Below are 72,089 nucleotides of genomic sequence, written 5' to 3' on the forward strand. Positions count from 1 at the left end.
ATTTTTGAGGCAAAAGACACTTGCAGGTTGGATGCTTTAATGTACAGATGCAATTGTCATATGTTCTGTACACACAAGTATTGTTCAACACTGCTAGAAATTGTGCAGTGTACTACAATGAGTCGGGATTACTCTACTAATGTATAACTGCAGATATACAACAAATTTTATGATCAGTGTTTTATATAAGAGACAACTGAGGATATTAAACCCACTCTGCATGATATTTCAGAGGAGCTTGGGAAATGCATAGTGCATTTTCAATTTATAGGAAACCAACACAACAAAAGCTAAGTACCATACTTCATATCTGAACCATTTGTCATGCTAGGTGCTATGGTGTTTGCTGTGAAAATCTCACAACCTGTGCGTGCATTCACAAGTTCTAAACAAGAAAATTGAATGATGTTTGACACTGGTGGCCCCAATATAAATTTTAAGTCAGAATTACTTATCATAATGTACAGTTTAAATCATGATAGCACATTCATTGTAAACTTTCCATTTTCATGGGGCAAACTTGTGCCTGGTGGATGGTATTAATGTGAATGTGTTGTGGTGACAGTGAAATTTAGTGTAGGTGGTATGGTACTCTGGGACTGTTTCTCTTACTTTGGAGTCAAATCTTTAGCTGTGGTCTATATTAAAATGAAGGCAGTGGTAATACCTTAAATTACTACATCCAACCATTTGATATTATCCTTCTTATTCAACTACACATTTTGAAAGAACAAGCTCCCACCTCCAGATTCAGTGAAATGAAACTACATTATCCCCTCACCAAAATACATCCAAAATCATGTTTTGACCAACTGTATACTAAACAAAGTTCTACTGGCAACATTTTAAACCAGCAGTCATCAAACTTGTCTGCTCAAAAGCTTACATTGTCTCTGTAAATTTGTTACTGATCAGCAAAACTCTTAACATCAGTTGATGTGAAACTTCCTGGCAGATTAAAACCGTGTGCCAGATCGAGACTTGAACTTGGGACCTTTACCTTTCATGGGCAAGTGCTCAACCAACAGAGCTACCCAAGCATGACTCATGACCCATCCTCACTGCTTTAGTGGGGGTTTAGTTGATATGTTTGGATTTGGCTGTTAGCTGCATATTATTATAATATATGGCTGTTTTAAAGAATAGCACACTGAGGAAAAAAAAACTAAATTAAGTCTTTTCCACTAAAACATTTTCATCATCATGTCTTTGCTGGCTGTATTTTAGTCAGAGGAAAGTTGTTAATGTGCCTCAAGATGGGAGATTCTTCTCTTGATGAGCATTGCTCAACCAGAAGAGCTAGGTTGCATGGTTGAATGCAGTAAGTCAAGGTATTACTAGTGTCTAACAGCCACTATTTCATGGCTGAAAATAGACAATATTAATGCAGTGGTTGATGAAAATATTTTGGAACATAATGTGCTTCAGATGCAACAGTGCAGTGCAATAACTTTTTGGGAGTGTACCTTCTTTTTATCAGTAACTGTAATGTGGTCTATCCAATAAATCAGAGATAGTTCATCATCATTCAAAGAAAATTACAGTATACTCCCAATAATCAGGACTATACTATCATTGAATTTTCTGGAGAGGTCTGCTGAAAGCTTTGACCTGAACCGTTGCTCAAACTCTTAAAGATGTTTTAGTTGCATGTGAGCTAAATTCTCCCATACATCCAGCAGTAATATTTCCCAATCTACAAGTAAGATGGAAACCAAATCCACTTTTAGCATGTCCATGTAGTGAAATGCCTTCTAAAAAGATTATGAATACTGTAATAATAACAAGTTCCCATTATGGAAGCATTATCATAGCACATTTGGTTTTCGTACAACAGACAGCAATGGAGATTCAAGACTTCCAGCATCACGCTCCTATTACATATTTGCAGATACCTCTGTGATTGTTAGTTAATGTCTTTCCAATACATATATTTCTTTTTCTCTGTCAACAAATCTATAATTTCAAAAATAAGTCTCATTCTGCAGCAGTGTGCATGCTGTTTGAAACTTCCTCACATGTTAACACTGTGTGCCATACCAGGACTGAGACCTGGAGCCTTGTCTTTCATGGGCAATGCTACCAATTGAGCTATCAGCTGTGACTTACTCCTGACTTTTGCAGCTTAAAATACGGCAGGAGGTTTAATATCTGTAATTTCTTTGCAAACCATCACATGTAAATTACCTTCTTATTTGGTGTAATCGCTGCACAAAAAGTGTCAATATTTGGAAAGTGAATAAATTTATTATTACTTGTGTAGTGTCTGTGAGGGAAATTAGTTTTATTTTTGCACTATATATTTTTGGAATCCAGGCTGGTTTTGATGGGGTAGGTCATCTGGGTCAAAACAAGTAACATATTCTAACTAAAAATATGTTCTAAGAGGCCACAGAAAAGTCTTTCATTTATTCCCTAAGTAACAACCATAATTTTTTTTAGTTGTCTAAGTAATAACTTTAAATGACATATACTTTATCAGTTTTATTTCTGGACTTCATTGTCACAGTGGGAATACATAAATATAGGCAGAAGTTATGTAAGTACATCACACATCAAATTCTCTTCTAGTACACTTCTAATATAGTTGAACACCACTGCGGTGCTTGCGAAATGCCTTCTTAGTTAAGAGAGTAATGCCAGTCTTGTTCTCTGCTCATCTAGCCTGTCTTCTTCCTGGAACTTCTTGAAACATTAGGCAAAGGGGAGAGCCTTTCCCATAGCCGTATGCGGTCCTCATAGAACAATCCTTGCTTCATAGTCAGTTGGGAGCCTATCTGTAAGTGGCGTGGTGTTGAAGGTGTCAGGGTCTCCCAGTTGACATTGACCAGGTCTGTCTTCTCTGATGTAGGATTGCTGCAACATATCAAATTTTCTTTGTGTTGTGGTTTTTGTGCTGTGTTCTCTATACTGCATTTTCAGGAAATAGAAGAGAAAACATTTACCGGTAACAAGTTTCTGTGTCATGTCTATTTAGAGTTCACAGGACATCTAACATTTAAAACATAGAAATACAGCTATCAGACACCGATTATTGCTGTTAGATTAGACCTGTTTACAAGACTGAATTTGGAGAATTATTATTTCTTTGTTGATTCAGACTGTTATGGTAAGGTTAATTTGCATAATGTATGAAATATTTAACTAGCCAACTTTGTCCATTAGTGTAATTTTTACTGTGTAGACAATCTGCCACAGGTAAGGTATTGTTTGATTTTTATTACAAATTTCAGTCTAACAATGTCAAACTATTCAGATCTGTGGGTGGAAATTGTGGTAGGTAACTACATCAGCAGCTAAAGCAAATCACAAAAACTGGACTTACAAAATGACAACTAACATTCATCACCTGATGACAACACATCAAAAGTCATACATTAAGTGGTTTAAGTTGCAAGCTCATTGCCTGGGAGCATGAATCAAAGCACAACTGGGAAAAGGTATATCTTTGTGGGAAAGCAAGAGGCATATTAATATGTACAAAGGTGGTAATTGTTGACGCTACATGAACCATGTCTACAATGGACTAAGAAATATAAATATACATGCTAGCTGCAATTAGCAAGGCTTGTTATGATCTCCTATTATCCCACTTACACCTTTAGTGAGCAGTTAATTTCACTCTACTTGTGCATTTATTTACATGAGAAAGTAACTCTGTGCCAAGACCCCACCTTTATAACAAAAAGTCTTCTGCAGAATACTGGACTTAAATTGAGCTTCATTGTATAGAGGAAGGTGGCACAGAGTTCAAAGTGCTGGACACACTTTCATGAGAAGTGGGGACTGAATCAGAAACTGGCCATCCCAATATAGAATTTTTCTTTTCTTCTTTAATCCCTTAACTTCAGTACTGGACTCCTTCTCTGAAAATGCTATTGTTAATTATTTCCGTATCCCTGTCAAATTCAACTTTGTGAACTACGTCTACTGTTCTAATCATGGCAGGACATTAAATTATTTTCTCCTTGAATGGTTTCTCCTTGAATGCCTCCCCCCCCACCCCCCACCACACACACACCAGGGCATTGGAAACCAAGGTGTAGTAGAAAAGAAATAGCAACTTGTGTCTTACAATATCTTAAAGAGTTATCCAAGAACCTTCTTGGGACAGATGTCGTATTTTACTCCAACAATTGTGGAGGGCAACAGAAGGACAAATAAGTACCATAAAGTCAGACTGTGATTCACAGAAATCATGTGACAAAAAGTTTCTATTGTAAAAATCAAATTGATTAAAATGTTCATCCTCTTATATTTCAGATACATGATTGCAATGTATTTGTATGCATTACAAAAGCTGGATATTCAGTCCATTATGCTCAAGTATTTGATTTGTGGTCACACCCAGAATGAGGGAGACGTAGTTTATAGCATCATTGAGAGAGCAGTTAAGAGTGCTAAGAAATCAGGGCCAATTTATGTTCCCAATCAATACATATCAGTCATCTGAAATGCAAAAAAGAAGGGAAATCTGCTACATCTTAGAGAAACGTGTTTTTCAGATTTCAATGACATTAAAGCTTTGTATGAGGAGATGGCTCATTACATAGCCAAGGAAGTTGACGGGAGTATTTTCAAAGTATCAGAAATTAAACTATTTCCATGTGAAAAGGGAAGTGATGTGTTTCAGTATAAGAACAGCTACAAACAGTCCAAGTGGGGACAAGTTCAGTTCAAAGGGAGAAAGAGGCATTTAACAGGGAATGTAGATGGGAGTAATTTGGATCTGAAACCTGCTTATACTATAAAAATGACCCTCTCAGGAAATAAAATTCAAGATTTAAACAATTCAGTTAACAGCAACATCATTCCTAAATATTACAAGGTCTTCTATGATTCTCTTTCCACATAAATGTATTTTGTTGCTTTTACATCATTTGGAAATTCTTAATTTCACTAAGTATATTATTTTATGTCAGTTATAAGATGCAAATAATAAAAATGATAATAAAACAATGAAACTGTAAGAGTGGAAAAAATGTGGTTTAGAGATATATTTCTTTTTTCCCACACACCTTCTTTAGTTGTATTTGTTAATTTCACTAACGATGTCAGAAGAACAATGACACATTTACTTAAAGGGTTGCAAGGGGGTGAATGGGATACTGTTTGAAGGAAATAATTTTTGTATTTTGTAGAGAACCCTTAGTGTCACAATTAGGCCAACTTTCAGTTCCATAGATAATTTTACTGTTTTTTATGAAGTTTTTAAAAAATGTTGTTTGGTTTTCCACCTCTCCTGTAAACAAGTCATATTGTTCTTCTGGAATGGCGATATATAGTTCAGCTATAGATTCTGATCAGTGAGTTTATGACTAACAAAATGTGTGATGTATCTGGCTGTATCTTTTGATTGCATTGACTTAGAAGCTTAAATTTCATACACCACCAAGAGTCTATAGACCTTAGCACTTGATATAAGTTTCAACTTGATACCTTTACCCGTTCCTAAGAAAAAGGGGTCTTAACATAGTCAGACAAACAGACAAAAAAACAAAGTGAGCCTATACAGGTTCCATTTTTACTGATGGAGATAAGAATCCTTAAAGTGATGAGAACATGTTTAGAAGCTACTCTTTATAAATAATTTATTTGCTGTCTGCTCACATTTGCAGAGAAGAAACTTACTCATATGTTAGATAACATTATTTGGAAGCTGCAGTCTGTCAGTTAAGTAAAATTAATAAAAAGCAGTCTCAACAAATATGCTTCTTAATAAACTTAAACATATCAATGACAACATTAACAAATGTTACTGTGGTTCAGGAGTGTATAAACTAACTTGGAAAGACTGTGAAAAAATATACATTGGTCAAACTGTTTGTAATTTTAAAACATGCTTCAAGGAACATGGTGCAGGCGTGTCACACAATAAATCAGTTTCCGTACAAGAACTTACTAATGCCAAACTTCCAGAAAAAGATGTCATGAACAATCTCAAGGTTATACACACCACTTCTAAAGGTTTGCTTCTAAATAGTTTAGAAGAATTGGAAATTTTTGCCCACTACAAGAATAATCCGTCAGCTCTTTTGAATGAACTGCCAGATTTCTGCGATAAAGCATTTTTTGACTTATTTGGAGATATTATTTAAACCAGAAGTTAGCTGATTATCTATTTATACTTCTTCTTATGATTTTGTTTTGTGTTTTACAGTATTTTCATATCACAGCCAGTTTTCATCTTTTAAGGATAGAATGGCAATGAATCTTACAAAAAATACCTGGTTATTTTAGAGTTAATTATCACTTCTATGTAAAAGATGCTGATTTTGTAAAATTTAGCACCATTTCAATGATTTTAGCTTTTTATTTCATTTTTGTAACTGATATTTATAAATTTTTAGTAAAATCTTACTGTCGGTAAAAACTATACAGGGTGAACATTAATAAAACCAACAAACCACAATGGGTGGACTTCTAATGTAAATGGAGGAAAAAAGGTCCTGTGAATATATGTCCAGAAATGCATTGTTGCCACAGTAGATGGTGCTGCCGAATGACAGTTCCTCTCTCCATGTGCTGTGTGTTCCTTGTATGTAGCAGGCTATGTGACTGATGGAGCATACTATAAGGCCACATCCTGTGTAAGCAACATAAGTGACTGACAGCGTGTGACAGCTTCAAGCGACAAAACTCAACCGCGGGTATAGTTACGGAAGTGTCCTACGTGAGTGACATCTGTGTCACTGCCTGTCTTCCGCTGCAACTGGTGGTGTTTGAATTCAAACGTGATTGAATCTTGTCGCTGCAGCACGAGTGTGAGAGCAACAGCCACATGTCTTCTTGGCCAAGCAGTGCAGTGGATCCGACGGCAGCTATGAAATACTTATCACCCAATTTTAAGAAAATTATTTGATGAAAAAATTTGATTCTTCCGCATCTTATAGCTTGATAAGGTGTGCACAGTTACTGTGCTGCACAACATTGAGTACATGGCTGCAGGAAATTTTTAAGAATTTGCAGAAGTAAAATCACACTGTGTAGACTTTCCGTGTATTTCATTTAAGGACATACATTATTGCATATGAAATGTAACCAATATATTTAAATTGTATCTAATGTTGAGACCAGAATGATATTTCTTTTCATTCTAGAGATATTAGTTGTTATATATGCAGATGGGTCGCTCGCGGCATGTCCAAACCTTTCTTGCACTTCGGGAAGCAAGTGGTGGTAAAAATAGTTGTATCTCACAAGCGGTTCAAGATATCAAAATGACGATTTTTGGAAATGACAGCATACAGAAAGGACTATTTTATCATATGATTAACACTCGATAAGTTTTTGTAAATGTGTGGGCAGAGCAAAAACAAGACTGCCTACTAATTTCAGCTTGAGGTTTTGTCCAAATTTTCATAGCCAAAGAAAGAGAGAGAAACAGGTAAACCAGGTATCAAAAGGACCAGCGTGAAGTCTAGTGAAAATATTTAATTGCTTGAAAGTAATCAGGGCAATTAATGAAAACTTAATTAATAGGCTGAGGAAAAATCTAAATATTTCACAAAAAGCTGCTGCCAAGCTATGTAAATTAAGTGTCAAAAATTTCATCTGTTCAAGGCAAAACTATTTTGCACATAAAAAGACACGATGGTGCAGTATTTAAATGTCAAAAAGGTTTCCTTCAAATCAGGTACCAAAGTTAGGATTTTTGAGAACAGAAGACGTTGGAAGGTAAACGAGGAGTCAGTAAGATAATGCTTTCTGAATAAAACTCGAAAATAAAAAAAATGAAAGAAACCAGTCAAATATTTTATGAAATGATTTGTGCAAAAGAAATAAGTAGATCAGAGAAACGTTCTTCACGCCTTTGAATGATGCTCAAAATCATGACCAGAAAATGAGGTGCACCAAACGTTTCCCTAATATTTTTTATTTCATACTTTAAGACAAATCATTTCACAAAATGTTTGACTTTCTTTTCAAAAGATTTACTTTTACATATTATTTAGATTAATTGAAACACTTGGCCTTGACACTGACTGCTGATGAATTACATTCGCAACATCAAATATCTGTAAAATTTCGTGGTTCATTGCAATTTATTAGGAATTTAATGTGTGTGATATACTGGGATAGGAGTGCATGCACTTAAAGATCAAGTACTTTGACAAGACCTTAAAAATATACTCAGCATTGTAGTGTAAACAGTACACATAGAACTTAGTATGCAGAATTGTAACTGAGTAAGCTAAAACACAATATGTGCCTGGCATCGATCCCATGACCTGAACGAAACCGATATCGTAGTCTGCTACGCCACCACTACACCACAGCTAGCTGCGGTAAGATGTTCTTAATATATTTATTTACCGTGATTAGTCATTCTTCCGCATTTATTGGCTGTTAAAATTTCTTGATCTTGTAAAATACATTCGTCTTTAATTTATTGATGAGATAATCGAATGCTCCTCTGCTCATTCATGTGTATTCGAAGAATTTGTTTGGTGATCTTCATAGCTGATGATATGAATTATGAAGTTCTCCATGGAGATTCCTCCCTTTGTAAATTTCATACACAGAATTCCTTTGCACTTAATTTTCTTAAGTAAACATGGTTTTGTAGCCTTACTCTTCAGCTACAGTATTCTACAGTTCAGGGGCACCGTTTTACAGAAACAGCTTTTTGGCTCTTAGCAGCCATCTTGTAATGCGACATGGTCGCTCGCATGCAGGACACTCGAGAATGTCACCCGATGGTGCTGCTTGTTGCTGGAGTGTCACGTATCCAGAAGTCGTTTGCTGTCGGTCACTTCTGTCACTCAAGTAGGACATGGCCTAAGCAGAAGACTGGTCCTGTATTCATGTCGAGAACATGCCAAAATGGTGTTTGTCTATGGCCAAGCAGATTGAAATGGTCAAAAGGCAGCAAGGCTATACCAAAATGGCCAAACAGATGGAAGTGTCTGAGAGGCAGCACAAATATGCCAAAACGAATACCCTCACAGACACAATCACATCCATAACATTTCAAGGCGTTTGTGTGATCAGAGATTCTTTCAGAAAGACAAACATGCAGGGAGGCAGGGGATGTGTATACACCACATTTGGAGGACCAGGTTCTACAAGATATTGAGACAAACCCTATTACAAGCTCCAGGCAAGTGGCCTGCCAAACAGTGTAAGCCAATGCACAATTATGTGTATCCTACATGACAACCACTACTATCCCTATGACAACCGCTACTATCCCTATCACTTGCAACCCCATAGAGGCCACTTTCAACATTTGTTGTGATGTGGATGTGATGCAGCTCTGTACTGTGTTCAGGGATGATTTATTGTCATGGAACACACACTTTCCATTTCCAGAAATATGTTCATAGGACCTTTTTTCCTCCATTTCCATTCATGAATCCAGCCATGTAGTTGTTGGTTTTATTAATGATCATCCTGAATAGTAATGACTTTTTAAAAACTTAAATGTAATTTCATTGCCATTTTTAAAAGACAGAGTTTTGGCAATTACCCATATTTGTGCTAAATAATTTTTGTCTGACTGGGTTTCAGAGAAATATATTCATAAGCACAAATTACAGAAAAAAATTATTTATTGTAATTATGCATTCTCCCCAGTGATTGCTGACCTATTTTTACAATAAGAAAATAGTAAAATAAAATCACTAACAAGAAGTACTTACCCAGTTTTGACAAAATTTGCCCACATTTTTGTCATTCTTTTCACTGTTGTATATTCAGGATCTGTGTTAACAAATTCGGGGACCAATGCCGAGATGTAGAATAAGTAGATGAGGTCATCATGATGGGAAACACCTTTCAAAAAAAAGAAAAAAAGACATAAATAATAGGGAAAACAGAAATATTCTGTTAGCATATACGCTTTTCTTACCTAAAAAGACAATTTTTTCATCCATATTAGACAGAAATGATCATAAGTACAGGTATTTCAGTCACAAAGCCTGAGTATAATAATTGGAACATCATCTTATTGAAAATTAAATTATTGAGAAAAAATTATGTACTTGCCAGAAAATAGTACAATGTACGAAAAACTTTTCCTAAATAGATGCACATTAAGGTATGCTAGTTACAAAGTTGAAGAGCTCATCGTTGTGTTCTCACATAAGATAAATCTAAAGCTGCAGGCCAAAACATGTCTTACCTCCTTGGCAAAAGCTGCTGACAGATTTCCAAGGTGGAAGTCTTATTCATTGTAGATCACTCAAAAGATCAGCAAATCTTAAATGACATTGAGCAACTACTGAATAAGTTGACAAAGTGGCAGTGGAATTGACTTTTTCACACTGAACTCTGGATTTGATTTTGGAGATTTGGGCTTTTGTTAGCATTTTGATAACTTACATTCACAAGGCGAACCCTTTTTGTCCAATCACAACATAAGAATAAGAATTAAAAACTTCCTGGTAGATTAAAACTGTGTGCCAGACCAAAGCTCAAACTCGAGACATCTGCCTTTTGTGGGAAAGTGTTCTACAATCACGAGTGAGTTGTGCCTGGTTAGCTCTGTTGGTAGAGCACTTGGCCATGAGAGGCAAAGGTCCTGAATCCATGTCTTGGCTGGCACACATTTTTAACCTGCCAGTGCACAGTCTGTTGCAGAGTGAAAATTTTATTCTGGAAACATCCCCCACACTGTGGCCAAGCCTTGTCTCGACAGTATCCTTTCTTCCAGGATGCTTATCTTGCACAGTTCTCAGGAGAGCTTCTGTGAAGATTGGAAGCATAGGGTATGAGATACTGCAGGAGTAAAGTTGTGAGGATAGGTCATGAGTTATGCCTGGGTAGCTCAGTCAGTAGAGCACTTGTTCACAAAAGGCAAGGTCTGGCACATGGTTTTAATCTACCACAAAGTTTCATATCACCAGACACTCTGTTGCAGGGTGAAAATTTCATTCAAGAGTAAAAAACATTAATTTATCTTCAAGTGCTCTGCTGTGAAAACAATCTGTTTGTAAGACATGGCCACAGCAGTATGTGAACTGCCAATACAGTACCTAGGTGCTGAATCACACTACCATTCTGCAGAGAAAAAGTGAATTTTGTGGTGTTCACAGGATTAGCAATGAAGGAAGAATCCCCACTATGTTAACAAAATATCTCAGGGTACTCTTGAAGCAGAATGGTTGTGATTAAAGGCAGATTACAGTGCCTATAAGAAAACATAAACAACAGGTATCAATCTTAATGGAAGACTGAAACTATATGATGGATTATGGTATGAACCCAGATCCAGCTCTGGGTTTGAGTCCCAGTTTAGCACAAGGTTTAAATCCCTTAGGAAGTTTCAAAAAAACACACACTCCAATGCAGACTGAATAATACATTCTTGTAGATATTAAGGCAATGGATCATTGTTATAATGGTAAAGCAACTCTGACTATCAAACATTAATAGTCATATTACATTGGCTTCTATGATAAAGACTACTGAACTATTACTGAATGGAAGAGAGAAAGGGGGGAGAAAGGGGAGCATTACAATGATCCTTTGAGTAGGCAACTTCTTTGCCATACACCATCAGGTGATTAAGGAAGGATACATGTATGGCGGCCATGAGTGAGGAACATAAAAATAATACTTTACAATTCTCTTATGGATATGAAATGTTGGTATAGTAATGAAATGTAGTTGAATAGATAAAAAATATCTACTCATGAAGTGAAAGCAGGAGAAAACACATATAAAGATTTGAAATTTGCAAGATTTCAAGGCCAGTGGCTCTATCTTCTGGCAGAAGGGCTGAAGGGAAAGGAAGAGGGATGAAGGAAATGAACTGGTGATGTGTGATAAATGGTGAGAGTTCAGAAAATTCATCCAAAATCCTGGGTCAGGGGTTTCCCTGCTGGCTTTAAATTTCTTTTTAAATTAGTGTCTGCTAATGGAGGAATGTCTTACCATATGGAGTTTGTGTTCCTGGTAAGTATGCCCAGCTGTACCTGCCCTGGTAAACAAAATGGTAATAATATACAGGTGCTGTGTTCCGCCGAGACACTAGCTTGGCTGCACGATCCTCTGGGAATATCACAATGATGTCAGAATATAACTGCAAAAAAGAATATGAAAATAAGTTAATGCAAAAACAATCAAAGAATAGTCTTAAAAGACAAAATACAAGTAAGTGAATCAGACAATATAAGAGTAAAGAAGACCACTGACTGAACAGCAGAAGCATGAGTCATCAACAGGCACACACAAAAGAGAAAGAAAATTTCCTAGCTTTTAGAATAAATACAGTGTCGAGTTAGAGTACACTCACACACTTGCATTTTGGCTGGTGGACTAGGGTGCCATGGAGGTTGTACTGGGTTGACCCTAGTGAGGGGCTCAGTGAAACCCTTTGCACAAACTAAAATTACCTAAGCACCTTGTCCAGAGACAGATCTCCTATGCCTTGTCTCTCCTGTATACCCCCTGTCCTGTCACAAAGGAGCACTCCTCTCGTGACACAGTACCACCCAGGACTGTAGCAACTGAAACATACTCTCTGCTGGGGTTTCACCTACCTCTCATTATCCCCACTATCCTCTCCACCATCCTCCTCACCCCTTCAACAGTGGTACTCCACCATCCACCAAACCTATGCAGTTTCCTTGTCCATCTCTAGTCCATCCCTGTTCCCAGTCCCTTGCCTCATAGCTCTTATCCCTGCAATAGACCTAGGTGTAAGACCTGTCCCATACATCCTCCCACTACCACCTTCTCCAGCCCTGTCACTGGCCTCTCCTCCCCATCAAAGGTAAGGCTACATGTCAAAGCAGCCACCCTGGTCTACAAACTTAGCTGCATATTCTGTGGCATTTTCTACGTGGGCATGACAACTGACAAGCTCTCTGTCCACATGAACGGCTACAGCCAAACTGTGGCAAAGAGAAAGCTGGACCACCCAGCTGTCGACCATGCTGCCCAGCATGATGTGCTTAACTTCAGTGACTGCTTTGCAGCCTGTGCCATTTGGATTCTTCCTACCAACATCAGATTTTCTGAATTTTGCAGGTGGGAACCCTCCCTACAACATATCCTTCATTACTGCAACCCTCCTGGCCTCAACCTTAACTAGTCTGTATCCTCCCCCCTACCTATCCCCTTCTGTGTTTCCACTCCAGCACGATACACACCTTCTATCCCACTTGCCAGTCTTTTTCCCTTCTCTGCTTTTCTCTTCTCCCCTATCCATTTGCCCTTCCTTGTCCCTCAGCACAGCCTCTTGACTCTGCACGTAGCAACCATATCCTGCCCCACCATGCAAGTACATGCTCCCAAAGACAGCATTGCATCATCCCCCCCCATCACTACCCTGTTGTCCAAGCAAATTGCTGCTCACGTTAGATGCATTCGCAGACTACAGTTGGGCCCCAGCATCCAAAGAAAGTAGTCATGCATTTGTGAGTTGTGTTTGTGAGAATGTGTGTGTGTTTTCCATTTTGAAAGAATGACACTTTTGTTTGAAAATGTAAAAGTTTAGCAGTCATTTTCATTGTGGCTGTCTGTGACTCAGTCTCTCCTCTGTGTGATGAGTAGCAATACATTCTTTTCATATATTGTTGTTGTTCCATCCTGGGCTTTCCATTGTTTGAATGGAAGACAATATGTAGATTTGCAGCAGTAGGCTACGGAGCGGTGACCCCAATAATGTCCAACCCTCATATTCTACATGATATTTTTACATAAACATGGCTAACAGACACAGATGGTGTGCAACTGCTTTTCAGGGAGTAGCTTTCATTCAGAACGTATGGCACCAAACAAACTGTCTAGGCCAGCAGCATCATTTATTCAGTTGTTTGATATTCTAAGGAAAATGTTGGCAAAGATAAGGCCATTATGCTTGAACCTTCCCACACTGCCAAATACCAGAGATATAACAGGTCTCCCTAAATGTACCTGCCAACTGCCATCCATCTATTCTCAATTTGTAATACTTAAAACTCTTTTGATTTTTCAGTGTCTTCCACAGTACCTCTTCTTCCCTTCCCTTTCCACCCTGTTGTGTTCTCAGTTTTTCTGTCTGTCATCATTTGTTTGTGTAACTGAAAAATTTTCTTTATTTTTCTTAATTGTCTCTCCTCCCCTCCTCTTCTGCACTTTTTGTTTAAAATATTCTGTTAATTTTTTGCCACAATCTTTTCTTCTGCTCTGTGTCCTGTGATTTCCTTTAAAGCTCAGCTATCATCTTACATTACATGCAGCCCATTATAAGTATTTTGGAATGTAAATCTAAATTTGAAGTCTAGCAGAAGACATATTTAAGGGTATCCATTAATTCTGCACAATTTATTTGATGATTGCCTTTGTATGCTTCATAAAGGTGCAAACAACTTCATGATATCTTGGAACATCTGAACCTATCTGTCCTAATATAGACTCTATCATCAAACTTGTAAATGAGAGTTAGGCATTTTTCCTTAATACATGAGTTAGTAAAAAGAACAGATGACCCACTGGGAAATGAAGCATAATATATACACATGTCCAGTTTTTTATGTTCCCGAAGAAACACGGCACATCCATCTCTCCATGGGATAGGAATTCTGTTGTGGACACTTTAAAGGAATTTTCCATTTTTCCATCTAAGGCAGTAAATGAAACCACGTGGAAGAATTAAATCAGAGGAGACAGATGGGGTCCGAAGAGCATTTTTACGCATACTTAGTTCAAGTCCAATATAAAAACAACTGCACCACCTCACATGGTAGAATCTTAAAAACACATTATAGTCTACTGTTACTTCTGGTTTGTTCACTGTGTACTATATCTTTCTTGTTAATTGGTTGCAACAGTTTTATTCTTGTACATATATTTCACAATTTTATTTCCCTATGTTGAAGGAACCCTAAAAAATAGACATTCTATTATTTTTGCTATTTTATGTATCTGTCTCACAGCAGCAGCAGATGTCCTTCTGTCTCTCAGATTCTGTTGTTAATATTAAATTTTACTTTCATTTTGATTTTTTAAACATAGCACCAACTTGACCTCTGCCACTTCTCATAATTAAATTTGCTGCCTTACTTACTTGTCCAAGAGCAACTCCAGTCTCATTAGCTGTTTGTCTATCATTAAAGTAAAATTCCTTTACTTGCTGAATCAATTCTGCTAGCTCTGTAGCATTTCTGTCTTGGAAGAGACCAGTTAAAAGTGCTGTCACATAATTATCTACTGCGGACTGTGAAAAATTGCCTTCAAGAGTTTCTGAAATATTAAGAAGTACCATTACAATGACATAGTTGTTGTAATATCTACACATGAACAAGAAAATTATTTTCTTTTTCTCTATCTGATTTTTTCTCTCTTTTAAACACATCTGCTCATCCACACACACACACACACACACACACACACACAAACACACAAACACACACACACACACACACACACACACACACACACACACACACATTGATATTTTCATAGTGGTGGACAGACTTAGAACTTACAGACAATATTGCTGCCTTGTTTAATGTACATGCATTAACATCACACAAAAAGCTTTTAGAAAATGTTACATATTCCTGATTTTTTGCAAAGCGTGTAACTTCATATAGTTTGAAGCATCTGGCTCCTAGTTGTATGCTGTATTTCATCTCCTCAGAATACTTATTGAAGGAGCTATATTAAGGCTGTGGGAGAAAATGCTTCTGTATTCAATATCTATATCTACATCTACATCCATACTCCGCAAGCCACCTGACGGTGTGTGGCAGAGGGTACCTTCAGTACCTCTATCGGTTCTCCCTTCTATTCCAGTCTCGTATTGTTAGTGGAAAGAAGGATTGTCGGTAAGCCTCTGTGTGGGCTCTAATCTCTCTGATTTTATCCTCATGGTCTCTTCGCGAGATATACGTAGGAGGGAGCAATATACTGCTTGACTCTTCGGTGAAGGTATGTTCTCGAAACTTTGACAAAAGCCCGTACCGAGCTACTGAGCGTCTCTCCTGCAGAGTCTTCCACTGGAGTTTATCTATCATCTCCGTAATGCTTTTGCGATTACTAAATGATCCTGTAACGAAGCGCGCTGCTCTCTGTTGGATCTTCTCTATGTCTTGTATCAACCCTATCTGGTGCGGATACCACACTGCTGAGCAGTATTCAAGCAGTGGGCGAACAAGCGTACTGTAACCTACTCCCTTTGTTTTCGGACTGCATTTCCTTAGGATTCTTCCAATAAATCTCAGTCTGGCATCTGCTTTACCGACGATCAACATTATATGATCATTCCATTTTAAATCACTCCTAATGCGTACTCCCAGATAATTTATGGTATTAACTGCTTCCAGTTGCTGACCTGCTATTTTGTAGCTAAATGATAAAGGGTCTATCTTTCTGTGTATTCGCAGCACATTACACTTGTCTACATTGAGATTCAATTGCCATTCCCTGCACCATGCGTCAATTCGCTGCAGATCCTCCTGCATTTCAGTACAATTTTCCATTGTTGCAACCTCTCGATACACCACAGCATCATCCGCAAAAAGCCTCAGTGAACTTCCGATTTCATCCACCAGGTCATTTATGTATATTGTGAATAGCAACGGTCCTATGATACTCCCCTGCGGCACACCTGAAATCACTCTTACTTCGGAAGACTTCTCTCCATTGAGAATAACATGCTGCGTCCTGTTATCTAGGAACTCCTCAATCCAATCACACAATTGGTCTGATAGTCCATATTCTCTTACTTTGTTCATTAAATGACTGTGGGGAACTGTATCGAACGCCTTGCGGAAGTCCAGAAACACGGCATCTACCTGTGAACCCGTGTCTATGGCCCTCTGAGTCTCGTGGACGAATAGCGCGAGCTGGGTTTCACATGACCGTCTTTTTCGAAATCCATGCTGATTCCTACAGAGTAGATTTCTAGTCTCCAGAAAAGTCATTATACTCGAACACAATACGTGTTCCAAAATTCTACAACTGATCGACGTTAGAGATATAGGTCTATAGTTCTGCACATCTGTTCGACGAGCCTTCTTGAAAACGGGGATGACCTGTGCCCTTTTCCAATCCTTTGGAACGCTACACTCTTCTAGAGACCTACGGTACACCGCTGCAAGAAGGGGGCAAGTTCCTTCGCGTACTCTGTGTAAAATTGAACTGGTATCCCATCAGGTCCAGAGGTCTTTCCTCTTTTGAGCGATTTTAATTGTTTCTCTATCCCTCTGTTGTCTATTTCGATATCTACCATTTTGTCATCTGTGCGACAATCTAGAGAAGGAACTACAGTGCAATCTTCCTCTGTGAAACAACTTTAGAAAAAGACATTTAATATTTCGGCCTTTAGTCTGTCATCCTCTGTTTCAGTACCATTTTGGTCACAGAGTGTCTGGACATTTTGTTTTGATCCACCTACCGCTTTGACATAAGACCAAAATTTCTTAGGATGTTCTGCCAAGTCAGTACATAGAACTTTACTTTCGAATTCATTGAACGCCTCTCGCATAGCCCTCCTCACACTACATTTCGCTTCACGTAATTTTTGTTTGTCTGCAGGGCTTTGGCTATGTTTATGTTTGCTGTGAAGTTTCCTTTGCTTCTGCAGCAGTTTTCTAACTCGGTTGTTGTACCACAGTGGCTCTTTTCCATCTCTTACGATCTTGCTTGGCACATACTCATCTAACGCATAATGTACGACGGTTTTGAACTTTGTCCACTGATCCTCAACACTATCTGTACTTGAGACAAAACTTTTGTGTTGAGCCAACAAGTACTCTGAAATCTGCCTTTTGTCACTTTTTCTAAACAGAAAAATCTTCCTACCCTTTTTAATATTCCTATTTACGGCTGAAATCATCGATGCCGTAACTGCTTTATGATCGCTGATTCCCTGTTCTGCGTTAACTTTTTCAAATAGTTCGGGTCTGTTTGTCACCAGAAGGTCTAATATGTTATCACCACGAGTTGGTTCTCTGTTTAACTGCTCAAGGTAGTTTTCAGATAAAGCACTTAAAAAAATTTCACTGGATTCTTTGTCCCTGCCACCCGTTATGAATGTTTGAGTCTCCCAGTCTATATTCGGCAAATTAAAATCTCCACCCAGAACTATAACATGGTGGGGAAATCTACTCGAAATATTTTCCAAATTATCCTTCAGGTGCTCAGCCACAACAGCTGCTGAGCCAGGGGGCCTATAGAGACATCCAATTATCATGTCTGAGCCTGCTTTAACCGTGACCTTCACCCAAATCATTTCACATTTCGGATCTCCGTCAATTTCCTTCGATACTATTGCACTTCTTATCGCTATAAACACACCTCCCCCTTCACTGTTCAGCCTGTCTCTGTGGTATACATTCCAATCTGAGTTTAGAATTTCACTACTGTTTACATCTGGTTTCAGCCAACTTTCTGTCCCTAGTACTATGTGTGCATTGTGACCATTTATTAATGAGAGCAGTTCTGGGACCTTTCTATAGACGCTCCTGCAGTTTACTATTAGCACATTAATATTGTTATTCCCTGTTGCATATTGCCTACTCCTACCTTGCCGCGTCTCAGGAGGCGTCTTGTCGGGCCTAGGGAGGGGATTCTCTAATCTAAAAAAACCCCATGTGTACTCCACACGTACTCCGCTACCCTTGTAGCCGCTTCCGGCGTGTAGTGCACGACTGACCTATTTAGGGGGACCCTACATTTCTCCACCCGATAGCGGAGGTCAAGAAATTTGCACCCCAGATCTCCGCAGAATCGTCTGAGCCTCTGGTTTAAGCCTTCCACTCGGCTCCAAACCAGAGGACCGTGATCGGTTCTGGGAACGATACTACAAATAGTTAGCTCTGATTCCACCCCGCGAGTGAGGCTTTCCACCTTCACCAATTCCGCCAACCGCCTGTACGAACTGAGGATGACCTCTGAACCCAGACGGCAGGAGTCATTGGTGCTGACATGAGCAACAATTTGCAGTCGGGTGCTTTGCAGACAAACTTTTTCACTTTGCTGAATTTAGAATAAGACATTGGATTGTTTGTTATGATTTTGTCAAGAAATGTAATCACATAGGTCACATAACATCTGGAAGGTCGATTCAAATTTAAGGCCCAGGAAGTAATTGGGTTTTGTCAAGCGTGTAAGCAAGTGAGTTACCATGGTGGTGCAAGAACCTCTTTCCCGCTAGCTTCCATTGTGTGACACACACAATGCCAGTTACTACCCTCTGTTCTATAAGTATGGCTTTTATGGTAAAGAAAGTGTTGTCCATACTCCCTGCCTCCTTCACCTTTGAGTACAGTGGTGGAATCTCTGACTCCTACTTTATCTTCATGATGGATTGATGCATCCATCTTTCATTAACAGATATATTGTTGAATACTGATTCTTATTTAAGCCAATCAAACAGAAATCAAAATAAGAGCATTCTGTTGCTTGCTTTGGTCTTTTCTATCCACTGACAGATATTTCAGATGGCTAATTGTTCAAACCCAAGATTAAATACCTGTAGTGGTTAAGGCACCAACCACCCTCTCCTTGGTCTCTACCCATAAAACTAATATTTTGGATGTAGCCATTTCCATGTGCATGGACTTAACATCTCTTCCACATATTATTACACATATGTGTAAGTGAACCATAATACAGATTACTAACGTATTGGCAGCCAGGTGAGTTCATCTTTGGTTGATCCACTTATCAAAGGAATTTGAGCAAAATTCCCTTTAAGAAGCTGTTCTGTGACATCAGCTGTTATAAATCTTTCAGCTCCATCTCCAAGATCTTGCTCAACGACATAACCAAATGCACTTGGGGTACTGCTGTTCCATTGCTAGAAATACAAAACAGAATACTATAATTAATAGCTAATAATTTCAGCTGTTTAACTATTAATAAAGTGCTCAATTAATAAAGGGCTCAAATTTATGGCTCAGTTTCCAAGTGAGTGAGTAATATGAGAGGCACTCCAAAAGAAATGCACACCACTTTTTTTCAACAATTTCAGCTTTTTGTTCTATGTTCTCGCTAATCACAAAGGTCATAGAAATAGTTCTTGTGCTTATATGCAAATTTATATCAACTCATTTCCACATACCACACAGCTGTAGCATCTATGAACATGACTGCTACATTTGATGTTTGTTTAAAGCAACATGCTGTTAGGGAGTTCCTGTGTTATGAGAATGAGAGAGTGACAAATATCCACAAGAGACTGAAGAAGATGTATGGGGATGTGACTGTTGATCACACTACAGTTACAGTAGATTTTGGGCAAGCAGATTATCTGGTGAAGCAGACACTCCAATACTTGAGACCTCCAACATGGCACCAGACTGAGCAACGCACAGACTCCTGACAATATACAACTTATTCATAATCTGATTTTGGCTGACAAATGCGTAACAGTGAATGAACTGTCAATCCAAGTGGGAATAGGAGAAGGAATTGTGTGTCAAATATTGTGACACATGAAGCTGAAAAAAGTTGGTGCCAGGTGGGTCCCGAGGATGTTCATATATGTTCACAAAGAAACACAGAGGACAGTACGCAGCAAATGCTTGGAACTGTGCAAGAATTCTTGAGATGACTTCCTTGTAAGAATTGTGATGGGATATGAAATGTGGTTGCATCACTGTGAACTGGAAACAAAATGGCAATCGAATGAGAAGTTCCGCCTTATGCAAGACACCTTTTTTCTTTTGTTTCACCCATACATGTTTCGGCACTTTTGTGCAATCATCAGTGGGGTCCATTTTTATTTTTAACTGTAAATTTGTTGTTAACATATTAACATTTGCATCGTTTACAACATTATGTAAAAGTTGCATTTATAACTTAATTGGCGAAAAGTAACATACCTTATATTATGTTATTGTCCTCTTGTTTTGGTAGCTGTTATGCAGAGGACAGTAACACAATGTAATGTATGTTGCTTTTCGCCAATTATGTTATAAATGCAACTTTTACATAATGTTGTAAATGACGCAAATGTTAATATGTTAACAACAAATTTACAGTTAAAAATAAAAATAGAACCCACTGATGATAGCACAAAAGTGCTGAAACATGTATGGGTGAAACAAAAGAAAAAAGGTGTCTTGCATGAGGCGGAACTTCTCATCCCATTTTCTTAGCAAGCACGGAGACAACAAGAAGAACTGCACCACAAGATGATTAAAATGGCAATCAATGGAATAGCATCATACAAACACACTGAAGAAGAAGAAATTCCAAACTGCACAATCAGCAGAAAAAGTAATGGCTACTGTGTTTATTGATTCAGAATAAATGTTGCTTGTGGACATCTTGCTACAGAGAACTGTCAAGAAATCAGTTCTGGCACATACGTGGCAACCCTTGAAAAACTTCCAAGTTCAAAAATGCTGTGTTTGACAATGTCAGAAGAAACACAATGTATTCTGTTCCACAATAGTGCCTGACCAAACATCAGGGAGAAGACCACAGCTGAGATCACAAAGCTTGAGTGGACGACATTGAAGCAACCATTCCACAGCCCTGATCTGATACCATGTGATTGCTACCTCTTTGTTAAATGGAAGGAGTTCTTCACAGAATGAGATTTGAAGATGATGATGCCCTCATGAAGGCCAATAAACAGTGGCCCACAAGTGTTGGTCCTGAGTTCTACTGTGCAGGTGTACAAACCTTAGTTCCATGATAGCGTAAGGCAGTTGACAGGGATGGAGATTATGTGGAAAAGTCACACTTTGTCTCTGAATTGTGTATCAACATACTGTAAAATATCAAAGGCATGGAATATAAATTGGATGTTTAAAAAACACTGCATTTCTTTTGGAGTGGCCCTCATATGCAGGACAGGGTATCTTTTCTTATAAACATGAGGTAGACAATTGATTATACATTGCACACAAAAACAATAGTTAATATTACTGAAAAAGTACTCTGAGTAAAGAAAAAGTAAAGTCTGTGTCCTGCGCCGATGACGAGGCTATTGGCCAAACTATAGGTAGAGTAAATACTTTTGCCTCATTGATAGAAGTATAAGTGGACCTGGAGCCATGAGGAGTGAGGAAAAAGCCTCACCACTATTGGTTTAGCATATGTCACTATCTTCTTCACACAACATAATGACATGACATTTCCAAAAATGTACCTATTGGATGTGATTATTATTAACACTGAATGACCAATTCATAATTTACAGTAAATGAATCACACTTAACTCCACAGACACATTGTTGTGCTAGCAGTAATGAACATATAAAAAATACTAACTATAGTTTATAAAGAAGTTACATATAGTACATTAGACATCAGTCAAATGAAATACTAGGTAAGTTTTGATAATACACTTCTTACACTTTACATAAATGTATGACCAAGATCTAATGATTTATAATATCCATAATTTTGTAAGCTTCTGGCGGTGACATATTAAACTGTTGAAACTGGTAAAGCAAAATAAAAATATCTCTGCAACTGATGACTGAATTTTATTCTGATAAATATACTACAGTTGCTGAGGAAATAAGAGCTATGAATAAAATTGTCTACATATATAAAAAGCAGGTGGCATAATCCTCCACAATCTGGAGTACTTTACCTGTTAATTGATATTAACAAATAACTGCCAGCAACTTTTTCTTATGCATTTTTATCAAAACAACAAGTAATAAAGTGCTCACATATAAAATTGCTGCTGATTCTGCAATTTCAAAAGCATCCTTTCCTTTCAGGCAGTTAATAATCTCTTCTGAAGTTGTATCAGTGCAGTTCACCAACCTTGCTTGCAGTCTGGCTTGCCCCAGTGGGTCAGTAATGCCTTTTGTCAAATCAGCACCACTCATTGCTATACCTCGGTGGAAAAGGCCTGGGGGAAAAACAAGAAGTATGTAGATAGTTGCTACCTGCAGCCAATGGTTTTCATCATAGAAACCACAATTTTACTTTACTCACACAGTGAACTGCAAGCCTGTATAATCAAGGACAGTCGATAAGGATTCATATTCAGAGTAGGTTGAAATATAGGTTCTGCAATTGCTCTGGTAACACCCCTATATTTTCTACTTGATGAAATTTGTTTTTGGACAACAATCATCTAATAAATTACAAATTTATTTTAAAAGGAATGTTTTCCAGATTGTTATTATTCAGATAGAAATTCATCTTTAACTGATTCCTATGGTGCAGTTGGCTTTTTAAAGGAAAATTTTGACTTCACTTGCTGAAACATTGACCTATACTGGGTTAAAGTAATATATATCCTAATTATAGACATGTGTTTGATTCCATCTACTATTTAAAAATTTGGAAAATAATTTAATTTAAAGAGAATACCATATACGTCAAAGTATAACAATTACTAATGCTCATATTGCTTTCTAAAAAGTAAGAGCTGATAAAAAATATTTAAAAATGTACTTGAGTTACTGAGTAATACAATGCAATGTGGGTTAATTATATCATGTTATTAACTGAAAATACATTCGCATAAACTATATGAAATGTGTCTGTTTATATAATTTTGAAGTATTGGTGTAAATAAACTCCATCTTAGACCATATACAGAACTATGAAACAAAGTATAGTGGAAATTGTATAGTATTCTTAGAAGCAACAAGTAATGCTCTATATGTAATTGGGGCATAATAGCATTTTTGACTAGGAATTGCAAATTCTATTCAGCAAACTCGTCTTTGTTAAGGATTATTAAAATTCTTTACAATGTTTGTGGTTAAAATACTGCATAAGAATAGCATGACAGTAATATTTTTGTTTGATCTGCAGTGGTTTCAGTGTATTAGGTTTTGGACAATCATCACTGATCCACTCATTAGTGAATAAATGCTAGTAAAAGGAAAAGGTTACCTAATGTGTGCTTTTATATTTATGAAAACCTTTATTGTGAAATGTGACATGTACTTAATTGTCAAAACTATCGACACCAAGCCAATAATGAAGTTTACAACATGATTAGGTCAGAATATTAAAATGTCATTTATGTATGCTAACCCAAAGTAAGCAGAATATTTTAGTCAAACAGATTAGCACAACTATGTATGACATAACAACTAAAATGACCTGTAGCAAAGGAAAATGTCATATGACATCAAGTATACATGCTCAAATAAAAAATGAAAAGTGTTCCAGTGTTTGGTACATATACCCTGTAATGAAGAGCATCAAAGTCTGATGTTGTTTATTACAAGTTAAACATACCAAATGCTTGTAATCTTTACTACTGTGTTTGTAACTTCACAGATGTTCAAATTTCATTCTGACAAAGACATCCTTACAGGTGTTAAACCTAGGTCAATGAATTAAAAATTATTTGAAACCAGTTGGCTGTTTTATTTCTCCATTGAAACTTGTATACCATTGCTGAGAGATAGCCATGTTCAAAACTGTAATTTTTCAGTGTGTTTATCCGTCTTAACAGTTCCATTCACAGTTGGCAGTGATGACAAAACTTCAACTTGCCACTGGCTCTCCTCCATTCTTTCAAATTATACAGCATTGTGTTGTTCCGAGAGGCATTATCCAGGTTCCAGTATAGAACATAATTTTAGCTTCTCAGATACTATGGACACAGTGTATGTTCCTTACAGAAAAATAATTAATTAATTTGAAGAGTAAAGATAACTTTCACTTCTTAAATCATTTACATTCTTTCACAACTCTCCAATACCACAGTAAATGACTGGGTTATATTAATTATCTATTGGAATATTGTCATATCCTTGAAAAAGAGAACCAGTACTATTAAAAATATTCCTTATTATTGCTCGCATACTCAAATAACACATAGATCCACATCAGGTATCTATCTCTCTCAGTTGAAGTACAATGCGGTGATAGTATGTGGTACAAATAGAAACCAAAAATGACTATAATTTCATGTGACACATTGAGAATGTAATCATTATAAGATTCCTCAAGAAGTTGTAATGCTGAAGTTGAATATTTCTTGCAGACTCCAAATCTAATCAAAATGGAAAGTTCTGGTATAATGTAAATACTTAAAGAGTAAAGGAGACCACTAACTGAAAAGTAGGATCATAGAATCATCAAATCATCAACAGGCACACACAAAAAAGAAAGAAAACTTGAAGGCTTTTGGAATGAATCCATTCTTGTGCTAGAGTACAAATACCCACACAAAACACACACACACAGAGCTATGCCAGTGTTGTTGATCACACACGTGCATAAAACACACTATGTGTGCGTATGTGTTATGTATTTGTGCTCTAGCTCGAGTAAAGATTCATTCCAAAAGCTGGCAAGTCTTCTTTCTTTTTTGTGTATGCCTGTCAATGACTTTACGTTTCTGCTTTTAACTTCTAAAGATTCCAAATCTAGTTTAGGAAGCACCAGAAAAAGAAGCAGCCTCCTTCTGCTGCAGATAGTCAGCTCTGTGTGTGTGTGTGTGTGTGTGTGTGTGTGTGTGTGTGTGTGTGTGTATGTGTGTGTGTGCACGCGCGCGAGCGCGCGCATGCATGCGTGTGTGCAGGCACGTGACAGCTTCTGTCAGCATGCAACTGTTTTAAACGAACATCTGCCATTTGATGTCAGAAAATCCGGCATAATTTACAAACAGGAGCTTAACAAGTTATGACTTTTCAATAAAAGAAGATTAGGGTTTACTGCCCCATTGATGGTGACTTCATTAGAGATCAGTCACATGTTCATAATAGGGAATTGCATGGGAGGAAACTGACTATGTCCTTTTTGAAGGAACCAACCTGGAATTTAAGGAAAATCTAGATTTGTATAGCTGGACAGGCAATTGAACCACCATCCCTCTAAATATTAGCCCAGTTTCTTATCACTGTCACCTTGCTCAGTATAATTTTACAATGTTCTTGAATATAAATAAGATTTCAGTTCTAACTTAAATCTGCTACCTCATTATTATAATTTTTCACAAGTGTAAACCAATCAATTGTAAGCCATGTAAAAATAAGATCTCTCTTTAAAAAAGTCCATCTTGTATAACAGTTTCTTGCCTACCAGTTCTTGTCAATTTGACTTTTATTTTTCATTGTATATAGAAAAAAAGTTATGTTAACAGTGAAGTCCGATGTAAAAGATAGATTACTGCTCACCATTAAGATGAAATGTTCAGTTCCAGACAGCCACAATGAAAAACTGTTACACATTTAGCTTTTAGTGTGACAAAAAGCTAAATGCGACCAAAAGCTAAATGTGCAACAGTCTTTTTATGATGTATGTCTGCAATTCAATGTATAATCTTTACAGCGAGTAGCAACCTATCCTTTTCATAATACTGTTTGTACTACCTGCACAATTTCCAGTCATACTTTACTTTAGGTGGATATTAGTGTGAAACTTTGACATACCTCTGGACATTGGAGACAGCATATGCAAAAACACACTGATGGACCCAGCACTATAACCAGCAATAGTTACACTGCCTGGGTCACCTCCAAATAAAGCAATGTTTTGCTGCACCCATCGAAAAGCCATCACTTGATCCTTGAATCCATTATTTCCAGGAAGAACTGAATCTCCAGTGCTCAGGAATCCTGTGACATAACCAAATATACAGGTTTACATTTTATAACTGAAGCTGCATAGCACAAATAAAAATATGATTTATTGTCTGACAATGCATAGGTTATGCCATGTGTTTTAGTGTAACAAATTTCACAGTATTTAAATTAATATTTTTATCTTCTGGATCATCAGATTGGAAGCAATAATAGCAGCAGGGTACATATCCAGAACTGAAAGATGATTGGTTATCTTGTCACTTTCTCCTAGATTTACATCTACAGCTACTTATCTACCTACACATTTGCTCTGCACACCCCTGTAAAGTGCAGGGCAGAGGCATTCAGCATGATATCACATGTTAGGTTTTCTTCCTGTTCCAATAGCATATGGAGCACAGCTAAAATGACTACTGAAATGCCTTTGTGACTAATTTTGTCTTCACTGTTTCTATCTTTTACAGTATTATACTGGTTTTTGTGTTACCATATTCATAAAAGTTTTGCTTACAATGTCCTAATATCTGTATATGACTACACACTAATCATTCACAGTTTTAGCAAATAGAGAGATAAAAAGGTAAGATATCTACAGTTACTAAAAGGAATCCTAAGATCAGGAAAATATTTCGTGATTTATCATAAAAATAATTATAATTCTCCTCTCTGCATAATATTTAAAAAAATGAATTGATCCTCTAATTCCTGTTCTCATTTTTCTGTTTGGTTTTATTCCTCAGGTAAGAGCTTGACAGATGAGAAATTATTCTGGAATATGTGCTTGCTTTGTACTGTTCATCTGGCCTCATCTGTTTTATTTATTTATTTTATTCCCAATCCATTTACTGTGGGATTTGATACAGACCTCTCCTGTGCCATTCTCTTAACTTCAGAGTATCACTTAGACTCAGTGGTATAAATAATTTCTGTGATATATTCCAACCTTTCTCTTCTCTTACATCTCTGATGTCTTAACACATGCTAGGGCATATTGTTCCATCTACTGTTCAGTGTTTTCCACATGTTCTGTTCAGCAATTTTGCAGAGGACCTCCCTATTTATTATCTTATCAGTCCACTGAATTAACAGAATTCTTTCCTTAATTCTCAAATTAAGGTCTATGTTTGATACTATTAGACTTATTTTAGCAAAAAATGCACACATTGCCTATTTACTTTGCTCTAATATACTTCTTGCTAAATCTGTAAAGCCTTATTTTGCTTCTAAGGTAGCAGTACTCCTTCACTTCATTTACTATGTGATCCCTAAATCTGATGTTAAATTCATCACTAATACTACTTCTGCTAATCTTCAGTACTTTCAGTTTCCTTTTGTTTATTCTCCATCCATATTCTGTGCATGCTAGATTGTTCATACCATTTAGCAAGTCCTGTAATTCTTCCTCACTTTCATCAGTGAATCTTACCATTGATACCCTTTCACCTGAATCAGTCTTTCCTTCTCATCCTGTCTGGTTAAGTCTCTACTGACCTGGCGTTTGGGTGACTTCTGAACTTACCCCTTCCCTGAACCCCTCCAGTCCTTTTTCTTCACCCCTTTTCTTCCCCTTTGGCTCCTCTGTCACACAGTGGAGCCACTGGCTCCAAAAGCTCGCAAAAATTTAAATCATATTGTGTTTGTTTTCCCCTGCCATTGCTTGGTGAGTAGATTTTTTCTATCTGTTTTACCAATAATTGATTATTGTTGTTGTGTTCATTGTCATCAGTTCTTTATGTATTTAAAAAATCTTTTGGCTGGATAGTAGTTTCATAAGCTGTCAGCCCACCATTTCTCAGGAATTGAAATAACAATAAAAAAAGTTTGTTCTGTACAGCAAAATTCATAACTATAAACAAAATATTACTTAGTGGCTTATGTTACATAAAAAAAATTAAAATGCACCAAAATCAGATTTCCATCTCAATGAGTTTCTTTCAACGAGAGGTGTTGGTGTGTGAAATAAAGGAAGACTTTGCACATATGTATGTAGGTATGCATGTATGTATGTACATTGTATGTATGTGTATTTGCATGTATGTATACTTGCACTTACATGTAAGGAATCATTTGTGTACATTTGTATATAAGTGAAATAGAAAGAAACATTCCACATGGGAAAAATATATTAAAAACAAAGATTCCATGACTTACCAAACGGGAAAGTGCTGGTAGATAGGCACAATAAAAAAACACACAAACACACACACAAAATTTCAAGCTTTCGCAACCCACGGTTGCTTCGTCAGGAAAGAGGGAAGGAGAGGGAAAGATGAAAGGATGTGGGTTTTAAGGGAGAGGGTAAGGAGTCATTCCAGTCCCGGGAGTGGAAAGACATACCTTAGGGGGAAAAAAGGACAGGTATACACTCGCACACACACACATATCCATCCACACATATACATCCTTTCATCTGTCCCTCTCCTTCCCTCTTTCCTGACGAAGCAACCGTGGGTTGCGAAAGCTTGAAATTTTGTGTGTGTGTTTGTGTGTTTTTTTATTGTGCCTATCTATTGCGCTTTCCCATTTGGTAAGCCATGAAATCTTTGTTTTTAATATATTTTTTTGTATATAAGTGTATTCACATGCTGTTTTGAGCCAACATACCTAAAGCTCCAAGCCTGTAGTTGAGAGTCACCAGAACTATGTCCTCATCCAGCAAATACTGTGGACCAAACAAGTCACTAGACCCTCTAAAAAGGTAAAGAGCACCAGGATGAAGGAAGATCATCACTGGCCTCCTTGGGTTTCCTCTTCTGTCTGGCAACTGTCATCAGGGAACAAATGTCAAACCATATGATTCTCTACGTATACACTTTAGATCAGTAATAATTTTAAGTGTGAGCAAAGATGGGAAAGTAATGCACAATATTTTTATTACCAAAAAGTTTTATGGGTAACGAAACAAAAGTAATCATAAACTAACTTACATCTTTTACCTACTTTTCTACAATGTCACCAATGTTCTCAACACATTTCTCCCACTGTGGTACCAGTTTCAATATGCTCATTTGTAAAAGTCTGGTTGGAGTATAGCCATCTGTGGGCTGCTGATTTCACTTACACATCTGTCACAAAGCATTGGGACCAAACAAATGAAAGTCCAACAGTGCAAGGTCCAGACTGTATGGTGGATGCTGGAGCACTTCTCACCCAAATCAGGCAACTTTCTCACAAACAGGAGCAGAAACATGAGGGCAAGCATTGTTATGAAAAAGTTTGACACCATCAGTATTAATGTTGTGGCATTTGTCACGAAGGACACAACACAACTTAACCAAAGTTTTAATGCAGGCTGCAGTGTTCACAGTGGTCCCATGTTCAGCAAAGTCCACCAGTAACACAATGTGCATATCCCAGAACACTGTCACAAGTGCTTTCCTAGCAGTCTGAGTCACTCTGAATTTTGTGTGTACTAGGGAACCAGTAAGTTTCCACTCCATAGAAGCCTCTTTGGCTTCGGGCATGTAGTGGTATGCCCATGCTTCATCACCAGTGATGATTCCTTTCAAAATGTCATACTGTTTTATGGTGTAACACTTTAAGTGATCCAAGCTTGTCATCATTTTCTGGTCCTTGTGGTTGTCTTTCAGATTCTTAGGCACCCAGTGAGCACAAACTTTACAAAATTTCAGTGTGTCATGAACAATATCATACACCACACCATAGGAAATGTTGAACTGCTGTGATAATGTTTAGATTTGTACACACCATTCATTCAAAATTACTGCCTCAATGGCTCCAACATTCTGTGGGGTAGCAGCTGTTATTGGCCACTCGAAGTGTGACAAACCACTCAAGTTCACACGGCCTTCTTGGAAGAATGCACATCACCTGGAGACATTGCTATGGTTCATCCAGTTGCCCCTATACATTCCACACATGTCCTTATTAATTTCACTTGGTTTATTCCCTTTGGCCCACAAATATCGAATTAAACTTTGCTGCTCTTCACAAGTTGATGACAGCAACATGTATGCTTGTTTATTTTGTAGTTCAGGCTTCTCTTGCTAGTGCTCAACATGAAAACAAAATACCCTTTGTAGTACAAACCTCAAACTATATCATCATGAAATTTCAACATTCCATTTGCAATACCAGGGGAGAAAAAATTTATTGTGCTCTACTTTCTGATCCTCCTGCATGTGTAGCATGAGAAGGTCTCTAGCAGTAACATTCGTGACTGGTGTGGTTGAAGCTGTTCTCTATTTGCTCTCTCTCAGTACATGTAGTATATTTATTACTAAAGACAGTTATTAACATAAGCACAGTTTTCTTCATGTATGATTATTTCTATGTTTTCCCATCTTGTGTGATCATACTAATGACACTAATATTTCATAGATTAAAATGACTTCATAACTGAAGTAATAGCTTTCATAAATATTAATCATACATGTACTATTAAATTGCATTGGATAAAAACTGATTACAGTAAGAGATTGTAATTACAGTTTCTTAATTTAAAAAAATTGCAATAAAAGACTGATACATCACACACCAGGTTACCAGGTCTGCCATAAAGGCTGTTGAGCTCTTTCAATTTTTGTAACTAAATGCATTCTGTTAACATTTAATTTCTTTAAGTTTGAGAAAAATAAAATGACTTTTACAAGAAATTTGTCTGGTGTAAAAACAAGTTCCCTATATCTGTTTAGTGTGTCCTCTGGAAACACAGTATTTCTTCCTTTTAACTTCTGCAGAGCAGATTGTACAAATAATTATTAAAGTTGAATAAAAAAGCACTACTGTTAGTCTACTATAATGAAATCATCTTGTTGAAAACTCATTGAGTGGATGGGTTCCACTCATGTGTTTTTACCACAAATAGTGTGGACTGTTTCTCATGGAATGCTGCAGCATAGCCTTCAGTGTTATCAATAGTGGTAGTGCAGAATATGTGTGGAAGTTTTTCTGCTATAAAATCTACAACAAATGTCTGCTAGTGTTCAAGTATAAGCCTGGAGATGTAATGATATTTTGCCAGATGTTCATCAAACTAGACCTGAACGATCAAGTTGTTTCAGATCATTGTCATCCTAGAAGTTAATATCTTTGCTAATTACATCTGTACCAGAGGATTTACTTGCAGAAAAAGGAAATAAGGGTTAGAGGTTAACACCTCAACATTCAGTGATAGTGTAGCAGGAGACAGGCAGGTCCATACACAAGTTGAGATGATTCATGCTATTGATTCACTGTTAGATACAAGACAATGAATGAGTCACTGAAGAACATTACACCGTTACAGTCTCAACTGGCCTATATACGTGTTCACAGCAGCATTTGTGTCATGCTAAGACATTATTGGCTGTGATATTAATAGATTGTCATTTGGTTGCAAATGATAAGTTTATCCAGTTCACTAGGACTGTGATGAAAATCATAATTTTTTCCAATAAGTTTATTAATCACTTATACTGCAATATCTTATATCATTAGGTGGTTACCTAGGTCTAGCCATCTTCAGCTCTTTAATTTTATAAGTTATTAGGTTGGTCTACTAGTTTGTAGCATTTTTTGTTTTGGTTGTTGGTATTTTGTTTGCTACGGGTTTATTAACTTATTGTCTAATTTATAATTCACTGTAGCAGTTTTAGTTCACATATTGTTATTTTGCTATTTCAACATAGTGAGTGGAGCTATGGATGCTAGGAAATGGTATGCCAAGAAGAGAAATCAGAATATTTCTGACATATTCTTCTGTCTGAGTCCAGTAGAGGGGTAACAACAGTAGAGGAGGCAGCCAGAAACATTTGTGCCTTGCATGGGGATAATGCCATTTCACAGAGCATAGTGAGAAAATGATTCCATTTTAAGGAGCATCATTTTGACATTAGTGACTCTTCAAGTTCAGGAAGGCTTCTGGGGTTTGACAACGATCTTTTAAGCATATTAATCCACAATGATCCATGCCAGTGTACTCAAGAACTGGCAGGTGGAATGAACTGTAATCATTTTAACATCATGTGACATTTTCATACACTGGGGAAGGTTCAAACTTTGGGTGTATGTCTACTGCAGGCTCTAAGCCAATATCACATAAATCAGTGGATTGCCATATGAGCATCTCTGCTTGCTCATCATCAATTGGCTCATGTACAACACTGGCCATTCCTACTCTGTATCATTACTGGTGAGAAGAAATGGTGTCTTTATGCTAAAATAGGGTAACAAAAGGAGTGGTTGAGCCAAAATAACGCAGAAACTGCCCATGCAAAGACCTGCATGCATCCACAAGAGATAAGGTCATGCATCTCATGGAACAGTGATGGCGTGGTGTACTACGAATTGCTTCCTCAAGGTATAATGCTCAATGCCGAGATTTATTGTCAACAAGTGAGATGTCTTGCAGATGCAATCTAACAACAGTGACCAGGAAGACTGTGTGAAGTGATGCTACACCAAAATAATGACTGCCCACATTATGCTAGACTGATGAAAAACACTACAGGAGTGGGGTGGGGAAGTCATTCCACATCCACCTTATTCCCCTGATTTTGTGCGCTCAAATTTTCATCATTTCTACTCTCTATTGAACAACTGTCAAGGAAATTCCTTTCCAGATGAAAATGCACTCTGAACATGGCTTGACGAGTTCTTCGGCTCAAAACGACATGATTTCTGCAGTTACAGAATTGAAAAGTTTTCTCTGCATTGGCAGACTGTTGTAAATAGTGAAGGAGAATATACTACTTATGACTAAAGTCTCTGTTATGTGTATCTGTTATGTTTATTAAACTTAGGGAAAAATGCTATGAATTTATGCACCAACCGAAAACAAGTGCAATGCATCACTGAAGCATTATTACACATGCTTCATCAATTTCATAACAAGTATTGTGGTGTTACAATGTAGATGGCTAATAAAGTTGTTAAAAACACTTAAAAATCCACTAACTTCCACCCTTTGAAAGACAGAGGGGTGTCTCATTCTGGTTCATTTCTGAATTATCAGTTACTTGAATGCAGAAATAACAATGCACCTAATATATTGCAGAATTACTTACTGCATAAAATAACAAATTACTGTGTCAGTGAATAAAATATTTGTGTTACCTACAATGAAGATGCCTATCACTAGGAAGAAAGAGTTACATTTATATTGGCAGCCATTTGTATGTCTTCAGTACGACTTAAACTATTTGTCCCAGTATCTAGGTAGTGATGTCTAAATGCATGCTCCACTCTAAATTAGGACACATCATTTGACAATATGTATCTGAATAAACAAAACTGAACTAGTGATTCAGATTCAAAAACTTAGATACAGAGGTCACTTCTTAAAAAGGCACTATTTTACTTACTTTTGTTGTGTACACATTGAGAAACAAACAGTCTTCAGAAGTTGCATTAGTATTTAGTTCTCGTATTGAAGGACAAAATGCTCCATCCTTTGTAGCATCCACAATACCGCGTGAAGAGGTGGTAGAGGTTGATACTGGCACTGGTGGCTGAAAAATTGACTTTCTCGTAAGGAACTGCATTTTTGCTTACTTACTTAAAATGTATCTTAGTGTTAAGACAACCATTGCTCAAGATTAATTATCCAAGTTTGTGACTATAAATTTAAATTTCCTGGATAACCATTTCTTTTCTGACAACATTGGTAAGGTTTGGAAGATGTCTGGTTCTGTTTTAAGATTAAACCTACCACATATACTAGTAAACAATCATGAATGTCTGTGGGGGATAGTTATCAGTTCAGAATGGTTAAAGTAGCTGAACTGCTATTTCTTTCTACATGATGATTCAAATTGTCTTCTCCTCCCAAATCCACAAAGACTACCCAGGGAAAGGTAGAAACCATTCTAGCTCTGTCTATGTATTAAAAAAAACTCAAAAAGGAAATATGAACCTGTCTCACGTAAAATATACTCTCTCAGCTGAGTACATTACTGGTAGTATGTACCAACTATAAAGTAGTAAAATTAGTATGTTAGGTCATTAATAAACACATTTTTTCAATAGTTTAGTTTTATTGTGTAAGAAATTTTCATTTCTTCAACCATTTCTCTTTCTGTGAAACTAATAAGATGAGGTCCCTCTCTGGGTACACTCTTGTTCACTGCAATGGAGAAGAGGGGGAAGGCATAGCACATGTAATAGGAAAACTATTCAAAGTTGTACTACAAGCAATGGAGAGATAATGGAGCAGGGAACAAACTGGAGAGGAAGATTTAATCAAATTATCATAATCAGCATTACAATCACCTCGTATGTACACTAGGCAGCCACCTTTAGTGCTACGATTTTGAGGAGGAGAGGGGGGGTACCAGGTTTTTGGCATAACTCTAGAAAATTTCCACAAACTTACTTTATCACTGAATGATGTTAGCAGTTTAGGTTTGGTCAGTATGATGCAAGTGTATTTCCTCTTATGGCCATGCATGCATCAGTCAAGTGCAGCTGTTCTTGCTGGCCTAGGAAAACGTTTCAAACACAACATCAAAAAATATTGTGTGCATCTTAAATGTTTTGATTAAAACCACCCTCAACCTGAAGGTTGGTTTGAACTCTGTATCGCTACGGGAGGCAGTATGCCCTCACCTTTCTCCAAACCTTGAACCAGTTCATCCAGCCAGTTATCTATGCCTACATCTATACTCTGCGAATCACCATGAGGTGCACGGCAGAGGATACATCCCATTTTACCAGTCATTAGGGTTTCTTCCCTTCCATTCACATATGGACTGTGGGAAGAATGATTGTCTGAATGCCTCTGTGCCTGCAGTAATTATTCTGATCTTGTTCTTATTATCTCTATGTGAGTGACACGTAGCAGATTTTAGTATATTCATAGAGTCTTCATTTAAAGCTGGTTTTTGAAATTTGTCAGTAGACTTTTTTAGGACGGTTTAAATCTGTCCTCTAATAGACTTTCTCAGAATAGTTTACATCTATCTTCATGAGTCTTCCAGTTCAGTTCCTTCAGTATCTCTGTGATACTCTCCCATGGATTAAACAAACCTGTGACCATTTGCACTGCCCTTGACTGTATATGTTCAATACCCCTGTTAGTCCTATCTGTTTCAGGCCCCACATACTTGAGCAGTAGTCTAGGTTGGGTTGCATGAGTGATTTGTAAGCTGTCTCCTTTGTAGAATGATTGCACTTCACCAGTATTTTGCTGATAAACTGAAGTCTACTACCTGCTTTACCCATGATTGAGCCTATGTGATCATTCCATTTTATATCCCTGCAAAGTGTCACAACCAGGTATTTGTAGAAGTTGGCCAATTTCAACAGTGACTCATTGATATTATAGTCAGAGGACATTACATTTTTTTTTGTTTTGTTTTGTGAAGAGCATAATTTTACATTTCTGAAGATTTAAAGCTAGTTGCCAATCTTTACACCACTTTGTAATCTTATCAAGATCTGATTGAACATTTATGCAGCTTCTTCCAGATAGTACTTAATTGTAGAGAACTGCATCATCTGCAAAAAGCCTGATGTTAGTGTTAACATTGTCTGCAAGATCATTAATATACAACATGAACAGCGAGGGCCCAACACACTTCCCTGGGGCACCTGAAGTTACTTACATGCTACGTCCTCCCTACCAAAAAGTCCTCGATCCAGTCACAAATTTCATTTAATACACCATATGATCATACTTTTTACAAAAAACATAGGTGTGGTACTGAGTCTAATGCTTCTTGGAAATCAAGAAATTGTGAATCTCGTGCAAGAAAAGTGCTAGCTGGATTTCACATGACCAATGGTTTCTGAATCCATGCTAGATGGTATTGAGGTCATTCTGTTCAAGATACTTCATTATGTTTGAGCTCTGATTGTGTTCTAAGATTCTACAACAAATTGATGTCAAGGACATTAGATGGTAGTTTTGTGGATCACTTCCACTACCCTTCTCATAGACAGGTGTGATCTGTGCTTTTCTCCAAGAACTGGGAATGGCTTTTTGTTCAAGGGATCTACGATAGATTATAGTGAGAAGGGGGGCTAACTCAGCCAAAAATTCACTATACAATCTGACAGGGATTCTGTCAGGCCCTGTGGTTTGTTCAGTTTTAATGATTTCATATGTTTCTCAACACCACTGACACTAATACTTACTCCATTCATGTTTTCAGTGGTACAAGGATAGAATTGGGACAATTCTCCTTGGTTTTCCATTGTAAAGGAACATTTGAAAATGGAGTTAAGCATTTAAGCTTTTGCTTTGCTACTGTAAATTTCAGTTCCTGACTCATTCACTAAGGACCAGACACAAACAGCCTTTACATACGACCAGAGTTTCTTTGGGTTCTATGAAAGATCATTTGACAGTGTTTTGCTACAGTAGTCATTGAAGGCATCACGCATTGCCATTTTGACAGCCAAATGCGTTTCATTCAGCATCTCGCTATCTGTAGCCTTACATGTTGTTTTACACCTATTATGCAGTAATCTCTGTTTCTTTAGGAGTTCCTTTACAGTGACTGTTTACTATGGAGGTTCCCTCCCATTATGGACTTGTTTCACTGGGTACATACTATCCTGTGTGGAGTCAACTATTCTTTTAAGCTTGAACCATATTTCCTCTACATGTTCCTACCCTGTGTTGAAAGTTTCAATTTCCTCTCTGAGATATGACACCTCTAATTTTTTATATATATCTTTCAGCTTGTTTTAGTTGTCCTTTGTACTTTGGTAATCAATGTCATCACCAACTGTATCATGGTCACTGATACCAATTTTGAAGGGTACATTCTTAAAGAGGTCAGGTCTAGTTTGTTGCCATTAGATATTTCCATTAGAGGGGTTATAAGGGGCCTAAAGGTTAATGTGGAATCCAGACCATCTTGGCATTTTACAAATAGGCAGATGATTGGCATAGATGAAAGAACTGATAAATAACAAAGAAAGAACCTGTGAGTAACCACAAACTGACCCCAAGACCTTTGGATCTGTATTGTGGCACTTATCAAGTTAGCCATAGATTGTAGTGGCTGTTGTTATATTGTTCAGTCCAAGGACTGCTTTGATGCAGCTTTTCACACTAGTCTGCTCTGTGCAAGCCTCTTCATCTCTGTGTAACTACTGCAACCTATATCCTTCTGAGTCTGCTTACTGTATTCGTGATGTGTCTCCCTCTAATTATCCCTCAGAGTTTGCTCCAGTATCAAATTGACAATTCGTTAGTGATTCAGAATGTCCTACCTACTCATCCCTCCTTTTAGTGATTTTGTGCCATAAGTTTTTTTCTCCCCTGTTCAGATCACTACCTCCTCATTAGATATGTGATCTATCCATTTGTGGTGTAGAGCGCCATAAATATCAATATTTGTTCAGTGTGTAAGTGTGCTATCTTTGAGGAGAGGGCTTTGGGCAGGATGTTGGACGCTAACGGCAGTTAGCCTCCGGACTTGTATCTGTGTAGAAGCTAAGTGTGAATAAATCTGTATCTGAGAGAATTCTAGTTATTTACCTACAACTATTCCATATTCCCTCACTGGTGACCCCGTTTTTTGTGTAATACACGTCCGAGTTACCGCCCAAAGGTTATTTACGCGCCTACCGTGTCGGGTTTCTCCGCGATCGCGAGGGCCTTTGTTCAGCTCCAGACAATGGCCTTTCAGCACTCACCGCCGCCCGGATTTCAGCAACATCTCTCCAGCACTCCTGCCGTCGTAGTGGACATGCCGCAAGAATCTTCAGGATCCTTCAGCCAGAACATGCAGTGGAATTCATCGAGTGCCGCCAGTTTCTTTCAACCGCCAACGGTCATGGACTCTGGCTTTGTTAGTCTAGACCTTCCCACGTGTTCTCCACAGAGTGTTGGTTGGAACATTTCCACTCCTGTGTCGAATGCACAATTCAATACAGTTCATGGTGTTGAGCGAGGTTTTGCTACTTTGGAAAATCCAGTAGTAAATTCAAACTCGAATCAGTTCCCGCCAAGTGTGTATCCTTCCGCGCCGGCTAGTCAACAGGTGTTCAATGCTCGCCAAACAGCAAATATCACACCAAGTGTGCATCCTAGTGGACGTGTGTGGGATCCTTGTGTTGCTTCTAATCAAGTCAATAATTCTGTGCTGGACAGTAATTACTCCGACATCTACAACCAGCCCACCACTCACAGTCGAGTGAATACTGTGTGCATAATGGACATTCACCGGCGCACTTAAGTACCTGTGGCTTCTCTCCGAGCTACCACGTCAATGAGAATGCACATTTTGACTACGATCCTCACACCGTATGAGCGTCCGTCGCTTCTCAGCCGCCCCCCCGGCGTCAAGTGAATTTCGCGATTCCCGCATTACGAGACGCCAATAATTCAAACTCGCTATCTTCTGCATGCTCTACTTCCGTCCGAAGTAATAGGCGCACCTCCGCAGTGACTGCAGGGCCGAATCTGCCGAAACTACCAGACTTCAAACCCGCTCACTCGGAGTTCTGGTTTAGCCTGGTTGAGCAAACATTTAATGTCTGTGCTTTGGACGACGACACACGCTTCGCCTGCCTCATGAACCATCTTCACGACCGCGTCGATTTAATTTACGATCTGGTCAAAGCACCCCCCCCTCTAGCAGGGAAGTATGTTGTGGTGAAACAGATGATACTGGAGCGCGTCTCTAAAACCAGGAGAGAAAATGTGCGACAGTTCATCTACGAAGAGCGTCTCGGCGACTGGTTTCCGTCCAGCTGTGGTGGTGCATCCGTCTTCTTGTTGATGAGCAAGTTATGCCTGATGACACGCTCGCAGAAATCTGGACTGAAAAGCTGCCTTTGCCTGTCCAGACTGCAATCTCTGCATATGAAGATAGGCCAGTAAATGAACGTTTACGTGCCGCCGACAGAGCATACTCCGCCAGGCAACGTGAGCTCCGTGCACTGCATTCTGGACGTGACCGCACTAAGACACTTTCTGACGCCACGCCCTTGTCTGGTGCTGCTAATAACAAATTCGTTAAACTAGCCGCCCTGCCTGCACCTTCAACTCCCCGCAACGACAGTGCATCAGCCTCTGTGAAAGACTCTGGGGCACATACTCTGTCACCTAGCAAACTACCCACAGGAGCACAGGCCTGCCCAACCTTACTGTTTCTTCCACGCGAGATTCGGGGAGCAAGCTCGCAAATGCCAGTCACCGTGTTCTTACCCAAACTCCAACCGCAGGTAGGCTACGGTGCCACCTCCTGCGATGTAAACAACGGGCACCATCCCACGTTGCACTCCGTTTCGGACAACAACAGTAAGTGTGGTCGAGTCTATGTTCGCGATTTACGATCAGGTGTATGTTTACTGGTAGACATTGGCGCAGACGTCTCTTTGCTGCCAGTTCGCCTAGCAACCAATAAAGTGCAACCACACAAAACAGTAATTCGTGCGGTGAACTTGTCTACCCTACAGTGTTCGGGTTCCACTTTTTATACAGTGAAACTTCCGCACGAGTGCAAGCTGGAGTGGACGTTTCTAGTGTCAACAATTGAAGAACCTATTCTCGGAATTGATTTCCTCAAGCACTATCAGTTGTCACTAGATTTTGTGCAAAATACTGTGTTTTACCCCCCCCCCCCCCCCCCCCCTTAACAAACATATTCCTTTCGCTCCGTCGAGTGACAGTTTGGCTAACACCGAACATGTATGCTGTGCTAAGAAGTGTGTAAACCTATCCTTGGAGCTGCAATCTTGGACAAACAAGTGGCTACTGGAGTGCGCCAAGTCTTCGAAGTTGCGGATGGAATGTACGGAAATGCTGCTGCATCTCCGCAACATACACCACGAGTTGGCCTCCACACAACAACGCCTCGCGGCACTACAAGCAGATGACTCGTCCGCTACAGACGAGGTCAGTCCATGCCAATCTGGTGTTCCCGTGCCCGCGCACGTTAACGACAATGTTGTGAACTCTGTAAACTGTGTCAGCACCCCCTTTTGTAATGATAGTGTATGCCCGAGTGCTCATGCTCCTTGCGTTCTGAAAGGACAATTAACGTGCCAAGCTCGTGGCAATGAACTACGGCCATCTGCTGTTCGGCCACACCCACTCGTGCCTACAACGCTCGTAGCGGCATGGCCCGCTACCAAGAACTAGTGTACCAACCTCGCCCATGTTAACACGCGTCCGGCCTTTACGCAGCCTACGAGCGGTTGGCACACCTGTACTTCCGTGCCCTCAGCGCCACAGCTTTGCCCGTCCGCCACTGCCTGCTCCGCTTCACGGACATCTGATTGTCGTGCCGCGCCACGTATTGCAGTGGCCACTAATGGCACAGTTCATCGGTTACGTCTAACCGATGGGCTGCCCATATCGCAACGCCCACACCACCTCAAGCCGGAATTTATGAAAATTGCAAAAGAACAATTGGATGATCTATTACAAAAGAGAATAATTGAACCTTCTTCCGGTTGCTGGGCTAGTCCTATCCTGTTTGACCAAAAGAAAGACGGTACTTGGCGTATGGTCGGAGACTACAGGCGTTTAAATGCCCGCACCATCATTGATAAATATCCGGTCCCACACATTGCAGACTTCAATCATGTGCTCGCAGGTGCAAAGTACTTCTCTGTTTTGGACTGTAAGCATGCATTTCATCAGATTCCTATGGCTCCGGAGGATATTGAAAAGACTGCCATAACCACTCCCTTCGGGCTGTTCCAATACAAATTTATGCCGTTTGGGTTGAAAAACGCCCCCCAAACGTGGCAGCGTTTCATCAATCAAACTTTATCCCATCTAGACTTTTGTTTCGTATACACGGACGTCATATTGGTTTTTGCTTCTACTTTGGAACAGAGTGAAGAGCGTGTTCAAGTCATGACAGATATTTTAGCAGCCGCTAGTATTGAACTGAACAATAAAAAGACTCAATTGCACCAGTCATCCGTCACATTCCTAAGTTATGTTGTGTCATCGGACAGTCTGACACCACCGCCGGACAAGATCAAGCCTGTTCTCAAGATGCTACGCCCTCAGACCTACATGGAATTACGCAGGTTCACCGGAACAGTTAATTATTACCGAAAACATTTGCCAGCCGCTTCTGCGGTGCAGGCTACTCTCACAGATGCTCTCGCTGGCCCACAAACTTCTGGCACCCGCCAGGTACCATGGACACCAGACATGGACAAGGCATTTAACGAACTCAAACAGCTGTTGGCCTCTTCTGTCACTATTGCTCACCCACGTGCGGATGCCACAATGTTTATCACTACTGACGCTAGTGACAATGCTATCGGCGCAGTACTAAGTCAGACATACAACGATGTTACGACCCCCCTGCAGTTTTTCTCAAAAAAGCTAAACAACGCGCAGAAGAAATACTCAGCATTCGACAGAGAATTACTTGCAGTTTACGAGGCCATAAGACACTTCAGAACTGATGTTGAGAGACGAGATTTCTATGTGCTCACTTATCACAAGCCGTTGGTTCCTGCCATAAAAAATCCTGCGGCTGATCCGCCCCCACGACGCTTTCGTCACATCGATTACATCTTGCAATTTACAAATTACATTCCCTACATCCGAGGAGCAGACAGTGTGGTTGCTGATTTTCTCTCGCGTGTTGGTGCTGTCACAACCTTAATTGACGTAACAGACCTACCTCGGTTGCAATTGGCAGACACCGATACCAAGCAGTTAATTTCGGACCACAGCTCCTCTCTCCGACCGGTACGCTCTACTTTCCCTGGCATATCTGACTTAGTGTGGTGTGATGAATCGACTGGTATGTTGCGGCCATTCATTCCTAAGCCCCTTCAACGCCAGGTCTTTGACAAACTACACACATTAGCAGACCCCAGTGTCAAAGCTTCCACCCGTCTGGTAGCTGAACGGTTTGTCTGGAGAGACATGCGCCGCGACTGTCAGTCTTGGGAAAGGGCATGCATGTTGTGTCAACAGAACAAAGTTTCCAGGCACACTTCCCCACCCCTTGGCTGTTTTGCCCAACCGCCAGGCCGGTTTCACCATGTTCATGTCGACCTCGTAGGCCCTTTGCCCCCCTCCGAGGGTTTACGTTACTTGTTTACAGCTATTGACAGGATGACTCGGTGGGCTGAGGCTGTGCCTATTCCGAACATTACCTCTGAGACAGTAAGTCGAGCATTCTTAGATTCGTGGATCTCTAGATTTGGCTCACCTGTTTACCTCACCACTGACCAGGGGCGACAATTCGAGTCTTCAGTTTTCTCTGACCTATGTAAAATGTGTGGTATTGTCAAAATTCATACTTCTGTATACCACCCCCAAAGCTTTGGGCTTGTCGAGCGATGGCATCGCACCTTAAAGTCTGCCCTGCGTTGCCATGACTCACTATGGACAGAGGCACTGCCCTTTGTGCTTCTTGGCCTTCGTGCGACTTTCAAGGAAGACCTCAAGGGTTCCGTAGCCGAGTTTGTGTATGGCCAACCTCTGGTTTTGCCTGGAGAATTAGTCACTCCCACCCCACTTCCACGGCCCTCTGAACTCCCTTCACTTCTCGAGCGGGTGCGCTTGCACTGCAGCAAAATTCAGCCGCCACCTCCGGCTTCTCATACACCTCCACGCGTGTACGTAACGTGCACGATACACTCTTGTGAGTACGTGTTTCTCAGAGACGACTCAGTCAAAGCCTCGCTTCAATCGCCCTACACAGGTCCTTACAAGGTCGTCAAACACTCTGAGAATAACATGGATCTCCTCATAAAAGACTCTGTAACCACGGTCTCACTCAACCGAGTGAAACCAGCTTTCATTGAGCCTCAGGTGAACCTCCCTGATTCTGCCCTATTTCTCCCACTCCTGCTTCGAGCGGCCATCCATCTTCCCATACCATGCATTCGGGTATCGATTGTCCACAGCGTGCTTCTCTGCCAAGCACTGCTCCTTCTCCGCGTTCATCTAATTCGAGTGGCCAATCTTTTCGGGGCTCCACTCCTCACAGCCCTCTCAGTCGAACTGCCAACCACTCGGATTCTACCATTGTGTTACCATCTTCGTGTGACAGCTCTTTGTCACGCCGTTCAAGCCACGCTGGCTCCTCGTTGCCTTCGGTCACGCTCCCTCGTCTGTCCGCTGATCGCCCGAGGTTGTCTCCTGTGCAGTCCAGTGCACCTGCCACCCCACTCTTAGCAGATGCTTCCCCCTGCCATGGCTTTCCCACATCTCCCTGCCTCCCTACCATTGCTCGTACAGGTGCCACCCAAGAATTCACAACACATGTACACCTTGATGGCATACATAAATTATCTGTTGTCATAGATGGCGATACGGTGTGTGTGGTACTCGCGTGTGACAATGTGTGGTGCGCCGCTTTAAATTGAGCAGAAGTGCTGCGTGTGGCAATTTGCGTGCCTTTGTTAGGCCTTCTGGCACGGTGATTCTCCGACTGCCGGCTAACGAAGTTCTACACCTCCACTCCAGGACGGGACGTCGTCTTCAGCCGCCGACGTCGCTTGCTGACTTCACCGTCGACGTACCGGGTTTCACCTCCCGGTCTCCTACCAGTCGACCGCTTCTGCCTGACGCAGAAGAACTGTACGTTACCTTCCTAACTTCTCACCCCCCCCCCCCATTCACAGGGACGTACTCCATACTGTGCGGGGGGGGGGGGGGGGCTATGTGGCGTAGAGCACCATAAATATCGATATTTGTTCAGTGCGTAAACGTGCTATCTTTGAGAAGAGGGCTTTGGGCAGGATGTTGGACGCTAACGGCAGTTAGCCTCCGGACTTGTATCTGTGTAGAAGCTAAGTGTGAATAAATCTGTATCTGAGAGAATTCTAGTTGTTTACCTACAACTATTCCATATTCCCTCACATTTAATCATCAGCATTCTGCTATAGCACTACATTTCACATGATTCTATTCTCTTCTTCTGCGAACCTCACATTGTCCACATTTCACTTCCATATGGGTCTACAATTCAAATAAAAAGTATTTTTTGTATTGTTTCACACTCCTAAGCATTTAATCTAATTTATGCCTCAATCCATCTTAATTTTAAATAATTGGTCCTAATTTCCTGAAATCTTAATTACTAGTGACATTATTATCATTATTATTATTATTGTTACTGCTAGTGTCTATGGCTGAGAGCTTACTGTGTTGGCCTTTCATACCACGTTACAGGCTCAACCAACCTGAGATTGCTGGTTCCCTTTTTTTTCACATCCTATGTCATACAAAAATAATGCCTCTAAATGATAGTTGGAGCATATTTGCTAAACTCTCACTATAAATCTGAACTTCAGATTCTGTAGCCAGTTTGTCACTAGAGGCATAGACGTGGAAATAAAATTGGCAAAAATTGGTCACTGTTAAATATTTGTAATACTGTTTCCTTACTTCCCGTATTTAATGTGTCATAGCTATGTTTTTCAAACTAAATACAACATATTACAGGTAAACAAATTTAAGATGTATTACAACTGTTTTATTGGTTTACAACAATGATTATATTTAATCTTCTGTTAGGATGCCAAAACTCTTAGAGCCAGCATTAAGAGTAATGAGAATGAAATGGAAGTGGGCAGGACATGTAGCCACATGTGGGGATTGTTGCTGGATCCAGCTGGAAGTCCAGGCTTCAGTTCTGCAGGTCACAGTTTCTCACTGTCGCTCCCCCACAAAATATAATTTGCCATCACCTGTAAATTTAATGTAGTACAGATGCCTAGAATTTTGATAATCATAACAGTAAAATATTTTAATATGATCTTAATAATTTGTTTGACTCAATTAGTGGTTTGGGTTTTTTTGGGGGAGGGGGCTGAATGGTTTTTTGGAACTGCCAAGGTGTGTTTTTACAGATGGAGCGAACCATCATCAGAGGGGTATATTACTAACGTAGTGGGAGGTTGGAAAGACTAAGAAAGCGTCCTAGGAAGCTGTCCAAGGCGGTGTTCTTGTGCTTTTGCTCCATAACAATGCCCCAACTCATGCTGGACAGGACACAGTCACAGAAACTCCTTTTTGGGCTGTGAGATTTTGCCTCTGCCTCTGTATTCTCCTGACATGACACCAAGTGACTTCTCTCTCTTTCCTCGCCTTTTCTGAGTTGTTTAGTATTGAAGTTAGACAATCAGGTCGTTGCATGATCATATTGAAGCAGGTGCACGTGTTGAAGAGCAATAATGCACAGACATCTGTAGGTTTGTAGTTACTTCTTGTCCAAAATGCTCATTACCAGTTACAATGTGCCTTTTTCGGTAACTTTAGCTAGGTGAGCAAAAGCTATGTTTCTACAATTTGAGAAAACCAAACAAAGAATAAATTTGGTGACACCGCCTCTGGGAGGCTACTTGAATTTGCGCATGCGACGACCCGATTGGCCAACTTCAATGCTAAGTAACTTGGAAATGGCACAACGTATCGAATTTTTTCTTAGCAATTATTTCTGAGGACCCCCTCCCTTGCAACACCCTTACGAGCTTTTCAGTCTCTTTCTGACCACTCTGTGTAACCATGGTCTTGGCCAGCCACCACCATCGGGGAAAACGTGCTGCATTGAAGGATGAATGTGTTGAGAAAAACTAACACCAACTCCATAGCCGCAGCTTCATTTTTTCGATTCGATAATTTAAATTTTAGGACTAACTGTCGTATTACTATACTGTGTTATCCCCTTTTCATTTTTTATGTACATTGGTACAGTGAGGTACACAACGCTTGAAGTTTTATCCCCTTTTCATTTTTTATCTACATTGGTACAGCGAGATACAGAACACTTGAAGTTGGGTGATATGATGGGTACGAGGTTCTTGAAGACTTTATGAATACATTTCTACAGAAAATTTGAAGCAAGCTGGAGTTATTTGTACAGATGAAGACTTTAATATATGGAGAACTCTGGAGGAGACATTTACTGAGGTCAAACGGCTGATGAAGACTAGAACGTTCCACATGATGACCGCATAGGTAAAATTTAAGAAATCCGATCTTGCACAGGGAGGGAGAGGGGGGGGGGGGAGGGCACCGAGAATCTTTTCTGACGCAGTAGGAGAAAGGTGGAGGGGGAGAGGCGTTGCGGAAAACAGGGGATTCTTGTAACACGCCAGGAAACCTCCGACATGCAACGCACCGTACGGTGACGTAAGGAATGAGGATGTGGATGTTGGCTTTCAAGATTTTGCAGCGCCTAAGAGAGTTTCTAATTCCTGGACAAACAATTAGACAAAAACCGACAGTCAGCCTTTTGCCATTGAAACTGAGAATCCGCCGCTGCAAGAGAATATGCGAAGCGGTTGGAGAAGGCGGTTTTCACCTTCGCGGGTGTCAAGAATTTGTTTTCGGCACAGGAAGCAAAAGGCTGCTGCTATCTTGTTGTCGCAGCCGGTATCGTCGTCAACAGGAAGGTGACAGAATCTGACAGATTCTCAGGTTTTAGCCGCACTAGGCGGTAGCGATTTGACCGCATAACTTCCGACGCCGGAACTCACCGATGCAGCGTAATAATGTCGCAACACTGCAATCTGCGTCGGAAACCAAGAAGTACGAGTGTCACTGAAGTTGAAACGCTCATCATCTGGAAATTGTTTATGAGAACACAGCGCTTTATAAGATACTGTCCGTGGCATGATCTCCCTGTCGTCACTTTACTCTGCTTGATACCATCCATGTTTTATTGCAGACGATTTCTGTAGCACGCCTGGGGTTGAACAAAAAACTGCGAGTCACAGCTCGTCCAACTACCATTCCAAATATGACCCTTTGACATTTGTTACCTACATTGGAAAACACCCGCCAATTGCAGCAGCTGTAAGTATTGGGAAAGCAGATTTGAACAAAAAAGAAGACAATGAAAGAGGAAGCAAGCCGAGAAAAACCGTTACGAGCATGGAAATGAAAAACCACTGTCTGATTATGTGATTTAAGAACGAATTGGGGGGTCGATATGGAAAACCTCGAGAATCCATTATTAGAGCTAGTATTCGAAGGAGCTTTGGAAGATTTGTGATCAGATAATGTGAAAGGCACAGATGACATTCATTCAGAATTTCTAAAGTAAAATCACGGAATGACAACTAAACGACTACTCAAGATGGTTCGTAGAATCAAAAGTCTGGTGATATACCGTCAGACTTCCGAGAAAATTTCAGACACACAAGCCCGAAGATAGCAAGACCAGGTAAGTGCGAGAACTATCGAACAATCAGATTAACAGGCCATGGAAATAAAAGTACATAAATGTATCCGCAGTTGCGAATATGGACTACCATCAGCTGTGTAATGGAATGATGACAATGAAGATTTCCCAGTTATCGCTAGCGGTCACCTTACCATTTGGCTATCCGGGCACGCACGACTCACGGCGACATTTCAACTTCCATATGTCGTCAATCATGTCTACAACCTCAACTTGTACATCGATTATGTATATTCCCGTACAGGGCAGAACCCGGCATCGGCAGATAAACGCAATACTGCAGTGCCTATGTTATTCCGAATTACGATGTAATGTTCCTTCGAACACGCATGCATGCATATGGTAGTCCATATTCGCAACTGCGAATACATTTCATGACGGCTGTAGTCGCTACATTGTCCGTTTCTTCGGACATGCATGCATGCTTGTCAGAAGGAACATTACATTGTCATTCTTAATAACACACGTGCTGCAGTATCGTACGGAAACAAGTTGTTGACAATAATAACATCCCAGAATGAAATTTTCACTCTGTAGCAGAGTGTGCGCTGATACGAAACTTCCTGGCAGATTAAAATTGTTTGCCGGACCGATACTCGAACTCGGGACCTTTGCCTTTCGCAGCCCCACCATCTGAGCTACCCAAGCCCGATTCACGACCCGTCCTCACATCTTTAATTCCGCCAGTACCTCGTCTCCTACCTTCCAAACTTCACAGAAGCTCTGCTGAGAACCTTGCAGAACTAGCTGTGCTGGAAGAAAGGATATTGCGGAGACATGGCTTTGCCACAGCCTGGGGGATGTTTCCAGAATGAAATTTTCACTCTGCAGCGGAGTGTGCGCTGATATGAAACTTCCTGTCAGATAAAAACTGTGTGCCGGACCGAGACTCGAACTCGGGACCTTTGCCTTTCACGGCAGGTGCTCTACCATCTTTTTTCTTTTTTTTTAATCTCATTTTGTTCGTTTTTGTTCGTTGTATCTGCTCGGGGCGGACGTCGAAAGACACCCATTTCAGTTCGTTGTTGATCCATTAACTCAGTTTTTTTTATTACAGAGGGCAGCTAGCCCTCTGACCAAACACGCTGAGTTACCGTGCCGGCAACCATCTGAGCTAGTAGAGCACTTGCCCGCGAGAGGCAAAGGTCCCGATTTCGAGCCTCGGTCCGGCACACAGTTTTAATCTGCCAGGAAGTTTTAATAATAATATTCACAAGAATGGAAAAGAAAGTTGAGGATATGTTGGATGACGACCAGATTGGCTCTAGGAAAGGTAAAGGCGCTAGAAAGACGGTTCTTGCGTTGCACTTGATAATGGTAGCAAGACCTGAGAAAAATCAAGACATGTCCAGAGGATTTGTCGACGCAGAAAAACTTTCGATGATGGAAAACGGTACAACGTATACGAAATTCTCTGGAAAATAGATGTAAGCTACAGAGAAAGACGGCTTATATAGTCCACAATATGTACAAAAACCAAGAGGGGGAAAAAAAGAACCAAGAGGATGGGGGGGGGGGGGGGGGGGGAGGATGGGAGACCAAGAACGAAGTGCTCGTGTTACAAAAGAGGTAAGACAGGGTTGTAGTCTTTCTCTCCTTCTATTCAATCTATACATCAAAGAAGCAGTGATGGAAAGAAAAGAAGGCGCTGGGACTAAAATGCAGTGTAAAAAGTTATCAGTGATAAGATACACTGATGACATTGCCAATCTTAGTGAAAATGGAGAAGAATTACAGGATCTGTTGAGTAGAATGAACAATATAATGACTTCATGATATGGATTGATAGTAAACTGGACAAAAACAGAAGTATTGAGAACTAGCAGAAATGACAATAGCGAAAAAGTTAACATCAGAATTAATGGTCATGAAGTAGAGGAATTTAAGGAATCCTGCTACCTTGGAAGCAAGAGAACCTGTGACAGACGAAGCAGGGAGGACATAAAAAGCAGACTAGTGCAGGCAAAGATTGCATTCCTGGCTAAGAGAAGTGCACTGGTATCAAACATAGGGCTTAATTTGAGGGAGAAAGATCTGAGAATGTACGTTTGGAGCGCAATATTGTATGGTAGTGAATCATGGGCAGTGGGAAATCTGGAACAGAAGAGAATCGAAGTGTATGAGTTGTGATCTCACACAAGAATGTTGAAAATTAGGGGTACTGATAAGGTAAGTAATGAAGGCAAGGAGAGGAAGATGCGGAAAACACTTTTACAAGAAGATGGACAGAGCCTGGAGGAAGTATGTTAAGGCATTAAGAGATAACTTCCGTAGAACTTGAGGGAGCTATAGAGAGTAAAAATTATAGAAGAAGACAGACACTGAAATACTGGGTGGTTGGTAAACTTGATTATTCCAAAGATAACATACATTATTTTAATAAAGTACAGCGTTCATTGTCAGCGTGTCGGCTGCGATTGAAAATGGAGAAAAAAAGAGTTTCGTGCTGTTATCGAACATTTGCATGTGAAGGGTTGGACTGTCGCACAAATCAAAACAAAGCTGGATGAAGTTCATGTGGACTCTGCACCAACACTGAAGACTATTTACTTTTGGATTAATGAATTTAAACGTGGTCGGTCAAGCACTGAAGACAAAGCATGCTCCGGCCATCCAACTGAGGTCACCAAGGAGGAAACCATTGACAAATTCCATGATATGGTAATGCAAGACCGTCGAATCCAAATTCATGAGATTACTGAGACTCAACGTGTTTCAGCTGAGCGGATGCTCCTACATGGAGAACTGGCTATGAAGAAACCGTGTGTGAGGAGAGTGCCGCGATTGCTCATAGTCGACCAAAAGCGCATCCGGCCAACATTTCTGGCGATGTTAAATCGCAACCCACAAGATTTTTTGTGCCAATTTGTGATTGTTGATGAAACCTGGATCCATCATTATTATGATATATCACTGCAGTCGGCCGAAACCGTACACAAAAGAGGGGAGAGGAGCGGTGTGGGGAAACAAGCCCCACCTCGTTCTGGAAGGGTTGCCATCCTACGTCGCGTTCTATACTTCCACGAAAGCAGAACTGACATAACGATCGTCAGGATCGCTAATTTCTTTTGAAGTGCCGAGAGTCGCATTCGAATCTCTTTAAGCGCCAGGATTATGCTCTTCATTCATTTCAAAATAAGAAAAAAGTCAAGTGATCCACAACACAATGAAAACTGGAGTACACAAAGCATTTGGTAGTTGCTACAGCGCAACTGTTTGCTGTGGTTGGCAGTGGCAGTTCAGGCCCGACCTCTCGAAACACTCTCCACCTAGAACTGCCAAGATACAGTGTCAGCATAATACACACCAGAGTCAAAGCGGCGGTCAAAACGTTGGGCAAAGACCGTTTTGTCTGTTGGTAACGTGATAGCCAATGTTTTTTTTTTGGGATTCCCAAGAAATAATCTTCATAGACCACGTGGAAAAAGTCAGAACCATAATTGCACCCTACTACGCTTTCTTGTTGGATCGTTTGAAACTTGCATTGACTGAAAAAAAGAGCAAGGCTGGCATGTAAAAAAAGTGCTCTTCGTCAGGATAACGCATCATCCCACACATCAGCAATAACAATGGCGAAAGTGCAATAACTGAACTTTGATTGGATCCTCAGTCACCCTGTTCACCAGACCTAGTCCTAAGTTACTTCTTCCTGTTCCCTAAATTGAAACGTTGGCTTTCTGGGAAGAAATTTTCATCAAAGAAGAAAGTGATAATTGCAGTCAATGAGTATCTCGTGGAGTTTGACAGAACCTATTTTTCCTCAAAGGAGATTGTCAAAGCATCCTCGTTTATTCAACAAATAATTGAAGCGTTGGCTGCAAGCGCTACTCTGAGATGAAGAGGTTGGCAAAGGAAAAGAACTGTTGCCGGCCAGCATAAAATCTGTCAGCAGACTGAGGAAAAAAAGGCATCTTGAGTACCTCAATTGGAACCTGAAAAGGCTTTCATATTTTTGACTGGAATTTTTACAGTTTTTGTGGATTTTCACAGTGCTTAGTTCTGAAATGAATATCTTGTCGTTAATAAGTGGGTCTGGGGGACTCCAATCGCTGTACTCAACAGGACTTTCCTATGAACGTCTATACAGCTGTTTGCCCCTGGTAAATTTGAATGTATCTGTTTTTGACAGTTAAGGTGGCTAAATGCTATCAGAATTAATGTTGAACTTCGTAACAATGTTGAATAAGCCCCGAAAGGGATAAGGGCAACGTAACGTACCGCAACATAACAATATTTCGATGCATTGGTAGGACACTGGGAGAATGCAGTCTGCTACAGTTTTCAAATGAGACTACTCACAAAACACTCCAGTGTGTGGGATCCACAACAACCAAAACTAAAAGGGGATGCCGAAACGCATAGATAAGACGGCAACACAAATGGTCAAAGGCGTATTTAACCCAAAGGAGACTGTCAGGGAAATGCTAAAAAATTGGAACTGGCAGAGGCTGAAGATAAATGTTAACTGTCCCACGAACAATGAAGAAAAGACATTTTTAGATGTTTAACACCAAAGCAGCTATTTATTTACTGGCTGATTAGTTTTCGCGGGTCACATATTTTGTATTAGGATATCTTACATGTGAACAATTCTGTTTATGTCATCTCACTTAAATGTATCTCAGATCTTCATTTTCCAGCATGATGTGACCCACGTGCCAACGATATTTTATATACAATGGAAAATTTGTTCTCAGTAGATTACACTGTGTGCCACGGTGGATTATTCATCGTAAGTTTTTATCGTAATTTTGTAAGTTTGTAATAAAACTGATAAGTAGACCAGCGTGACACATGGTGTAATCCAGTGAGAACAAATTCTCCACCGTACATAAAGTATCGTTGTCATGTGAATTCAGTCGCTCTGGATAAAGAAGATCTGAGCAACATTGAAGTCTGATGACGTAAACAGAACTGCCCACACCAAACATATCCTAAATACACGGTACTAGTCAACCAGTAAATAAATAGCGGTGTTAAACATTTAAAAATGTCTTTTCTTCAATATTAGAAAGCTGCAATACGCGAGGTACTCGAACGTTTTATCCCAGGAAAGCCTACTTACAAAGTTTCTGGAATCGTTATCAAGTAAAAAAATATTAAGAATGTTCTATGCTCCCTACACATCGGCTGCGACGACAAGATAAGGCTAACGACAGCGGACACCGAGAGGTTTACACAGTCATTCTTCCCTAGGTCCACACGCGAATAGAATGGGAAGAAACTCTAACTCGTGGTGCAGTGGTAAGCACCCTCTCCCGTGCACATCACGGTGATTTGCAGAGCACTTACGTAGATGTAGATGTGCCGCGCTCTCATTGATTCCATCCCATTCTGGTTTTTCCAGTCTTGCTAGACGCGTGGTTCAAATGGCTTTAAGCACTATGGGACTTAACACCTGAGGTCATAAGTCCCCTAGACTTAGAACTACTTAAACCTAACTAAGCTAAGGACATCACACACATCCATGCCCGATGCAGGACTCGAACCTGCGACCGTAGCAGCAGCGCGGTTCCGGACTGAAGTGCCTAAAACCGCACGGTCAAAGCGGCCGGCTGCGGGATGCGTACCTAAGCAATCCAGTCGAGACGAAAATGTGCCTCTGCTGTCGATCTTAGAACAATAGCCTAAGACATGTGCAAATTTCTGCTGCGGTAGCGGCAAGTATCGTTGACAATGAGTATTAATTTCTTTGATATAGATAAATGGTCACCTGTTTTTTTTCTATCGACTAAATAATGCGCATAGTGGACACCGGATGGCAACTGTTTGGCTCCACCCCCACCCCACGAGATAAAAATCTCCCCAAACACAGCTTCTCATCCTTCTCCGAGATACAGACACATCACTGCAGTATCAGCTTGAAGAAAGCCAGAACGTGAAATGAATATTGACTTGTACCTAAGACTCATTTGTCATTAAATGAAATGTCCCTCCAGCTCAGATCTTGGTTATGCTCTAGATTGTTACTCAGTCCCAATTACGTATCCTGTCTCTACCATCTAAGATGTGGCATTCTTTTGGGGGCGATTCTTCTGAGGCAAGAAACCATTTTATTTGGAAGATGAAGGCCACGAGGCAACGTCTGGAATCTTGTAGGTCTTATTGTAACCAGCTAAATTCACTAACGGTCCCATTTCTCTCTATACAAATTACAGTTAGTTTTTCTGCAAATTAAAAATTATAACAAGTACAGTCTATGGCACTCTGTGCAGCAGCATAATTCTCGTGAGGCACTGAAGATAGGTATAAATTCAACCGAACGTAAGGAAATAAAACACCAGAATGCTTACAAATATCAGTGTATTGTAATAAAGCTATTAGTACATCACCTTTAAAGCCACATCACACATATTTTAACCACTAGCAGTGCCCCTATGCTTATGCGCCAGGTACTTGACTGTGTAAATTTTAGTAAATAACAGGTAACACTATACAAATGGTAACCATGTTTTTCTGACGTGTCAATCTCCTCTTTAAAAGTAGTTTTGAAAATATACACGAAGACATCAACAGCAAGCACATGCTTCAAGACTGATGAATAAATAAACAAATATTAGCCCATATGTCAAACAAAGATGAGCGCCGTCAGAAGTGAAATAATATATTACCTATTAACATAAAGCATTTTCCCTCGCAATAATTACGATTCTAGCTTTGGACCTTTGATAATACTGAGGTACCACTAAATCAGATGTCTACAGTTGAAACTGTACGTTTGGTAACACTATATGCATATTGCATGTAATGTCGGGCCAAAACAGTCGATACCATCTCCGAATGTCGTAACGACTGTAATCTCCGAGTGTGGCAATAACTGTAATTTTCGAATCTGCCAACAATTGGAATTAAGACTACGATGACTCTCCAGCATTTGACAATGCTTATGTTGGCAGCAATTATCTTGAGACTAAAACTGAAATATTTTTCATAATATTTTCTGCTAGTTAAATATCGGTGCAATGACTAATAAAGAACATACTATGTCAGACACGGTATTTCAACATCATAAGGATATTTTCGTTACAATTCGAGTCCCACGAAAAATGCGCTTCCTACCTGACGACGCTTTAAAGACCTATCAAAATCGTCCAGCTATTTTATTAGATTTCATAAACTAAAATGGCAGAAAATGGTATGCTGTAGGTATGGAACGGAAACAGGTATATTCTATATGTCTAGCAAGTCATTGACTTTACTCAGTATTCACATGTCCGCTTGCTTAGCTAGATGGTAACATGCTTGCCTCCCATGCACTGGGCCCGGGTTCGATTCTCGACCCGGAAATTTGCTCCGCTCGTGGACTGGATGTTGTGTTGTCCTCATCATCATTTCATCCTCATCAAGTCGCTCAATGTGGCGCCGAATGAAATAAGACTTGCGCTTTGCCGCCAAACCCGAATGGGACATCCCGGCCAACAATGTCATACGACCATTTCATTTCAGTATACAGTTGAACAAATATACACTCACATACACTAGGCTTCATGTATTTTGTCTGGGACATATCGTGGCAGAGTTACAAATAGTTCCCGTCCCCTGTTTCTGACCAAGATTGTCGGGAAGTTTCCCTTGGCTGTAAGGTTAATTACGAAAACGGAAATCCCCTCCCAGAAGCTCCCAGTTGGGATTCCCTCTCTCCCACTACCAGCTCGCCTGCTATTTGGTTGCAGAGACCTTGACTCTAACTCGAACTGCCCGCTCTACCTTTAGGAGCGGTGGATTTTCGTCAACCGATTTCCTAAATGGCTCCTGATTGGCCATGTAAACACCCCAATATCGATTTTGGAAATGCGGTTCTATCTGCCAGATTTACCTTTCCATAGTCGATTTTCGCTCCCATGTAAACGCCCAACGACTTTTAAAATGTGGTTGGCTTATCAAGTTTCGTCTTGCTTTTAAAAATTTCGGCTAATGTGGTAGGAGTCACGTTTTGTGCAGCGAAGGGGAAAACAAAATGTCAGATCGAGGAAGAAGTCGTCCATCTCCTTTAATGAACTGAGGAGAAGCAGCCATCTTGCTGACTAAACCGGAAACCAGAACAGCTGATCACCAGAAGCCATTCGTGTAAAACAAGTGACGATCGGAAAACTGGTATTTGTCCAACAGCTTCAAGATGGAAATGCCGAACAACTGTGAGAACTCGAAGTTGTAAAGTCAGCGAGAAGCGGCGAAAGTCGCTGTCTTGTGTTGTAGCAACAACGTGTTGGATATAAAAAACTCATTGTGCTATGTGATGGTTGCGAGATTGTTATTTACGCACACAGAAATCATACTGTTTGTTACTAAGCTGAGTTTTTGTAAGTTTAGGGCATAGTAATATGCGCTACGCAGGTTCATCTTCATTACAGTTATAAAGTATTGTGTACCAAAAAGTAGTGGAAACTATACAGCAGGAAGCAAGATTCATGTATTCATGTTTATTGCAGATGATATAATAAGTCAGAAATGACTCCATTCAGTTCCAAGGTAGGATTTCGCGGTTACTAATTATTCAGCGTAAGTTTTGTTTTGAACGTAATTTAATAATGCGTGTTTTAGATTACGGTATGTTATTTTTTGCCGCTACACCTGGCTTGAATACATTACGATTGATGTACTTTACTGCCCATTTTTCAGGTGTGTCACAAGCATTTCAAAGCTAGCGATGTTATCAGGCAAGTATTTGCCACAGACGAAAAAAACCATAGCTGCTCCGTTTTCAAAACACGACCTGACTTTAATGCCGTGCCAAGCAATTTTCCGATCTGTCCACGCTACCTGTCTTAATCTGCAGAACTATCCAGGAAGGAACTAGGAGAAAAAGCACGTCGGAGGCAGCCGTACTGCAGAAAAACATCAAGACGACTGTAGTCAGCCACAACGAATATTTTAAAATATAATAGCCTTCAAGAACTGAAAGATGAAGTTAACGTAATATCTTTACAGAAGAATTCGGGAAAACAGCGAAAGAAAAGTGTATTATGTACACTGATATATCTGTGCAGTCCCATTGCATAGTGTATATTGTGACCGGTAATCATTTGAAAGTGTACGTCTGTTCGAAAGGAGTTCCGTTAAAAAAATTCTAGTCACTGAATTTGTAATGCGAATTTCTACTGGTAACAGAAAATTGCGTAAGTACAACAGAGTGTGATGTGAATGTCTCCGTGTTATTGTATACAAATATTGTTTAGAAGTGCGTGAATGTTTTATTAAACGACCACTGTACATTTAAAAATGCCCCAGATGTTCCTAACAATTCATACACACGAAAGTAACGTATTTTTTTCAAGGACGTCAGTAGTTTAGTTTGCAAACGTGCCTGCTATACACGAAATAAATCGAAGTTATGCTTTCTTAATTACTTTTACCTCACTTCCACATAGACAGTTTACATATATTTTCTCTGTTCACTAACCTCTTTCACGTACCAACTCAAAAATCGCTCATTTTACGCGCCACGCAGTTCTTTTGGTGTTCGCTGCTGTATATTACGATCGCCCTTGGCTATGACGTCACAATACGGTTGTTTGGCCTTGTCTCTAGGTGGAGTTAATTTGACTCAGTCAGCAATATCAATTCAGGCTTTAGCACGTAAAGACGACATCTACATATACACCTACGTGATTACTGTGCTATTCACAATGAAGTGCGTGGCAGAGGGTTCAATGAACCACCTTCACGCTCTCTACCATTCCACTCTCGAACGGCACGCGGGAAAACGAGCACTTAAATTTTTCCGTGCGAGCCCTGATTTCTCTTATTTTATCGTGATGATTATTTCTCCCTATGTAGGTGGCTGCCAACAGAATGTTTTCGCAATCGGAGGAGAAAACTGGTGATTGAAATTTCATGAGAAGATCCCGTCGCAACGAAAAACGCCTTTGTTTTAATGATTGCCACTCCAATTCACGTGTCATGTCTGTGACACTATCTCGCAATGATACAAAACGAGCCGCTCTTCTTTGTACTTTTTCGATGTCATCAGTCAGTCCCACCTGATGCGGATCCCACACCGCACAGCAGTACTCCAGAATAGGCGGACAAGCGTGGTGTAAGCAGTCTCTTTAGTAGACCTGTTGCACCTTCTCAGTGTTCTGCCAATGAAACAGTCTTTGGTTTGCTCTACCCACAATATTATCTATCTGATTGTTCCAATTTAGGTTATTTGTAATTGTAATCCCTAAGTATTTAGTTGAATTTACAGCCCTCAGATTTGTGTGACTTATCGCGTTATAGAAATTTAGCTGATTTCTTTTAGTACTCATGTGAATAACTTCGCACTTTTCTTTATTCAGGGTGAATTGCCATTTTTCGCACCGTACAGATATCTTATCTAAATCATTTTGTAAGCCGTTTTGATCATCTAATGATTTTACAAGACGGTAAATGACAGCATCATCTGCAAACAATCTAACACGGCTACTCACATTGTCTCCTATGTCATTAATGTAGATCAGGAACAATAGAGGGCCTATAACACTTCCTTGGGGAACGCCGGATATTGCTTCTGTTTTACTCGATGACTTTCCGTCTATTACTACGAATTTGACCTTTGTGACAGGAAATCACGAATCGAGTCGCACAACAGGCGATACTCCGTAGTCACGCAGTTTCATTAGAAGACGCTTGTGAGGAACGGTGTCGGGGAAAAAAAAAAGTTTCCGAAAATCATGAAATCATTTTTCGTCTTCCGGGGGATGTGTAAACGTAGCGTCAACGAGCAACATCTCAAGCTGAAAATAGTCGCGCGCTTGCGTGTGTGGAAAGAGCGTACCTTGAAGCGGAGCTCCCCCACGGGAGGCTGTGCGTAACGCACTCCGCGGAAGGAGTAAATGGTTCGCCCGTCCAACGAGCGCAGCAGGCTTCCCCGGAGCCGGCCCTGCGGCGTCTCCACCTCGGGAAACTCTGACGCCGGCGTCGACGGCGCGTGGGTGGGCCTCTTCCTGCCCCCGTAGCCGGCTGCCGCCCCCGCGAGGCACAGCAAGACGGCCGCCAGCAGTTGCGCGTTCCTCCTCATGGCTGCTCAGGCGCTCGACTGCCCCCGCTGCCGACTCCTGCTGCTTAAGTAGCCAGCGCCAGCCGCGCGCCGGCCGCTTCCAGGAACGAGGCGCCACTCTTCAGCGACGCGATACTGCACGCAATTCTGCCTGGCGGTGTCGATCTACAAAGGCACAGTGTTGCTGTCACGCGGAATGGCCTCGTGAATTTCCTGAAACCGTTCAGCCACTAATTGGTGTTTCTCTTATCTCTGCCTTCCAAGTGAGGAACGAGAAATACGACGACTAACAAGTAACACAAGAATACAACCTCCCACGCTTTACAGATAATGACAGAATTGTTCCTGTCAACTGGAATTTCATAAAGAAAGCAGATTTCACTTAAGCGAAGGTCACAAAATCTTCAGAAAATACAGAGAACAGTGGTAAGTTACAAACATAGATCAAGGGGCACAGGAAGTTCAGTTATTATGGAATACCATCTACACTACTGGTCATTAAAATTGCTACACCACGAAGATGACGTGCTACAGACGCGAAATTTAACCGACAGGAAGAAGATGCTGTGATGTGCAAATGATTAGCTTTTCAGAGCATTCACACAAGGTTGGCGCCGATGGCGACACCTACAACGTGCTGACATGAGGAAATTTTCCAACCGATTTCTCATGCAGAAACAGCAGTTCACCGGCATTGCCTGGTGAAACGTTGTTGCGATGCCCCGTGAAAGGAGGAGAAATGCGTACCATCACGTTTCCGATTTTGATAAAGGTCGGATTGTGGCCTATCGCGATTGCGGTTTATCGTATCGCGATGTTGCTGCTCGCGTTGGTCGAGACCCAATGACTGTTAGCAGAATATGGAATTGGTGGGTTCAGGAGGTTAATACGGAACGCCGTGCTGGATCACAACGGCCTCGTATCACTAGCAGTCGAAATGACAGGCATCTTATCTGCTTGGCTGTAACGGATCGTGCAGCCACTTCCCGATCCGTGAGTCAACAGATTGGGACGTTTGCAAGACAACAACCATCTGCACCAACAGTTCGACGACGTTTCCAGCAGCATGGACTATCAGCTCGGAGGCCATGGCTACGGTGACCCTTGACGCTGCATCACAGACAGGAGCGCCTGCGATGGTGTACTCAACGACGAACCTGGGTGCACGAATGGCAAAACGTCACATTTTTGGATGAATCCAGGTTCTGTTTACAGCATCATGATGGACGCATCCGAGTTTGGCGACATCGCGGTGAACGCACATTGGAAGCGTGTATTCGTCATCGCCATACTGGCGTATCACCCGGCGACATGGTATGGGGTGCCATTGGTTACACGTCTCGGCCACCTCTTGTTCGCATTGACGGCACTTCGAACAGTGGACGTTACATTTCAGATGTGTTACGACGCGTGCCTCTACCCTTCATTCGGTCCCTGCGAAAACCTACATTTCAGCAGGATAATGCACGACCGCATGTTGCAGGTCCTGTACGGGCCTTCCTGGATACAGAAAATGTTCGACTGCTGCCTTGGCCAGCACACTCTCCAGATCTCTCACCAACTGAAAACGTCTGGTCAACGGTGGCCGAGCAACTGGCTCGTCACAATACGCCAGTCACTACTCTTTATGAACTGTGGTATTGTGTTGAAGCTACATGGGCAGCTGTACCTGTACAGGCCATCCAAGCTCTGTTTGACTCTATTCCCAGGCGTATAAGGCCATTATTACGGCCAGAGGTGGTGGTACTGGGTACTGATTTCTCAGGATGTATGCACCCAAATTGCGTGAAAATGTAATCACATGTCAGTTTTAGTATAATATATTTGTCCGATAAATACCCATTTATCATCTGCATTTCTTCTTGGTGTAGCAATTTTAATGGCCAGTAGTGACTTTTGTCACAGTAGAACATTATGTAGGAAATTTCTTTTTGTATGTTAGCTTATTTGCCAACGGCTGTGCCTCAGTGGTCACACCGGTTCCTGCCAGATCACTGAAGTTAAGTGCTGTCGGACTTAGCTAGCGCTTGGATGGGTCTGCTAAGTGCTGCAGGCAAGCTGGGTGCACTCAGCCCTTGTGAGGCCAATTGAGGAGCTACTTGATTGAGAAGTAGCGGCACCGGTCACGAAAATTGACAACGGCCGGGAGAACGGTGTGCTGACCACATGCCCCGCCGTATCCGCATTTGGTGACGCCTCAGGGATGACGGTGACACGGCGGCCGGTCGGTACCGCAGGACCTTCAAGGCCTGTTCGGACAGTGTTCGTTTTGTATGTAAGCTTATTTCGGCTTCATTGCCTTCAATACATCTGCAAACAATCGCATTTATTTGTATTTCTTATAATATATAAAATTATAATGGTTTTCTACATTGGATGTTGTACTCAAGTCTTCACCTTGTAAACAGACATAAGTCAACTTTGAGCAACCTGTTGCTGCTGTCTATAGTTGTTAGATGTAATATTCTGCCGGCCGCGGTGGCCGAGCGGTTCTAGGCGCTTCAGTGCGGAACCGCGCGACTGCTACCGTCGCAGGTTCGAATCCTGCCTCGGGCGTGGATGTGTGTGATGTCCTTAGGTTGGTTAGGTTTAAGTAGTTCCAAGTTCTAGGGGACTGATGACCTCAGATGGTAAGTCCCATAGTGCTCAGAGCCTTTTTTTTGTAATATTCTTTCAGTAATGTTTTACAGTTGTTGGACGGTTTAATGTTGCACGTATATTACGTTTCTTATTAATTTGACGGTCGTAGAAATTACTTTTGTAATTAAAGGGGGACAATTAGTGAACTGTATGAGATAAAATCGTCGTAACTTCTGAACGGTTTGCTTTAAGACGTTCAAACTGCACGGTTGGCTGCGGGGCGTGGTGGAAATGAGAATGGTTTGGTTTAACGACGAAGCCCAATTTCATTTGGACAGGTTCGTCAATAAACAAAATTGCCCCGTTTGGGGGACTGATAATCCCACATTTCGCGATCGAGAAGTCTTTTCACCCTCAACGGGTGACTGTGTGGTAAGCAATGTCCAGTCACGGAGTAATCGGTGACTACCGAGCGGTACGTGAAGGTTTTGGAAGATTTCATCCCCATTACCCAAAGTGACCCCGATTTCGACAAGATGTGGTCCACGCAAGACGGAGCTCGACTCCATCGAAGCAGAAAAGTGTTTGTTGTCCTGGACGAGCTGTTTGGGGACCAGATTCTGGCTCAGGGGCACTCAAAGGCCACTGGCATGGGCCTCGATTGGCTGCCATATTCTGCCGTTATGAACACATGCGGCTCCTTTTTGTGGGACTATGTTAAAGACAAGGTGTACAGGAATATCCCCAAAACCATTGCTGAGCTGAAAACAGCCTTTCAGGACGTCACCGGTAGTATCGATGTTCCAACAGTTCGGCGGGTCATACAGAATTTCGCTATTCGTCTGCGCCATATCATCGCCAATGACGGCAAGCATATCGAACATGTCATAACCTAAATCCGAATATTGTAGTGACGTTTACATGTAAAGTGAAGTGTATGTACGCCTAGTTTGTAGCTAATTTACCTTTTTTCATATGATTCAATAATTGTCAGCCTGTTATCTCCAAACTGAGGTCATTCTTAGCTCTCAGACATGCTTTATCAACAACTTCAAGTATCCGGCAATAAGTATTTGTTCTTATCTTTATAACATTTAAAAAAGTTACCACCGAAAAAGAAATTAAAAAAAAAGTTACACTTGGAGGCTAATGTGGATAGTCGGGAAACATGGAATAGTGTTGTAAAAATACAATAATGTAAATTTGAAAAGAAATATGCGGAAAAAATACATTTCTCAACAATTGCTCTCAATTTAAACACTTGAACTTACCAGTAACAGAAACACAAATTCGATTTGATAAAAAAACTTAGAAAGTTTTGAAACAATTATTTGTTTGTGCTGTAGAGGCCACAGGTTTTACATTCATCTGTTTGCGTAAATCACAAATCTAATCTTCGTTCTCAGTACCTGCACGGCGGATTTTATGGAAAAGTGTTTCATATCGCCCGATATGCCATCATGGGCTTCACAACATAACAACAGGACCAACTGTTTCCATACCCAAGAGTCAAAAAAATGGTTCAAATGGCTCTGAGCAGTATGGGACTCAACTGCTGTGGTCATAAGTCCCCTAGAACTTAGAACTACTTAAACCTAACTAACCTAAGGACATCACACACATCCATGCCCGAGGCAGGATTCGAACCTGCGACCGTAGCGGTCGTGCGGTTATACCCAAGAGTCGTGCAACACGTAACGACCTACTGCTCCTTTACTTAATAAAACATTAGTGTACATTTTGTACAATTATTGAATATTTTCGAAAACTTTTCCCCAAAAATTTAGTCAAACTACGAACACAATGTTTCTGCGCCGTAGCTCATCACGTGATCACGTGATGTTTGGAGACGAAGTGCACTGCTTCAGAGCATCGCGCAAACATTTTGAAGATCATCCATCTCCAGCTTGGGAGCTCCTCTCGACCGATGAGAAATCTCGGTATACCACGCTGCCCAGCTCGAGGTTCATCTACACACGTAAACTGCGTTTCCCACAGTTGCCGCGCGAGTTAGCCGCTCGGTCTCAGGCGCCTTGCCACGGTTAGGGCGGCTGGAGCCCCGTCGGAGGTTTGAGTCCTCCCTCGGGCATGTGTGTGTGTGTTGTCCTGAGCGTAAGTGAGTTTAAGTTAGATTCCTGAGCAGTCTGGTCCCATAGGAACTAACCACCACCCACAACAATTACAAGTCTCCCGGTTTATGTGTATACATCAGTTACAGAGAAAATCGAAACTTCCACTACGAACTGCGTAACAACAAAAACAGATCTTTAGGTATTAAACAACGTTAAAAATCTGCACTTTTCAAAGAGGTAGTTCTACACTCCTTATTTATGAACGTCCACCCCCACCCACCACCCATCCTTCCTCTCTCCCTCTGTCATACTCAACATACTAACAAACATAACTATGAATTGGTAATTTTCCTTACAAAATTTGCAGCCTTTAAAGTGGAGTGAATAAATGAAACAGCGCATACACAATCTACAACCTTTATACAATGATGACGATTAAAACTGAAACACCATAAAACATAGGAAATAATGAAACCATACTTATTTTATGCATACAGTATAGTAGGAAGACGACATGATTAAATCTGTAGGTGATTTCCAATACAACTACATGATTGCTCTGAAATTCACAATTAAGTGTTTGGCTGAGGGTTCATTGAACCACCTTCAGGTTGTTTCTCTACCGTTCGATTCTTGAACAGCGTGCGGGAAAAACGAACACATTTTTTTCCGTACGAACTACGGTGTCTCACTCTGAGGGCAAAACTGGTCATTGGAATATCATGAGAAGACCATACCGCAACGAAAAACGCCTTGGTTTTAATGATTGCCACGCCAATTCGAGTTATCATTTCCATGGCTCTCTATCTCCTATTTCCCGGTGATACAAAACATTTTTCGTTGTACCCCATCAATCGTACATGACGCGGACAAGCGTAGTGTAAGCATTCTCCTTAGTAGCCCTGTTGCATTTTCTAAGTGTTTTGTCAACAAATCGCAATCTTCGGTTTGCTTTCCCCACAACATTATTTATGCCATCATTCCAATGTAAGTTATTCGTAACTGTAATCCCTAAGTATTAAGTTGAGTTTACAGCCTTTAGTTTGTTTGTTTTATTCTGTAACCGAAATTTAGCCTATAACACTTTCTTGGGGAATGCCGGATATTACATTTGTTTTACTCGATGACTTTTCATCAGTTATTACGAATTGTGATCCTTCTGACAGAAAATCACGAATCCACTCGCACAACTGAGACGATACTCCGTAGGCAAGCAGTTGGATTAGAAGTCGCTTGTGAGAAACGGTGCCAAAAGCCTTCTGGAAATCTAAGAACATGGAATCAATTTGACACCCGCTGTCGATAGCAGTCATTACTTCGTGAGAATGAAGAGCTAGTTGTGTTTCGCAAGTACGATAGTCCCTGAATCCGTGTTGGCTGTTGTCAATGAATCGTTTTCTTCGAGGTAACTCATAATGTTCGAACACAGCATGTCTTCCATAATCCTACTGCAAATCGACGTTACGCATATGGGTCTGTAATTCAGCGGATTACTCCCGTTTCCTTGGTATGAATCGTGCAACATTACAGTCTTTAGGTACGGATGTTTTGACGAGCGAGCTGTTGTATGTGATTAACTACGGAGCTATTGTATCCGTAGGCCCTGAGAGAAACCTGACTATTACACAATCTGGACCGGAAGTCTCGCTTTTATTAAGAGATTCAAGCAGATTCGCTATACTTTGGATGTACAGTGTGTCAAATATAGTACCACAGAGCTGACAGCAATGGCCAAGCGCGGATCCAAGGTTGCAGTCATCGGGGTCATCATCCTTCACTCCTCTCCCCTCCCCCCCCCTTGCCCCCCCTTCCAATCCCACCGCAAAAAAGCAAACCAATGATGTAAACAAAGATTAAAATTTATATATTTTATTATTTAAGTTCTAAACATCTGCAGCGAGTTGAATGTGGGTGTGGCGATAAGCTACATGTACATGGGCTCGTCGTCCCATGCTTCTTCAGCTCCGTGTCATAATTAATGAATCGCAGTAGCTGGTCGCTTGGCAACTGATGGGCAGATGTTTTCAGAGGGCGAGAAGTATGGCGTATGTGCTGGTCAGGGCAACAGTCGCACGACCGGTGTGTGTCGAGGTAGGTCAGGACAGCACGAGCAAAAAGCGGTTTTGCGTTATCTTGCTGAAAGTAACGTCACGAACACCTAGAAGACAGGGCACACACACCATCTTTGACACATCAGGAATGCAACACCTGCTGCCCGAGTTACCGGCCACGCGAACAACAGGTAATAATGTTGTGCACCCAGTGGCAACCAAGGGCATCATAGAAAGTGCTGGACCCATACGGCAATAGGGAATGTCGAGTGGCAACGTTCGTTCTCTTCGGAGCCTCCAAACACGCGTACGTTTAGCGTCATACTTAATTGTATGCTGAACCGGAACACCCCCAAAAAGGCGGCGTGCTGCCATTTCTGTGTCCAGCGTCATTTTATTTTTTTTAATCTTTTTGTTACAACATCAACTGATTACAAAAATAGCGTTTTTTGTTCCGGTCTTCTGCAAAAGGTTGAGCCTTACCTGCTAGAGGGCAAAGGTCTTGCCGCAGTGGATACACCGGTTGCCATGAGATCACCGAAGTTAAGCGCTGTTGGACGTGGCCGACACTTGGATGGGTGACCATCCAGGCCGCCATGCACTGTTGCCATTTTTCGGGGTGCACTCAGCCTCGTGATGCCAATTGAGGAGCTACTCGACCGAATAGTAGCGGCTTCGGTCAAAAATACCATCATAACGACTGGGAGAGCGGTGTGCTGATCCCACGCCCCTCCTAACCGCATCCTCCACTGAGGATGACACGGCGGTCGGATGGTCCCGGTAGGCCACTCGTGGCCTGACGACGGAGTGCTTTTACCTGCTAGAGTTACATATATTGCCTGGTACTATTATCTACACAATTTTTGTCTAAATTTATTCGAGAGAACGATGTTACATATAAGGACTATAGATAAAAACAATTTGCTATTGCAATACAAAGATTAAGAAATTTACAGTTTGTGACACAGTCTTCAGTTCCGAGATTCACATACTTATAGTTTGTGACACAGTCTAAAATCTGAGATTCATATATTTTTAGAAAAATGGTCTTCCATCATACGAGTGTACTAAATCTAGAAACTCGTCTGTTGAATACACAGGATTGCTTAGGAGCCGTAATTTTAATTTCTTTTGTAGTTCTGTAAAGGGCAATTTGGAGATATTGTAATTGGGCGCACCACTCTACAATGAGGTAACAAAAGTCATGCCATACCTCCTAATATCGTAACGGACCTCCTTTCGCCCGGCGTAGCGTAGCAGCTCGACGTGGCATGGACTCACCAAGTCATTGGAAGACGCCTGCAGAAATATCGAGCAATGCTGCCTCTATAGCCGTCCATAATTGCGAAAATGTTGCCGTCGCAGGATTTTCTGCACGAACTGACCTATCGATTATGTCCCATAAATGTTCAATGGGTGACCAAACCATTCGCTCGAATTGTCCAGAATCAATCGTGAACAATTGTGCCCCAGTGACGTGTTAGGGAACTTGACGTCCATGAATGGCTGCAAATGGTCTTCAGGTAGCCGAACATAACCATTTACAGCCAATAATCGGTGCAGTTGGATCAGAGGACCCAGTCCATTCCAAGTAAAAACATCCCACACCATTATGGAGCTGCCGCCAGTTTGCACAGTGCCTTGTTGACAACTTGGGTCCATTAGTTGGTGGGACCTTTGCCACATTCGAACCCTACCACCAGCTCTTACCAACGGAAATCAGGACTCATCTCGCCAGGCCACGGTTTTCCAGTCGTCTAGGGTCCAACCTATATGGTCTCGAGCCCAGGAGAGGCGGTGCAGGCAATGCCGTGGTGTTAGCAAAGCCACTGGCGTTGGTCGTCTGCTACCATAGCCCATTAACGCCATATTTCGCCGCACTGTCCTAGCGGACACGCCCGTCAAACGTACCACATTGATTTCTGCAGTTACTTCGCGCGGTGATGCTTGGCTGTTAGCACTGGAAGTTCTATGCAACCGCTGCTCTCGGTCGTTAAGTGAAGGCAGTCGGGGACTTCGTTTCCCATGGTGAGAGGTAATCTCTGAAATTTGGTATTCTCGGCACACTGACTGTGAATCTCGGAATACTGAATTCCCTAAACAAAAGAAAAATTCGGAATAGGTATTAAAATCCATGGAGAAGAAATAAAAACTTTGAGGTTCACCAATGACATTGTGATTCTGTCAGAGACAGCAAAGCACTTGGAAGAGCAGTTGAACGGAATGGACAGTGTCGTGAAAGGAGGATATAAGATGAACATCAACAAAAGGAAAACGAGGATAATGGAATGTAGTAGAATTAAGTCGGGTGATGCTGAGGGAATTAGATTAGGAAATGAGACACTTAAAGTAGTAAAGGAGTTTTGCTATTTGGGGAGCAAAATAACTGATGATGGTCGAAGTAGAGAAGATATAAAATTTAGACTGGCAATGGCAAGGAAAGCGTTTCTGAAGAAGAGAAATTTGTTAACATCGAGTATAGATTTAAGTGTCAGGAAGTCGTTTCTGAAAGTATTTGTATGGAGTGTAGCCATGTATGGAAGTGAAACATGGACGATAAATAGTTTGGACAAGAAGGGTATAGAAGCTTTCGAAATGTGGTCCTACAGAAGAATGCTCAAAATTAGATGGGTAGATCACATAACTAATGAGGAGGTACTGAATAGAATTGGGGAGAAGAGGAGTTTGTGGCACAACTTAATAAGAAGAAGGAATCCGTTGGTACGGCATATTCTGAGGCATCAAGGGATCACCAATTTAGCATTGGAGGGCAGCGTGGAGGGTAAAAATCGTAGAGGGAGACCAAGAGATGAATACACTAAACAGATTCAGAAGGACGTAGGTTGCAGTAAGTACTGGGAGATGAAGAAGCTTGCACAGGATAGAGTAGCATGGGGAGCTGCATCAAACCAGTCTCAGGACTGAAGACCACAACAACAACAACAACAACGATTTCCGAAGTGGAATGTCCCATGCATCTAGCCCCAACTACCTTTAACTCCCGTCGTGCAGCCACAATCACGTCGGGAACCTTTTCACATGAATCACCTGAGTACAAATGACAGTTCCGTCAATCCACTGCCCTATAATACCTTGCGTACCTGATACTGCCGCCATCTGTATATATCCATATCGCTATCCCATGTCTTTTGTCACCTGAGCTAGTCACCCGAGATTGCTGAAATCCTGCATGACATGGGGTATGGCTGTGCTGAATCCGTAAATTCTCTATTCGCATGATTGGTTCAAATGGCTCTGAGCACTATGGGACTCAACTGCTGAGGTCATTAGTCACCTAGAACTTAGAACTAGTTAAACCTAACTAACCTAAGGACATCACAAACAGCCATGCCCGAGGCAGGATTCGAACCTGCGACCGTAGCGGTCTTGCGGTTCCAGACTGCAGCGCCTTTAACCGCACGGCCACTTCGGCCGGCTATTCGCAATACTGTCGTGCGATGCCAACCAACGCGGATGGCAGTATCGCGGAACGATAAACTGCAGGTCATCTTGGAGTCCAAGATACGGAATTCACACACGCACTGGCAGTTGTTTCTTCTTCTTACATGAAACATAACACCATCTTCTCATCAACATCCGACACTTAAATGGGATTTCCGAACGACAAACCCGTCGCCCAAATATTTCCTTACATACAGAATGCAGATATCTTTGTACAGTTGTGCTGAAGAGCTAATCATTTGCGTATGCAAGCAAATTCACGCCAATTTGATGTTTGTGTATGCCAACTTCATGGCGTTACAATTTTAATGGCCGATAGTGTAATCAGCCAGTTGCAAACAAGGGATACTCCAGCACTGGTTGTGTAAATAATTTGAAACCTTTTTTTTGTTATTGCATATAAATTTGCATCAGAGAGTTATAATCTTCAGTGCGAGACTAAATCCAGTAGACTTATATAATCATGCACAAAATATAACTTCAAACATAGGTGTTTATCTTGGAGAACGTGTCAACTAGCAGGAGTTTACCTGCTAGTTGGCATGTTCTTCACGATAAACACCTATGTTTGAAATTATTTTGTGCGTGATCACATGAGTCCACCGGACTTAGTCTTCCGCTAAAGATGATCACTTTGTGATCGAAATCGATATGCAATAATAAGAAACGGTTTCAGATTTATACAATTTCTCTTGTTTGCAATACTTATTGTTTTGTGAGGTGCACAAACTTCCTAATGGAATACAATCTCATAAAATTAGTAGTAACTGTTCTTGCACTCCATAGAAGAGATATCTGCTGAACAACGTGACAATGTAAATTCGATTCGCTACAAATACTTATCTATTCTCCCTGTTGACTGGAATTGTGGAATAGGTCGGGTGAATGAATCAATACATAAATGACGGAAAGAACGAAGTAGATATCTGATTTAACATTGTTGGGTCTAGAATAAAACTTTCACTCTGCGGCGAAGTGTGTCCTGATGTGGAAACCCCTGGCAGGGTGAAACTGTGTGTCGTACCGAGACTCTAACTCGGGACCTTTGCCTTTAGCGGGTAAGTGCTGTTCCGACTAAGCCAGCTAAGCTCGGCTCACGCCCCATCCTCACGATATGTTTCTCAGGAACACTTTTTTGGAAAGTAGGAGACGAGGTATTGGCGGAATTAAAGCTCTGATGACGGGAAGTGAGTCGTGCTTGGGTATCTGGGTGGAGCACTTGCCCGCGCAAGGCAAAGGTCCTGAGCTTGAGTCTCGGTCTGGCACGCAGATTTAATCTGATGGGAAGTTTCATATTAGCGCACACTCCCCTGCAGAGTGGAAGTTCATAAGTTTCATTCTGGAAACATCTCCCAAGATGTGACTAAACCCTATACCCGCAATATCGTTTTTTCCAGGAGTGCTAGTCTTGCAAGTTTCGCAGGAGAGCTAGTGTAAAGTTCGGAAGGCAGAGATGAGATACTGGCGGAATTAAAGCTGTGCGACTGGCTAGTCATGCTTGGGTAGCTCAGTCAGTGGAGCACTTGCCCGCGAAAGGTCCCGAGTTCGAGTTTTGTTGGGACTATTCTGAGACTGTGCACTGAACCGGCTGAGGAGGACCTACATAAGATTGTAGTACAAAGTATTCGTGAGTGTCCTGTTTAAAACTTTTATTTTCGACCCCAGCTTGGTTTCGCAATTTTCTCTGGCAGTCAACTTCTGTTACCACTCTAGAAATATTTTCTGTATGTGTGAAACGTCGAATTGTACTGTTGTGCAGGCCCTACGTCAATCACTACAAATGGCTATGAAAGCTGGTTCGCTGGTTGGAGCTAAGCAAAAACAGCTGTTTGTAAAACAGTGCTGTTTAACCAAGTTTCAGGTTATAATACGTTGGCAACATCCAAAATGACTGCGCGTTTCGTTAAACAACAATTTCGATTTTAGTATGAACAGGGTCCCTATCTCCATGAGCTATCCCGGTTTCGGTTTTCTGTGTCTTTCGAGAACCACTTCAGGCGAATACCGAGATAGTTCCGTCGAACAGGTCTAGACAAATTTCTTTTCCAAACTTTTTCCGACTGTGTCTCTACGATCGTGTCTACATGGTATCTCAGTCAGTGGAGCACTTGCCCGCGAAAGGCAAAGGTCCTGAGCTTGAGTCTCGGTCTGGCACGCAGATTTAATCTAATGGGAAGTTTCATATTAGCGCACACTCCCCTGCAGAGTGGAAGTCTTAACTCGCCCTTGACACGAAGTATCTCACGTTGGTTGATTTGGGGGAGAGGGCCGAACAGCGAGGTCATCGGTCCCATCTGATTAGCGAAGGGTGGGGAAGGAAGTCGGCGGTGCCCTTTCAAAGCAAACACACTGGCATTTGCCTGAAGTGATTTAGGGAAATCATGGAATACCTAAATCAGGATGGTCGGACGCGGATTTGAACTGTCGTCTTCCCGATCGCTAGTTCAGTGTGCTAACCACTGCGCCACCACGCTCGGTTAAGTATCTAAGAAAACGCTTGATGCTGTAAGTTATGACCCCTTTTGTTGTTGACTACAAGTACGAAAATGTTTTATAGATTTTATTATATTTGTTTCATTGCTAGGACCCAACAATACAATCTTTCCATCACGGAATATATTGCTAGCGTAAGTGAATACGACATCTTATAATGTCTTTTAGTATGATCTACTGTCGCACTTTTTCCGCGCTAAATGTTGAGTGCTAATGCTGAAACTGACTGTTTACTCTGTAACTGCTGTTTATCCGAAAATGTTCTATAACTTAACTAAACTGGTTATTATTATCGAAAAAGTGCGACAGAAAACTGTAATGAAAGACATTATAAAAATTCAACTATCGCAAGTTTCTTCTCTGGAATTTACGGTTCAGAAAAGATCTATTTGTCGTGACGCATCAGCGCACAGCTGTTTTCGAACCTTGAACTGTATCTCTAATTTCTACACTGTGGCACATTTTATCAGAACCTATCAACGCAGTGGCATGTGAACTGTGCAGTCTCCAGGAAAACTCTATCTCTCTTGTTTTTTTCCCATCCTCCCCCACAAGACGTTTTCCAGAGGGGTCTTTAATAACTGCGCTAAGTTGACATTCGGCACGATAAGCGATGTGAGCGATTTAATGGGACATGGCCTTCAGACACCAGGCCGAGTGTCTATTTAGTTTCGTGGACTTTAAACACATCTAGCGGCGAGGATCACCATGAAGTGTGTAAAGACGGTACTTTTTATTTTATGATATGTAAAGATTTATTTCCGCTCTGTTCCCGTACGAATTGCAGGAAGATGACTTCTTGTATTCCTCTGTGCGAGACGCTGTTTACCTAATTTTAACCGAGTCGGAAGCTTCTGGCCGGAATGCCGGTGCTTGAAGTTTTCTAAGTGGCTTTTCCCGACATGTAAACATATTTCTTCAAATTTAGGCAAGTTAAGATATTTCAACATTTCTGTTACACTCAGAAATGT

The 72,089-nt window shown here is 40.8% G+C and overlaps 1 protein-coding gene across 1 annotated transcript; it reads right to left on the bottom strand.

Annotated features, from left to right (window-relative positions):
- Positions 1-2,469: 2,469 nt before the first annotated feature.
- LOC126163038 (esterase E4-like) lies at positions 2,470-58,504 on the bottom strand. The gene is made up of 10 exons (XM_049919913.1): positions 58,239-58,504; positions 33,710-33,856; positions 29,010-29,169; positions 26,253-26,438; positions 22,575-22,759; positions 19,564-19,738; positions 14,999-15,174; positions 11,881-12,028; positions 9,645-9,777; positions 2,470-2,856 (listed from the first exon to the last, which is right to left on the bottom strand). The coding sequence occupies exons 1-10, from the start codon at positions 58,479-58,481 to the stop codon at positions 2,661-2,663; spliced, it is 1,749 nt and encodes a 582-aa protein (XP_049775870.1). The 5' UTR covers positions 58,482-58,504; the 3' UTR covers positions 2,470-2,660.
- Between the last annotated feature and the right edge of the window lie 13,585 nt (positions 58,505-72,089).

This window comes from Schistocerca cancellata, chromosome 2 (genome assembly GCF_023864275.1).
Source record: "Schistocerca cancellata isolate TAMUIC-IGC-003103 chromosome 2, iqSchCanc2.1, whole genome shotgun sequence".
Classification (NCBI taxonomy): domain Eukaryota; kingdom Metazoa; phylum Arthropoda; class Insecta; order Orthoptera; family Acrididae; genus Schistocerca; species Schistocerca cancellata.

What these genes read in the sequence shown, in the direction of transcription:
- LOC126163038 (XM_049919913.1), bottom strand. Translation starts at nt 58,481, where the DNA reads ATGAGGAGGAACGCGCAACTGCTGGCGGCCGTCTTGCTGTGCCTCGCG. An exon ending in AATCAGCAGCAATTTTATAT is followed by an intron (nt 19,739 to 22,574) that starts GTGAGCACTTTA and finishes TTGTATTTCTAG; the next exon opens with CAATGGAACAGCAGTACCCC. An exon ending in CTGGAGTTGCTCTTGGACAA is followed by an intron (nt 12,029 to 14,998) that starts GTAAGTAAGGCA and finishes TCTTTTTTGCAG; the next exon opens with TTATATTCTGACATCATTGT.